The sequence below is a fragment of the Mesoplodon densirostris genome, chromosome 1, assembly GCF_025265405.1.
Source record: "Mesoplodon densirostris isolate mMesDen1 chromosome 1, mMesDen1 primary haplotype, whole genome shotgun sequence".
NCBI lineage: Eukaryota > Metazoa > Chordata > Mammalia > Artiodactyla > Ziphiidae > Mesoplodon > Mesoplodon densirostris.
The window spans coordinates 237,405,688-237,474,265 of NC_082661.1; the positions used below are offsets into that span (position 1 = coordinate 237,405,688).

Genomic DNA, 68,578 nt, shown 5'->3' on the forward strand with positions numbered 1-68,578 from the left:
GGCAGTTAAATACTTGGACCAGGAAATGACACATGTCATTTCTGCTTAACTTAGTGGCCAGAACTAGTCACATGATCCCATCCCAACACAAGAGGGACAGGAAGTGCAATTATATGCCTGAAAGGGGGTAAAACTGGAAATATTTGGCAAACAACACTGACTACCACTCATAGCATTCTTGCTCTTTATGATTTTCTCTAATCTATCTTTTTTAGTTTATTTCTTTTATCATTCACCCTACATTTCAGTCAACCTAGGTCATTTCTGCCATTCATTCAATAACTAGTAAATGTTTATTGTGTACTTACTGTGTGTCAGGCACTGTGATAAGACTGGGAAGACAACAGTGAACAAGCTCCAGGGAGGGAGACAGACCATGAACAGTCAATTCCATTACTGAGTGATGAGTACTACCTGGGACTGGGGGAGCCCAGAAGATAAATTGGCAACTAACGCCAGCCTTGTGTGTATAGGGGCAAAGGGCTTGGGAGTAGGTGGAAGCAAAAGTGAGAGAGACTTGATTGAGTCTCGAAGAACAAATAAGTGTCAATTTGCTGAGATGGAAGAAAGAAGGTGGCTTGGGTAGGAGGAGGAAATGAGAGAAAGGCATTCCAAGCTCAGGGAGTAGAGAGGGAATTTGCAAGTAGGATATAGAAACAGATGAGGCTGAGGATGGGGGCCTTGGTCAGGACATGGAGGGCCTCTTTGCCTCACTACAGAGCCTGGACTTTATCTTCCCTAAAGTGTAACTGGGGTTTTCCCAGCTCCGTGTCTTGGATCTCACTGTTCTGACAACCTGCCCTTTTCCATCCATCTTCTCACAGCCAAATACAGATATCTATCCTTACAAACCCTAGCTCAAATGATCCTTCCCCTGTGAACAGTCCTTAATTCTCCCAGACAGAAGCAATCTGCACCTTTTACTGTTTAATCGCTTTCTGCTTTGCTTTACTTCCCCGTCCATCTTGTAGTAAACTTGTTGGATCATCACCTTCTTGAAGGATTGGGAGTATGTTTTGTTCTTCCTCTACCCTGTCCTTACATTCTTTCCTTCTGGGCACCAAGCACATAGTAGATGATCTATAAATATTTGTGATCACTTTTTCATCGATGTTTAGTTATCAAAGTGTTTTTTAGTGAAGAGAAAATATCTTTTTCAATAAGAAAATATCTTTAGGAAGGAAATTATTAAATGTACTTCTTTTTTGACAGTTTTTTGGGGGGTATTTTAAAATACTTTGAATTATTAAATAGTATGATTTGGGGAATGAATTTTTGAGAATGGAAAGTAAAGTTATTGGAGGAAAGGAAAACTTTAATTTGTGGAAGGGAATTATAAGGAATATGTTAAGATGTTTTAGTTCCTAAAGGTTTACTTTTTAAGATTTATTTTTATGTAGGTGGAAAGATTCATTCAACTGTTTTTTCCACACACATTGTGAATGTCATTTATGAATAGTTATGTAATAAAATAAAAGCATTTTAGGAAAATTTACATTTTTCATGTTTCTAAATTTTTTAGGTTTCTGCCTTTAAAGAAAAACACTTCTGTCTCCAGGGAGATTAGTTTGCATCATAATGGAGGTATTTTTTCAGAAAAAGCAAGGCTTATACATTCTATTGCTCTTCAGTTTGTTTCAGTGACTATTTTGTATTGTAATAAAGTACATTCCCTAAGAATGTAATAGTTTCTTAAATATTCAGCATTAAATGAAGTTTAATCTTGTGTGTGTAGATTTATGCCCACATGGGGGTTTCTGCATGAGACAGTTTACCAAAACACACTGTGTCCTGAAGTCAGAGTCACCTAAACCCACCCACTCTTTACCTTAAATATTTAAGTACATCAATATTCATTGATCTCTAAGGATGTTGATAAGGTTTCTACTGGTTCATCCCCACACTCTCACACTGCCCCCTTTCTTATTTGTAGGAGGTCCTGCGATTAGAGCCATTTGCATTAGGAACTGAAAAAATAATTACCCTGTGTAATTCCAACTTTGTGTTCATTAACAACTTTCCCTAATCAGGTCGGCAGTTGGGCTAAAGAGCACCAACAGCATGGGGTGTTGAATTTAAATATTAGTCCAGAATACAATAATTTAAAAAGACTATGGCCATTTTTGGAATTTGGATAATCTTGGAATCTATACTTTGAAGAACCAAATTCTGGGAAATGTGTAGAGCTAGAAAAGCCATTTCTGATTTTGTTACCTAGGCAAGCATGTGGCTACCACATGGCTTACCTTCTGGCCAGCAATACCACAACCCACCCACCTCCCTCACCACACAGAAACACACACACACACACACACACATGCAGTGCTGAAATTTTCCTGAGAACAAAAGACTTCGTTTGTCATTCTTCCTAATAAAATCACCATAGTAGAGTAATTTGGACATACCACACAAAATATCTCTTTGAATATATTTGAATAACTTAGTGTTTAGATTGATTTCTAAAGGGCTGGGAGTTTCTTTGTGTAACATCATTTCCTAGGTGTGCTCAATCATGATGAAACTGTGAAAGTTGCAATATATTTAAATTTCAGATTTTTATTTTTTGTATAAATAAAATTGGAGAAATACTGTATACTTTCTGTGGGGCCATCTGGTAACTTCACTAAGAAGTAGTAAATTGTTTCTAGTTGCTTTGAGCAAACCCATATGGTGCCAATTATTACTAACACTGGTCAGTGAGACAGCTGACTTTCACTGCTGTGTTCTGAGATTCAGTCTGATCATCTGTTATTGCTATTCTAATTCTGTGCAGAGACATTTTCTTTCTTGTGTTTTTATTTAATACTTTCCAGAAAGTACCTATAATCAATTGAAATATTCTATTTTTCCATATAACTCACCAGTAATAATTTAGCCAAAACTAACAGGAAATTGACCTGGAAGTCTGATCTCTAATGAATACTGAATCCAAGATCAGCACATTAAAGGAAGTAACTAAGAAGGCACCCCATTGTGTTTATGTATGCTGGGTCAAGCCAAAACAGAGGACTTTTCTATTTTTATGAGCTTTTGTCAAATTTAAAGTATGTTACATTTTAAGACAAAAATTTTAAAGAATTTGTTAGTAGCAACGCTACTCTATAAATATTTATTTTTAAAATTATCCTCATGTAACTTAAAGAGGATTTTTTGAAGCAAATGGCCTAGACATGCCAATAGAAGTACCTATTCAATTTGCCAAAAAAAAAAAGTAATAAGTACCACAGGTATTTCTAGCTAATTATATATACACACACTATAGTAAGTGTGTGTGTGTGTGTGTACATGCTGTATAACATACCCATCCTATAATGACCGTTAATTGTAAAGACTGCAGAGGTCATCTGGTTCATCACCGTACTTCACAACAGGCTGCCCTCCATTTCCCCAGAACGTGGTTAGCTCATGTGGTTTCTTACCTCTTGCTCATCCACCTTGTTTCTCTTTGCCGCAGTCACGGTCATGACTAACCCTTGACAGTGTCCACCATTTACCAAGCACCTGCCCTTCCACACGCTGACTCCTGTCACCCTGGCAGCAACTCTCTCACAAATCCCCCACCTCCTTCTCCTTTTCCCCCTTTTTGAAACCAACCCTGACTTGATGTAGAATCTCCTCTCTTGCTTCCTATGTTCTCATGTTCATACTTCTTTTTTTAAAAATAAATTTATTTATTTTATTTATTTATTTTTGGCCACGTCAGGTCTTCGTTGCTGCACACGGGCTTTCTCTAGTTGTGGTGAGTGGGGGCTCCTCTTTGTTGCGGTATGTGGGCTTCTCATTGCGGTGGCTTCTCTTGTTGCGGAGCATGGGCTCTAGATGCATGGGCTCAGAAGTGGTGGCTCTCGGGCTCAGTAGTTTGACCTAGTAGAGCATGGGCTCTAGAGCACAGGCTCAGTAGTTGTGGCACATGGGCTTAGTTGCTCCGTGACATGTGGGATCTTCCAGGTCCAGGGCTCGAACCCGTGTCTCCTGCATTGGCAGGCAGATTCTTAACCACTGCACCACCAGGGAAGCCCCATACTTATTTCTTATTCTGACATTTTTCTGAACTGTTTCTCTATTTGGGTCACCACTTTATCTTCTTGCCATTTTCCCCTCCTATCACATTTTTTTCAGTACGTTCGCTTTTCCCCAAACCCTTTCCTGAGCAGTGAACTTTCAGGGTGGGTGCTGGGTGCTGGCGAGCTTGCTTGTGTCATGTTGTGGGGGTGGGGGCTGGGTCGGAGGAGGCAGAGAAGTCTGAAGGGCTTGGTGAACAGCACTCACAGTGACAGGCACAGCTCTGGGGTGGAGACGTGAGACCCGAGAGACCCCTCAGTTGGTCAGATTGCTCTTCAGGTTAGCAATTTCCAGGGGAATAAAAGCCCACCTTCTCTGAGTATTTAAAGTACACACCCTTCCTAGTAAAGATCTTAAGAGACTTGAGCTCGCATCAGTGTGACAGAATCATCTAGGGGCTTGTTAAAACGGATTGCTGGCCCTGCCCACACCCCACCCCCATCCTGATTCTATAGGTCTGGGGCAAGGATTGGAACATGCAATTCTAATAGCTTCCAGGCTGTGCAAGGGCTGCCTGCCCACAGACCACTGCTTGAGTAGCACTACTTTGCAATGCTTTCCATTTTTCTGATCTCTAACTTAAATAATTCTGGATGCACTTTACAGCAGATCACCTGTATCCTTCTTTCTGTGGAAATGATCAGCAGGCAAAACCTGCTGAGTGACACTAACCCATTAGATTATTTTCTCATGGCTAAATAACATGAATTTCATTGATTTTTATAAAATCTATTCTATAAATCTTTCTTCACTCTATTGTTCTCTTCATTTGTTCTACCAGTTGTCTACATCATCCTCCAGTTGTAGAAATACAAACTGAATTTAATAATCTATATAGTATTGAAACCAGCAGGACCCTGTGGGGCTCCTGGGCATGGAAGCCTTTCCGTGTGCCCCCATTCTTTTTTGTAGGGAATAGACTCCTCCATGACATTCCCTGAGCTTCAAAGAGCCGGTTCAAGCAGTTGCTAATCAGGGAAGGGAGGGGATGTAGAAACAAAGGAGGAGCAGTCAAGAAACAATAGGGCAGCCTTGGGACAGGATCCTGGTCCTGCCTCAAGGGAGACACATAACAGTATCTTTGAGCTCTTCTGCAGAATAAAACCTCCAACAAGTGGAAGATGTTAACTGCTTGATGAAGCATTCTTCATTCCAGAGAGGTCACAGTTTGATAACCTTGAGTCTCACAGAAGCTCATCAGGAGACCACCTGAGGTCAGATTAAAGGAATGCAGGCCCTGCACACACCCTGATCCTTATCAGCAACCCCACCCTAGAACCACTGCTATAAAGCTCCTCACCAAACCCCCCCAGGTAGGGACACACAGTTTTGAGGGCATTAGCCCACTGTGTCCCCCTTTGCCTGGCAAAACAGTAAAGCTGTTCTTTTCTATTTCACCCAAAACTCTGTCTCCAAAATACAATTTGGCACTGGTACACAGAGACCAAGTTTTCGGCATCATTGTTTAAATTGAAAAGAGACTTGTCTAATTCACACTTTAGGGTGTGATTAGCCTTTTATGGGTTTCCATATATATTTATTAAATTAAAAAAATATATATATTTAGCACCCACATATAATGTACTGTACAAAATGAACTAGGGACACACAAAAAATTAACATATGGACCCAGCATTCAAGTTACTTTGAAACTCTTTAGGAATTTAAAACAAAACAAACTCACAGAGAAATAGAACTTTTGGAACTGAGTGGCCCATTTAAACATTAAGCCTTGAGTAGCAATATGAAATTGAAACAGCAATCCAAGAGAAAAATTTGAGTCAGTCATGCTGAACTGAAAAAGAATGACCCTGATAATAACTGTTCATTTGTGTATTTTTACCCGTACAAATGTATTTTCTATCACTTGATACATGCCACCTTTTTGTAATAATTTGCTGTGTAAGTCCTATCTACTCTACTACCACTTAAGACCCTCTAAGGCAGAGTTGACCTCACATCTCTTAGGTGTGATCCAAGAGATGTCGCTAACAACCACAAACTTGGGTGTTAGCAAACCCAAGTTTGTGTGCCTGATGCATGGTGAGGCCAAACAAACGGAAACATTGGAGTTTGGAGCAGAGAAAGGTTTACTGCAGGGCCAAGCAAGGAGAATGAGTTGCTTGTGCTCCAAAACACTGAACTACATGGTGGTTTTCTGGGAGAAGTTTTTAATAGGCAAAATTCGGGGTGAGGGCTGCAGGTTGTGTGACTTTCTTCTGATTGGTTGGTGTGAACACAGGGTAGTGCTCCCGGAATCTTGTGCTCAGCCTGAAGTCACCATCCTCCACCTGGATGGGTGTCTTAGCCGCTGCTGAAGAACTGGAATATATTGTTATGTATATTCCTTACGGAGGAACCAGGACCCTGCCCCAGGGCTGCACTGTTGTTTCTCGGCTGCTCCTCCTTTGTCTCTGCATCCCCTCCCTTCCCTCATTAGCAACGGTTTGAACCTGCCCTTTAGAACTCAAGGAAGGTCAAGGAGGCTGAATGAAACCTATTTCCTACAAATGGGAAATGGGAACGTGGAAAAGATTGGTACCCAGAGGCCCCAGAGGGTCCTCCTCCATTTCAATAGTAGCAACACTTCATGCAGCATCAGTGTGTGTTCCCAACTTACTACTGATTAGATAAGTGGAAGTGAATACACAGGACATAAACTGGTTGGCAAATAAAATGGTCTCTGAATCACAGTTTTTTTAAAGCTTAACAGGTAATTTTATATTGGCCATATTAAAGATCCTTGCAGGAAGTAGCATGTAAGCCCTAGCACAATGTCCTGCATGTAGAAGGACCTCATAAACACATACTGACAGGTATTAATTATTTAATGAAAGTCTATCTGATCTACTCAGGGTTTTTTCAGTGCTTATTAATTCACTTATTCCTCCTCACAACCTTCTTATGATACTGGGCGGGAAGTACAGTGATGAAACAATTTACCAAAGATCACAGCAGTTGAGCCAGGATTCAAACCCAGGCAGTCTAGTTCCCCAGTCTGTGCTCCTGACCCCTGTGCTCCAACTCCTTACCTCACCAGAGGAATGCCCCCATAGTCTCCCTCTCTGCAGCCAGGTGACAGACATTCTCCTTTGCAGTATTTCTTTTTGCAGAGTTGGACATTGATGCTTCCAAGGTAATGGGATGTGCGATACATGTGGGTTTGAGGCTTTGCCTTGATCTAGCACTGAAATGTTTAAAAGTGATCCAAAATTTAATAATGTGGGTATCATGAGTTTAGTTTGGTGCTAGTTTGAACAAGATTCTAGAATTTATGATTTTCAAGTCTCTGGTAAAATATTTTTACAGTTTTTAAATATTAAGGTTAGTATCTTGATTCTTAGTTACCTGAAGTATGATTATCTGTTTAGATAAATTGTTGATCTCATTCACAGTTTCCCTCTCTGTAACTAGGTGTCCTTCTCTTGCATTAGTTGGACATTGATGCTTCTAAAGCATGATGGCTTGTGTGGCACATGTGGATTTGGGGCTTTGCCCTGACCTAGCACTGATGTGCTTAAAGTGATTCAGCTTTGTATAATATGAATCAATCTTGTCCAACATTTCATCCTTCTTTGAGCTCGTAAAGGACCTTATATTATTCTCTTGTCACACGGTGCCCTGGATTGTTATGGAAGACTAGTATACATCCTGCATAGAAATATTTGTCCAGTAAATCAAGAAATGAATGAAAAAAGTCTAGGGAGAATTCTGTATCACCTGAAATTCACTAGCAGACATTTTTTAGAATATAATTTTAGTAATTATAGAAGTATGATTAATAACAGTTCTCATATAATTCTCAATCTCCTCATTAAGCCCACATTCCACCCGGTGTGTGTACATATATATTTTCCCCATGCTGTAAGTGCAGTGAACACTGGACAGAAGATACAACGTAACTTTTTTTTGTGGTCATTAATAAATCTTCCCTGGAACACTCTCATGAACTGTCTCTTGAGATATTCTGACTTCAGCATATACTTCATGGTACCTGGTTTAGTCCATGATCAAAAGCTTGAAGTCAAAAAATTTCAGAGGAAAAATAATTCATCCTGTTACCAGCCTCATGATTAACACAAGGTACGCTATATGTGTAGACTTCTTTTTTTCTACCACCAACTCTGTGTCCTGGTAAACAGTTTTCAATTCTAAGGCTGATAGCAGTATGCTAGTGCTGGTGCTGAAACTGTAGTAAAGAAACTGGAAGGAATTTTGTATATGTTAAAATGCAAGTTTTACCATGGGCTAAGCCTTCTTCAAACTAATTGTCAATGAAACAGTGGGAAAAAATCAATTTAGGATTGATGGAAGCCCGTTGCTTATATGAAGGCCACCATTACCTTTGCTGAGACTTGGGAAGACTAACGAATAAATGTAGGGTAGTGGCTGGAAGAAACTATCACTTGACTCTCATCAGGGCTTTAGGCAGAGGGATTGCTAAACACAGCACTGGACATTCATGTCCATAAGGACCATAGCATCTCTATCCTGTAAATGCCTCCTTGATTACAGCTGCCATTGTCGAGGGCGTGCTCTGTACTCTTATCCATGGTGCTTGAGTGTACTTAAAATGCAGTCTGACTCTAGAAGGACCTCTGCAGGATTAAATTGGAGGTATCAGGATAAACTCATGGTTTTTAATATATAAAGAGAAAGGAAGTCAATGTATGTATGTTTAGGGTACAGGTTATGGTACAACATATGTGTGCATGTACCTATGTACATGTGTGTATATACATGTATTGTGTATACATGCATGTGTATGTACAAAAACGGGTTAGGGTACCCCTTAGTGTTAGTGTACAGGTTAGGATTAGGGTACAGGTTAGGGTAAGGTTTAGGGTTAGGCTTAGGCTTAGTGTTAGGGTTAGTGAACGGGTAAGGTTTAGGGTACAGTTTAGGGTACGAAAACAGGTTAGGGTTAGGTTACGTGTTAGGGTACGGGTTAGTGGTAGTGTACGGGTTAGGATTAGGGTACAGGTTAGGGTAAGGGTATGTATGTGTATGTATATACAGCTATTTCCTTTTTCTGTGGGCCCAGAGGGTCTAGAAGCAGTGACACTCCAGTAGCAATGAACATATCAAGTGTCCAAATTTTTATTTCTAAATATTATTCTACCCGTAAGTAGAACAAGGGGTGTGAGAAATGGTGACTGTAGGACTGGGATGGGGAAGAAAAAGATGAGCTTGGAACATCTTGTGGTGGCAGAAAGTAGAGAAATGCTCAAAGAATGGCAGAGACAAAGCAAAAGAAGACCCGGGCCATTATGAAGGAGCTCCCACAAGACAAACTTGCAATTATTTGACCATCAAAATAAATTAAATGTTTATGGATTGTAATCCATTGAATAAAATAAAAATACAATGAAGTCAAAAACAACATTAATATGTAGGGGAGAATGGAAAGCTTTTCCTTATGATAGAAATCTAACTCCTTACTGTAGAAAGAATGATGAAAATAGTAATATTACTATTTGACAATATTTTAGGTTCCTGGACCCAATTTCAACTTGGGAGGGTGTTCCCACACCACCACCAATTCTCTGGACAACTGAGTGTCCTACAGTTTGACCTAGTTCTGACACTATCACCCCCACCCCTTCAGACTCCAATCACAAGTCCAGATTTTCACCTGTGCTTCTGACCAACTGGCTATAAATCAAAGGTTCCCACAACCCCCTCACTGAGTTCAATTAATTTGTTAGAGCAGCTAACAGAATTCAGGAAACCCATTTACTCACTAGATTTATTATAAAAGGATACAACTTGGGAACAGCCAGGTGGGAGAGATACATAGGGGAAGGGTCACAGAGCTTCCCTGCCCTTTCCAGGTGTCCATTCTCCCCACATCTCCATGTGTTCACCAACCTGGAAGCTCTCTTGAACCCTGTCCTTTTGAGTTTTTAAGGAAGCTTCATTACAGAGGCATGTTGATTAAATAATTGACCATTTGGCAGTTGATTCCATGTCCAACCAACCCCTCTCCAATCCCTGAAGGTCAGGGAGATGGGACTGAAAGTATCAATTCTCTAATCATGTGGTTATTTCCTCTAGTGACCAACCCCCATCCTTAGGTGACCTAGGAACACTCCAAAAGTCACCTTATTAACGTAACAAAGGACACCTTTATCCCTCTCAGCACTTCTTAAGAAATTCCAAGGGTTTTAGAAGCGTTGTGCCTGAAATGGGGAGGAAGACCAAATATATATTTCTTACTGAAACAGAGCAGGATCCTGTGGGGCTCTCCCAGGTACAAATCCTTTCGGTGTCTTCTGTTTCTTGTTTGTAGGAAATAGGCTTCACTCAACCTCCTTGACCTTTCCTGAGTTCCAAAGGGCAGATTCAAACAGTTGCTTATCAGGGAAGGGAGGGATTGCAGAAGCAAAGGAGGAGCAGTCAAGAAAAAATAGTGCAGCCTTGGGGCAGGGTCCTGGTTCCTCCTCAAGGAATATACATAACAAAATCTTAAAAAATTGAATGATCTTTATCCTCCTCTGTATCTCTTTCATATTTCTTTCCACATCACGTACTTAATCAATATCTCAAATTAAAATACATAAGAAGTCATAGAAATAATTTTACTCAATCCAAAATTTAAAAGGCCAGAACTACATAAATTATCCTCAGTTCAGCTTCTCTGTAGTTCTGCTGTCATACTTTTTTCATTTGTGCTTCACCTAGAATTCATCTACCAAGTAATATATTTTATTTGTAACTGTGTTCCCTTAGTATGTGTTTTTAAAATTTCTTGTCATTATATCAAATAAAATCTTATTTATCCAAATCATTTAAATAGAGGTCACTTTTTAAAAATGTGGGACATGAAAATTAGTAACTATAATAGAATCCTCTAAACATTCAGTACATTTCTGTTTGTTTTGTTCAACAGGGCAAAGCACTTGGACAAATGGTACTGGACTTCCAGATAAAAGGTGTTCCTTATTTAAAGTCATTAGTAGATGGATAAAGAGCTTTGGCATTGAGAAACTTATTGTTTCTTAGTACAAATGAAAAATTGAATCCAAGGTAAAAGGATGTAGAAAATATGCATTATAAGTAAACACCCACTTGGGTGGATTGAATACCAGCATTAATAATGTGGTCACTGGAAAGCAGAAGAGAGTAGGTGATTTTTAACACAGAACCATAAACAATAAAGATTTAACGTGTGAGACAGACAAGAAGACTGATAGGTATATTCTCTAGGCATCTGATAAAGGTGTTCTTTTATTCTGTAAAGCATATACTTTAAAACCTTAATAAACTGTGATTTGTTTAATAATATATTCACTTTTAGTGTATCTCTCTCTGATACCCAAATCCAAGCTCGGCTAATCTTGTGATTTGTTTAAAGAGTATCTTCCTCTTCCTTGTTATTTAAACATCTTATTACCTATTCTAAATAATCTTCATGCATAAGTGTACAGACTAAGTTCAGGTTCAGAGAAGCAGTCTATCAATTACTTATACAATTTTAACACATTCGTATATCCTCACACTGATTTTGAGAAAATAGAAAATATTTGAATATTTTATCCTTCTCAGTCGGAAAGAGTTTGAAAGTCAATAGTGTAGCGACCTAATACTTTGAACTCAAATTAAGTTCAAGGTTGGCCATAAAATTATTTTTGCATTTTAGTCCAGGGGACAAACCACTTTTAACTTAGCTATAAATATTTTCTGTTTTGTAGTAAATAGTTTGGTGATAATTTTGAAGAGATTTTACATAATAAAAATGCGAGTAAGAATTTTAATGAATTTTCCTGATGAGTCTGATTTTCTTTAGTGTCCATCATGACTAGGATTCCCTCATCAGCACCCCACCACACCTCTAATTTAATACTAGAGATTGACATCACTAAGGAAGAGCTTAGTGTTACTTGACAAATGGGGAGAAAAAAGATCAAGTTCCTGGGAACATGCTTGTAAAATTTACTGTAAACAAATGCTCTGAATAGGAATGGAACTCAGAACTCTCTCATTTTTCATTAAGATCTGTGCTATAAGCAAATGGCTTGCTGTCACTATGTCAATTTATTATACACCCATCAACTGGCATGAGTTCCCTTGTTGCATCAAATCTTGAGGCATCTATGCAGACTTTGTCAGCGGGTTCGGTTTGGCAGTTTTCTTCTTCAGAGTCTACAGCACAAACTAGAGTGAGTGGGTGAAGGCAATGTCGTCTTTTTGCTTCCACTTCCAGATGTTTCCAAATCTCCATTTCTTATCTGTTTCCTGATCTCCTGACTCAGGGGAACAGCAGTCCTTACGCATCACCAGCTCTAAGTCTCCTACCTGGAGCTTTGGTCCCCATCGAGTCCCGCTTTCTCTGGGACTGACTTCCATCAGCTGTACATTTTTCCTCTCCCCTGATTTCCCTTCCTTTTATGTACCGATATCCTCATGTGTTCCCTCTTAAAACAAACAGAAAGAAACAAACAACAAGAAACCTTCCATTTGATCCTTTTTCCTTTTCTTCACTGCAGAATTTTTGGAAATAATCATCTCCGTTTTGTGCCTGGCCCTCCCCCTTGCCTAACCCTACTGCGTCCATCCGCAGCAGTCTGGGCCCCTCCCCAGCACTAGGGCCTTCCTTATTGCCTCATCCAGGGGCCCCTTGACCCCCTCGCTAGCTTGTCTGCCCTGGACACTTCTGAGCCCGCCCTCCTCCGCGACTTTCTTTAGCCTCTCCTCCTGCTTCAGGCACCTCGGAGACGCCTCACTGCCCCTCCCCTTTCTGCAGAGCTCTGTCCTGGCCGCCCCTCCCCCCAGGCCGAGTGCCGTCCCTGGCAGGTCCCCCTCCTCCAAAGATTTAACCTGCCACCCGCATGCTTCCGCCTCCCATAGCTCTTTCTCTTGGCTAGACTCTTATCCAGAGATCTTGCTTCACCTTTTATCTGCCTATGAACGTCCCCACATGAAAAGCTGTAGACTCTGGAAACAACAGACCCCAAGCTGAACTCATTTTCTTCCTCCCACAAACCTATTCCTGCTCCTCCCTTCTTCCTCTCCGTGAAGGGTTTCACTCTTGTCTACTTGCTCCAGCAAGAAACTTCAGAGTCCCCCCGGGTTCCCGTATTCCTCTGAGCACACTGGCCACCAGCACTACTCATGGTCACCAAACCTTGTCAGTCTAGCTCCACAAATACCTTTCAGCTTTTCCCCTGCCCCTCCGTCTCCTTCCCCTTATTCTAGCTCTCTTCCCTGGACTGCTAAATGGCCTTCTGATTCCAGCTTCTCTCTCTTCTCCCTCCAACCCAGACCTTCTCTTTCCCCTTTTTGAAAGCCTCTCACAGCTCCCTACTGCCTGCAGAATAAAGTCTGAGCTCCTGGAGTGGTCTAGGGGGCCTCCACGGCCCCCTCAAACCTCCGGGGTGGGGCTCTAGCCTCTGCTCTTAGAGAAGCAAACACCTTATATTCTGGTTGAGCTGCATTATTGCTCTTTGTAGAACATACCAAACACTTTTAAAACATCTGGCCTTTATTCATGTTTCCTTAGCCTGCCTGGCCATTTGGCATTAACTTACCTCTACTGTGTGTGCCTGACAAACTCCAACTCCTCATGGTACAACTTCGGTGTTATCCCAGCTCCCACTTTCCCTGCCCCAGTTAGAATGAATTGCTCCTTCATCCATTTCCCAGAACCTGTAGTACATGCTCCTGTTTCAGCACATCACACTGAATTATGTAAGTTTATTTAGGCCTGTCTCCTCCTGGCCAAGTTCTATGTTCCATTAGGGAGGAGACTGCACCTCATTCACTGTTGTATTTCTGAGCCCACACAGAACCTGAGATGAAATATTCAACAAATCCTTATGGAGGTAGGTTAGAGATTAGAATTCTCCCGTCCCCATTCACTGAATTTCCTACTACTGTATGGATCTTTGCCGCCTCTTGCAAATTTACATGAGAGCTATGGATAATCCGCAGATTGCTAAATGTGTTCCAGAATGAAAACTATTATGTAGCCATCATTTCTTGAATAAGAACTAGGTATTGCTCTTAAATTAATAATATATGCATGTTCATTCTTTAATCCTTACAACAACCTTGTGAGGTAGGAATCATATTTATCATCATACTCATTTTAAAGAGCAGGTAACTGAGACCAGAGGGGTTAAATAAATTACCCAAGGTCACAGAGCTAAGTAAAAGAGTCAGGATTTGAACTCAGGCAACTTGGCTACAGAGTAGACATTCTTAACAACTGCCCCGTACCATTTCTACTTGTAGTGTGCTGACTCAGCCTACCCCTTGGGTTTTACTTATTTGGGAGGAACAAATGTATGTGACTTCAGACATACACAGATATTATGACTCAGCAAGCTTCGTCTAATCTATTTAGCTATTTGGGAATATTTTACTTATATAAATAATTTTTTGATATATAATCTGTAATTTTAAAATAGTTAAATAAAATGTAAATTATGCTACTATTTTATTAGCATTATGACTTGCTTTATAAATTTGACACTTGGCTAGCGGGAAAATACTAAAATGTACTACTTTTGTTTTTCTCACGGAAGTGTGGAAGTTTAGAATCAAAGGGACTTTAAAGGTCACTCAAAAAGATGACCCTTTACCCAAGACAATACAATCTTAAACACAGGAATAATTTTGAAATACTAGCAAATGGATTTAAGATTCTTAACTAATCCAAATATGAGTAACTTATAATTAAAATTTTAAATACAATGGTTAAGATAAAATTGTAAGTAGGAGTTTTTATTGAATGCCCACCATGAACTTGGAACATTTATGAATACTGTTTTAATCAAGGATGATACATTTCTAGATAATATTGCGGAAATGAATTTTATTTATTTATTTATTTATTTAATGTATTTTTTTTTGGCTGTGTTGGGTCTTTGTTGCTGCGTGCGGGCTTTCTCTAGTTGCAGCGAGAGGGGACTACTCTTTGTTGCAGTGCGTGGGTTTTTCATTGCGGTGGCTTCTCTCGTTGTAGAGCACAGGCCCTAGGTGCATGGGCTCAGTAGTTGTGGCTCACTGGCTCTAGATTACAGGCTCAGTAGTTGTGGCGCATGGGCTTTGTTCCTCTGCGGCATGTGGAATCTTCCCGGACCAGGGAACGATCACGGGTCCTCTGCATTGGCAGGTGGATTCTCAACCACTGTGCCACCAGGGAAGCCCCTGAGATGAGTTTTAAAAAGTCACATTTTTGGTCAAGTACATTTATTAAAATAGCTCCTTGGCAATACATCTTTTTTACAATATCAATAATCACTCTTTCTGTAGTTATTCTTCCATAATTTGTAATTCTGAAAAAAGAATAAACCTCTGATAGATATTCTACATTGGAGGCCTCACTTATTTTTTTTTAAAAGGACAAAAATCAGAAATTGTTATTTGAAAAGCAAATGGTATAGCCATAAAATACATATAAGAAAATCTGCTCCCTTTCAACAAAAGGAAACACAAATGCAGAAGGAACCATAGTCTAAGGAAACAGAGTTTAGATTTGTCATCTTATACTTGACTTGGTGGTGAGGCGTGCAGGACTGTCTAGAGCTATTGCTACATTGAATTCCAGAAAGTTCAGGAGAGTCCTCATCACCAGTCACCGCTTCTGTACATGAGCAGACCAGGGCATGAAAAGTTTAACCAATATACTTAGATTCACAAAGTAAGTTGTGACAATATTCTTGGTGATATAGGACTGAGTGTAGGAAATCTAATACTGTTGCTGAGGGTGCCTAAGTCTGGCTAAACCTCTGGGCCCAGTGCCAGGGTCACCCTCCAGTGGCTTCCCTGTTGCTGAGTCCGGGCCTGGCACTGGAGGTTCTTGCCTGGCTGGTTTGGTCACTTACTGTTCTATGGGAGGCAAGTCCCTAGAGGATGAGGTGAGTGATCTAAGGGCCCTGAGCCCACTTTTGTGCTAGCTGCGAGCCTGCATTCCGAGGTTCCAGAACACAATTAGGACCCTGATTTTCTGGATGCCATCTGTCCTCCAGTGGGAATAGTGCCCTTAGAGGATACCACGAAAAAATATCAGAACCATCCCTTCAGGAATTAAATAAGAGAGGTAAAAGAATGAAGATGGGAAAAGAGAAAGTGCGAGACACGTGTTAAAATGTGAAATAATTATGACCAAAGGACACATATCCTAGTTTATTCTTTTTGAAAGTTAAACCAGTTGAACATTAAAATTACAGTGATTTCTGATTTAAGCTCCTATGTGGATGAAAACTATTTCATAGATTTTTAATTCATCTTTAAGGAAAAAACTTATTGAATTTATTTTCCGTATTCTGCGTGATCCAATTTCCATTCTGCTCACATTCTTTACAGGTGAAGTCTGGTTGTAAATAAAATGAAAGTAACTTTATGTAATCCAACATAAAGGCAAGTCATTTTAGAGGGTAACCAGGATAAAAATAAGTGAACTTAATTCAAGCACAAAGTTTTGTGCCTACCCTGGAGAACACAGGCAGCCTGGTTCTTCATGAGAGAGCTGCCCACCTGGAGTTCTCCCAGTTAAGAAGTATGAGACAATTTAAAATCCGGTTTCCCTTTTTTATAACTGCTTGAGCTGTTTAGGTATGAATCAGCTCTAGCTGAACTACACTGAATTTTCTTTTAGCATGAGGTGGGTAAGAGTAAATGTAATCACAAAAATACCAGAACGGTACACTCACTTCCCTTCAAGTTAACTTTAGAAATTAAAGACATTCATTTCAACAAACAATGGTATATATTGCTACAAAATATTGACGAACCAGTGTGTTTACATTAGTTAAAATTTCTGTATGATTGAACAGATGTTATCAAAAGAGTCATTGAGTTCCAGCATGAACTGCTGCCAAACCCCTGCTCAGTCTCTTCTCTCCTCCTTGTGTAATTACTGCTTCACTGGAGTGTGAGTGATTTCTTTCTTATTTTTTTTAATTCAATTGAGGCATTGCACTTTTTAAAGCAGTTATTGTGGACACTATTTAGATTTTCTAATTAGTAGACAGAGATTTATCTTCTTTTTCTGTTAGTTACTCATTGTGAAAATTCACCAAGGACAGCAGCTAAGACTCTCTGAAGGGCCTGAGTAATTTGATTTTCATAGGTCCAGGGGCCATTCACACTGTGGGGGTTTAGAGAGCATCTCATTCTAATCCAGCTCAGCACACTTCACAGATGAGGCCTCTTGAGTCTCAGTGATCTCACAAACCATCAGATATGAGTAGCAAAAGCTAAGACTGATGTTAAGAAAGTTCTGTATTCAGTTACCTTCCATTTTACCCTTAGGGTGTCTATGTATTTAGAAAGGATTTTTGAAATATAAATAATAACATGGCATTAATCACCGTTCCTGGTACTTAGCATTACTGGTAATCGCCAGTGTTATCCTGTTTGAAGTGTAACAGTACCTGATTTCTCTGTACAGTTCCTATATGAATACAGTGGTGTGGTAATTGTCTTTTGAATACGTAGCCAAAGGTTATTAATTGTCACATTTGCTTTTGTTAACAAACCTGGGTCCCCCAATATTCGTATTTACTATTGCCTCATAATGGTAAATTAGAATCAAAAGGAAAAAAAGATGAATTTATAAGATAGTTGCTACCTGCTCCAAGTTATTAGGAAGTAACATTGCTTGCCATTTATTATTTGTAGTTTAAAGTGAAATGTGCGTTACATGTCATGGACATCTCAGATATTTTAGTCATTCTTTGGTATTATGTCCATTTCTAAAATGGACCTTTGGGTTTTTTTGGTGTGTGTCCTGTGAGATGCACTTTCGAACAAATGGCGGGTTTTTATCTTTGTTTTTATGAATTATAGAGGACTTCCTTGGCAGTGAGCAGTGGAGAGAGGAGAGCTCCAAACACTTACGTGCCCACTTTCTGCTCACCCTTGTGGCTCTGTGCTGAGACATCGAAAGGGGTCTGTGAGGAAAAGCATGTCCTTTGTCTACTCTGCATTCTTGGATGACTGTGCGGTCCAGGCAGAAAGGGAAAAGCGCCTCTGCCTTACTCTGCTTCACTGGTGAATAATACAGATGACATTAGAGATGGGGTTTCACGGTATGAACCTTCATACAGTGCTGCAATATGTGTGGTTCTGCTTAATCCTCAAAACTGCCCTCCTAAATATCACTGCCATTTTAGAGTGATGAAGTTGAGGCCTGTGGGTGGCAAACGACTTGTCAGAGTTCATGCAGGTGGAAAGGGTGGCACAGGCCTTAGGCTCAGGGTTTCTGCCCCCTTCCCCCACATCGCAGCCTCCCCCACCTGTGATTACTTCAGAGTAAGCTGTGTTCATCTACAGGGGCGTGATTCTCTACAACATCAACTGTCAATTCCTTGTTGTGCTCAGTGTTCTTATTTTATGGTTTCCAAAACAATCACAACAAAACAACTAAATCCTGTCTGGGTGGAGCTGCTGCCTTTAATCTTTCTAAAGACTCTAGGCAGGATTGAGGGCCTCATAATAAGGTGCTAGCTAGACAGGAAGGAAGCTGGAGAATCTTCCTCCCAGGAGGTAATGGAATCCTGCCAGAAAACACTCCAGGAAGCCCTGGGCTCGGAGGCTCCGTGAAAAGGTGTCTTGCCCTTTTTCCTCTGCCTCCAGAGGGAAGTTCACAAAAGCTTTTATTCTCGCTGTCCCCTTAGAGTCAGCTAGTTAAGGCCCGTTTGTGTCCATGGGGCCAGAGCTAAGCTTATGTAAAGGAACTGAAAGTAGATGGACAGCTAGTTCAGAAGAAAAACGTGTTAAGACCATCATTATTTATGTGTCCAATGATGTAATAATCTAAAAAAATCTAAGAAAAACAACAAAATAATCCTGAAGGATGATAATTCAAAAACAGGAGGTTTAGAAAGCCAGATTTATCAGGTTTAGGGGAAAGAAGTTCTAAGAGGTAAGAAATCTGGGACACTGCACTTAGGTTCTGCTCTGACTCTGTGTCCTTGGGCAAGATACCCAACACCTACCCCACTCCTATTTCTGTTTCTAAGGAGGGCATAGGACTACTGGCCACTCCAGTGCTGGGGCCTGCCTGGTGAGGGTATACTATTAACCAGCACCATAACCAGATCTTTCTCTATGGCAATAAAATAACTGATGTTAAAAATTGGAATCTAGCAATTATACTCCAATAAAGATGTTAAAAAAAATTGGAATCCGTGGCACTAGAGAAGCAGGGAAATGAAATCCAAATTAAAAAGAAAAGCTGTGGGATCTAAGTTTAGGGTTGGGTTTTTCATGGAGTTTCCAGGACTGGGCATAGTGCCAGGCATATGGCAGGCACTCAGTAAATGAATGGATGACAGGTGGATGAAGTGATGGGAGGTCAGACCATCCCCAGTGGTGGTGGACCTGGGAGCAAAGAACCTGTGGTTCAGTCCTGATCCACACTAACACGGTGACAGAGACTGAGCTATAACCCCAATTTCTTCCTGTGTAAAATGGAGAGGACATCTCATAGGGTCATGAGGACTAAGTGAGAAAATGATTGCTAGTTCAGTTCCTAGCACACAGGAAGCACATGATACTGTGACCCTATGCTCCACTCCAAAGACTTCTGAGGAAGAGGGTCTCCAGAGGTAAAACGTCTTTAGGTAGGAAATCCCTCAGCCTACCTGGCTTCTGCAGGACTCTGTCACCCCTTGTCCCCGAGAACAGGAGCTCTATCTCCTGGGACCTTCAATGGGATCCATGGCAGGAAGGTGAAGCCTGAAAGTTAGGTGGGCACTGTGAGCCCTGTTTCCAGGCTCCTCTGTGCAGAAACCCAGTGGAATCTTGGCCTTCACCACTGGAAGACATGGACCTGGGCCTGAGCAGATGCTGTGGCTGTCTTGCGAGTTTCTGTGGGAGGGCAGGAAGGGGTGGTCGAGGAGAGAGTCCACAGTGCATTGATGTCCACGTGTTGACCAGGACGGCCACGGCTCTTTCACAATCCCCCAGCCAGACCCAGCAACCCAGTTGAGTGCATTTAAGGCATTTGCACATCGAAACTTGTTGAATGTAACTGCCTTTTGTACAACTGGGGAACTAGGGGTCTCTCTACCAAGCCAGATTCTCCCCTCTACGAATAAATGACCCCTTCTGATTTAGGAAGAAGAAAGTTCTGATGTTAGATTTCTCTTGGGCCTTTCCTTCTAATAGCAATTGTCTTCCCTTAGTTTGGCTCAAATTGATTCAGGCAGGAAAGTATTAGTGGGAATGTGAGCCTATTAGTGTATATAGATATTTTTATGAAGAGTGCCTCTAGGGAGCCATCAGAAAGTGACCGCTCACAGACATACTTACATGCAACTCTGAGAATGTCGAGTAGTTGCAAGGGAAGTTTTCAACGATTGCTGAATAGGGGAAGGCAATCAGTTCAGCCAACAAGAGCTCTTTTGATGCTGCATTTTCTCAGTTGAAAAGCAGCCTAATCCTCACTAACCCCTCCCGGCTTAATAAATCTGAGGAGACTTCAGAAATGGACAAATGAAGACCTTCCACTGCCTCTTTCAGGCTCCTCAAAGCCGAATTTCCCGCAGGCAAGCAAAGAGGGCAGCTTTAGGACAGTTTCAATGAGAAAAATTAATTTATTTAACGGCATAACATTCAGGCAAAATATTCTTCAAGAATGAAACTATGGGCACTCCCCACCACCATTCATTTCCCAAGACAGCAGAATGCCTACATCTTGAGCCAGGTACTCGGATGCATGCCTCATGTTAAGCTCATCTCCTTTTTTCTTTAAGTGACTCCCAAAAATTAACCCCACCGGGGAAGAAAGAAAAATCCAATGCAAATCAGCTTGGTGCTGCCTGCCTCTCACAAAACGCCGTGGGGATGCGGCCATTGAGGAGGGTCTATAGGTGATTTCTCCTTAATATTCTTTTTTTGCTCTAAAAGAGTTCCCTGTGGAGCCTTGAGGCAGTTCTCCATGCTTTTGTCTCCCGCAAATTCGCCGGGTGCAGACGGTCGTAGCGTTATAAGCCGGGTTAGTGACCACTAGGGACGGAAATCGCTAATTACCAAGTCCCCTTTGATCTCCCCGGGTCGTTTGGCTCTTGACCCTGGAGGCCCCGGTATCCGTGCTTTCCCAGAACAGGACCAGACCAGCGCGTGCAGCGCCTAAGAGTCGGACGTCTCTGGACGGAAGGTGAAGCCTGAAACTTACGTCTGCAGTCCGACGTAACTGCAGTTACGGTGTACAGCAAGGTCTGGATCAGACTTCTAAAAATATCCAGAGACTGCCCAGAGTTCCCGTCCAGCCGCAGAGCTGGTGTGCTGGCCGGACGCTAACAAGCGCCTGTGTGCGGAGGAGTTTGATTAGTTTAAGCTACCCACTAATTGCACTTTTCTTTAAATTTTGGGGTAAGACTGGGGAAATGGATGTCTTAACATTTCCTCATCCACTGCCTCTCCCCCTTTCCTCTTTCGATTCTTTTGTGGGAAATGGAGTTTTCTTCTCTTTGCCAGGACTATAATGTGATTCGAAATCGTTTGTGAAATGAACAAAAGTCACCAGCAAGCGGGACGACTGGCAGATAGGGGGCGGGAGCGAAGGCCGGGTCTTGGAGGATAATGGGGAGCCGGCCTCCTCCTCGTCTGGTCTCCATCGTCCCCTTCATCTTCCAGGTAAGATGAATATCCCTTCATCCATCACCCGCCGGGAGGCCCCTCCCTGAGGCGAGCGGAGAATCTGCTCGCTGAGGAGACCTATTAGCCCCACACAGGGAGGCTTTGTGGAACAATTCGGGGCTCTCCACTGCGGCCTTTGTCCGAGGAATTCAAGCATTTACTTAGTGCGTTAGCAGAGAACTCTGCGCTGGGTCGGGACACGGCGTGCCGAGCCTGGCGCGGACGTCGAGACCGCTGCTCCCTAGCCTGAGTGCTCCCCAGGACCGCCTCGCCGGGGAGCCTGGGGCCCGCTGCGGGGCAGGACCTCTTCCTTCCTTGGTCACCTCCGGGGGGCTGCGCTTTAAGAGAGCGGCAAAGTTTCGGTGGGTGAACCGAAGCTGGATCCATGAGACCCTGAAGCAGGAGAAATAAACTTGACATGAATTCTGCTTTCCAGGAGGACGTTGGGCACTTCGCCGTTTTACGTGCTGACCGTTGGGAGCCGTACGCTGAACGGTCACTGGTGCCTCTGAGCGCGGAGGCGCCGCGGGTTCCGATCATCCGCGGGGTCGCTTCCCACCCGCGCGCCAGCTGAAAGCTAGAGGCATTCCTGGCATTTAAAGGGAAGGAGGGTGCGCGGTGTGCGGGTCCACGCCTCTACGGAGTTTAGGAAGGAGTCTGCAGGCTTTCGAGGCGCGCCCACTTCCCAGAGTATATGCAAATATTTTCGTAAGCCGCGGTCTCCGAGAACCCTTTAGAGGGAGGTGCTTCTGCTCAGAAATCTCGCCCGAGGGGACTTTCCACCGAAAACGTCCCCAACGGGCCCAGAACGCGCCCCAGTCTAGACAGGTGCAAGATCTTTTGTGCGGTCACGCCTCAGCCACTACTCTCCAAAAACGGCCGCTTAAAGGCGGTAAGTGCTAAGGTATCCAGCGCAAGAGGAAGCCTGCATGTGGAAGGGGTCGCAGGGCGGAACTTAGAAACCCAGAGGCGGCCCGCCCCTTCCAAAGAGCCTGCGGCCCCGCGCGACACCGCAGCGAGCGGCGTTTGCCGCTGGCGCCCAATCAGCTCTCTTCCTGGGTCTGTGACGACGTTCGGCCCCGCCCCCTCGTGGGCGATAAAAAGCCACAGAAAAGGCGCAGCTGAGTGCCCCGCGCGCGGCCCTGCTCCCCGGCACCGCCTCCAGGTGCGCTCCCCGGCCTGGGGCTCGCGGGACGGGTCCCGCTGATTCCGTGGCGAGCCGCCGCCAGCTCCGCATCCTCCCCAGTCGCCAGTGCGGTGCGGCCGATCTCCTGGCTTCTCCCCCTCCCTTTTTTCTCTCACTGCCTCCTGCGCAGACGGCGTGCCCCGTGGCACTGGGCTGCTGGCCTGCGGGTGAGCAGCGGCGCAGCGCCCCTGTACGGCCAGCTCACCTTGCCCGGCCCGGCCGTGCCCGAGTGGCGACGGTCCCCCCAAGACACCCTTTTCCCTGCAGGATGAAGAACCCAATTTTGGAGGCGGTGTCACTAGTGCTGGAGAAGCTGCTCCTGATCTCCAACTTCAAGCTCTTCAGTTCAGGCGCCCCGGGCGAAGACAAGGCAAGGAACACTTTCTATGAGATCAACTCTTTTCTCCGCGGCGACGTGCTGGAGGTGCCTCGGACCCACCTGACACACTATGGCATCTACCTGGGCGACAACCGTGTCGCCCATATGATGCCCGACATCCTGTTGGCCCTGACTGACGACAAGGAGCTCACGCAGAAGGTGGTCTCCAACAAGCGTCTCATCCTGGGCGTCATTGGCAGGGTGGCCAGCATCCGCGTGGACACAGTGGAGGACTTCGCCTACGGAGCCGACATCCTGGTCAATCACCTGGATAGGTCCCTCAAGAAGAAGGCGCTGCTCAACGAAGAGGTGGCGCGGAGGGCGGAGAAGCTGCTGGGCATGACTCCCTACAGCCTGCTGTGGAACAACTGCGAGCACTTCGTCACCTACTGCAGGTTCGGCACCGCGATCAGCCCCCAGGCCGACAAGGTACCACGTGTGACTCCCCGGTGGGCTCGGTGGGGACGCCCCCTCCCATCCCTAACCTTTCATGTCCCCTGGGAGCAGGGATTGAGTTCTAGATTTAGTAACGAACCCTCTGGTGTTCTTCAGGGAAGCCAACTAAATAAATAAACGGCGATGTGCCTTGCAGGATATCTCGAAATGCACGGTGAAAGAGTGTGGCAATGCAGTACCGCTGCCAGCGATGCCAGAGAGCTGACCAGTTATTGCTGCAGAAGTCATCAGGGTGTCCATCCAGCGTAGTTGAAATGACAATGGGCAGGTGACTGGGAGGGTCACAGAAAATCTGTCGCCGTGTGCTTGCAACTTTACCCAAGAACTGCAGTTGGAAGGAAGGTGTCCAGAGTTTATATTTAATCCGTAACACTGTATAGTACAAATTGTTGTGCCTTTAAAACAAGGAAGCATGCTGTTTTCCCCATCTATAAGCTGCAGAGAGTGAACTCCCTTTGCTTAAGATAAACTGCCAAAATTTCCGTTAAGAAGACCTCTCTGGTAGATCCCTTACTCCTGTGGCTGAGCTTCAGAGAAGTCTTTTCCTTGGTATTCTGCATTCCTTCTGTGTTTAATTCCCACCTAGACTTCCCCATTGTTAAGCATCCTTTACACACTAGCCCCACAGGTGGGTTACATTGTTTCTGGGTTCCCCAGAGATCAAAACAATTGGCTTTCAAGAAAAGCCATTAAATGTTGGAAGGTAATTTTATAAATTAATATAAAAAGGGGGAAAAACTGTTAGAATTTAAGATGATTAAATTAGCTACAAACCCAAAGGAAAAACAATGGATTTTTATTGCCTTTTGAAACCTCTTAACTTGTAAAAATCAAATTTTAAGCCGAGGTATTGTTAGTGTGCACCCTTCACAATGAAAACCTGGGCAATCACGTAATAAGCTTCAGATTATACTCTTCATGTTTAGATATTTGGGTACCAAAAGAATCTAAGTCCATATAACCAATTTTTTATTGCTCCACATCTTAATTTTTTGACCCATATGTGAAAATCTTTCTCTCCTGTCGCAGAGCATGAATGTATACATCTGTGTATAAAACTCCTTACAGATTGTTTATAAAGCCACAACAGTCTCAATCTAGAGGTTCTTTTCTAAGCAAAATAAAAATACAGTTAGAGCACTCTGCAGTGATTCAAGAATCACAGTTTCAGTCCATGCCTGTCTAGAAATGAACTTCACCACATTTACAAACACTGGCTCCAAAAGTGTTCAAAAGGAAACATGTCAGATTTACTTAGGACCCAAGCACATAATTTCTCTAAGGAAAAACAGCATTTCCCTCCCATAATTAGGAGTTACCCTTTCATGGAACACATATAACACTGTATTATATATTTCTCCAAAAACACAAAAAACACAGTACAAGTGCTTTTTTAAGGTAGTAAAATATTTAATCAGCATAAATAACTAGTTGGAGTAGTTTTTCCTGTTTGGAAACTGTAAGATTTTATGGACGTAGAGAAGTGCTTTAATTGCTGTTGCTGCATAGCACCTCTTGTGAAACTTGAGTTTTCGTCTTCACTTTGAATGGTCTAACAAACAATTTGACCACAGAGTAGATTTCCCGGGAAAAAAAAAATCCCCATCCCAAATTTTCCAATTCTAAGGACTGTTTTTGAACATGCCCTGAGAGAAGTAGGTCACTAGTACTGAAGGAGGACTGGTTTCTATTTTTTGGAAACATAAGAAATGACAATTCTGGGACTGATTGTTGAGTTCTCCATATATATAACCATTATCAGCATAACATGAGAGCTGCAAAGTTGTCTCACTTAAATTTGTTTTTATAAAAGCTCTCAAGAGCACTTTCCCTCAGGAAAACACTGCAACTAATGTGAAAGTGAACTGGAAAAGAATCTTTTTTTTTTTTTTTTGTAGTGATGCTCTTCTTTACAAGTTTAGAAATCATAAAATTAAACTAGTTTATATTACTGTTAACAGTTTCAGTATTTCATAAACTATAAAGCCCTTTAATTAGTAACTGTTACTATTCCTTATGCTTTTTTTTCTTTGCTGATATTGCTTTGCATTGCCAAAGTGAATATACATACCCCTTTTACTTTCCGGGGATTCAGTGCTCAAAAGTTCCCCTGTAGGCTTCTTAACAACTAGAACCTAGAGGACATTTCCTACTGTGGAGCAACACCAGGGGTACCTCCTGGACTGGTGGCCAAGTGAACAAGAACAGGACATTAGAAACGAGATGCTCCTTGTGCAAGTCTTCTTTTGGGGGAGCCTCCACAATGATTCTATGTTGGCCTTAATTAAAAAGTACTGGAGGGCTTCCCTGGTGGTGCAGTGGTTGAGAGTCCGCCTGCCGATGCAGGGGACACGGGTTCGTGCCCCGGTCTGGAAGGATCCCACATGCCGCAGAGCGGCTGGGCCTGTGAGCCATGGCCGCTGAGCCTGCGCGTCCGGAGCCTGTGCTCCGCAACGGGAGAGGCCACAACAGTGAGAGGCCCGCGTACCGCAAAAAAAAAAAAAAAAATACTGGAAAGAGATAAAAGAAGCATGACTGTATCAAGACAACATTCTTATTTACCTAAATGTATATCTCCCCATTATTTGCCAAGCAGCTTTTCTCATTGTCCTGAAAACTTCATTCAGTTTGATCCTCATCACTTTAAGATTGTGTATTTGTTACTCAATGTCTTGTTAGTTTAGTAAAAAGAGACAAATCATATGTTTGACATATAAAAAGAATGACATCTGGATAACCAACAGGAAATTTCGTATTTGTTGAGATACTGTATAAAAGTACAGACAGAGACAGCCTTGCAGTGAAGGTAGTGTGTTAAAATATATTGGACTTGTGCATTCATTCCATTAAGAATTTGGAAACCTAGCTCTCCGGTACTAAATACGCCACTGTAGGAGACCCTAAAAGCATATACAATGACACGTCTAGAAAAGGAGCTTAAAACCAGTATGAGTAGGAAACTCTTAGCAAAATGGAGCAACTAATTGCTGAATTCTGCCCTGACACTGATGAGGTAGAGATAATTGTCAACAGATCTAGCAGTGATAATAATCGTTGTAATACCTTACATTTATACAGCATACGGACGAATACAAAGTACTATTGCAAAAAAATCTCATCTGATCTTCACAACAACCTCAGTATTCCCATGGAGGAGAAGAGGGTAGTCTGGACATGTTAAATGATTAAAAGGTGATCCAGGACTCAGACATAGGCCATTACTTCTAAGAAAAATTAGTTTTCTAAGGAAAAAAATTATACATCTTAGAAAAATGCATTCCTTGGGGGGTAAGGATCCTGTTTAATTTATCTTTATTTCTAGCAGTCAATTTTGAGTCACATAATTCATTATGAATTTAATATATGTTGGCAGGTAATGGGATATGAGAACAAAATTAGACTTTCTATGCCTTTACATTTTGAGACTTATCAGAATGTTATCATCAAAAGTATCACCAAATTTTAGAATGGTGAGTTGTAGGAATTGAATTCACCAATAATGATAGGCTAAATTCTATTTGCTTGAGATTAGAGATTGTTTGCTCATTTTACTTTAGAATATGTTATTGTTATTGAGAGGTAGTTTAATGTTGTCTTTAACCTTTAATCCTGAAAAACTTTTATGTGGTTACATTCTCTGTAGATTTCTATAAATGTTGTGTATGTACAAAGGCAACTGCCAGTATTAACCTAGTTGCCTGAAGTATCATTTCAGCTACTATGGGATGTAGAATCAGGAAACTGAACTATTAACATCTTAAATTCTTTCCAAGGTCATGAGAGAAATTCTAATTCTTCTGGTAGATAGAAAATAGCTGGGAAACTTGAGCTCTACTATTTGGTATATGTGATTCTTCCTAGGTTTAGCCACCTTTTCTAATATTCTTAAATTTTATTTTCCAGTTTTGTGAGAATGTGAAGATAATTATTCGTGATCAGAGAAGTGTTCTTGCTTCGGCAGTCTTGGGATTGGCATCTATAGTCTGTCTGGGTTTGGCATCATATACTACCCTTCCTGCAATTTTTATTCCATTCTGCTTATGGATGGCTGGCTAACTTCATACCCTCATTTCAGTGTGTGTATTCTATGTGTAGATATGTTTATATTTATAGAGCACAAATCAGTATAAGCATCATTGAGAAAAATGTGACCTGCAATACTGCATTCTGGATAAAAATGTGATTAAGAATCACACAAAGTGCTTACCGTGTAAGCCCAAGAGCAAAGGCTTTCTGAATCTTCCCAGGCAGTTCCATTTCAAAGCACTGCGAATCTTGGAAACATAACAGCTTGTGCTAGAATTCTCCATTACAAGAAAATCAGCCCCTAAGATGATGGCCGCAGGAGATTATTTGTGTTATTTTTTTTCTCCTGTAATTATTGTTCTTCTCTGTTGAGCATGAATTAGAAGATTGAAAAATTTACTGAATGAGACCACTAACTTTATTGTAAATGTATATTGTTTCATTGAAAAATTATATTAAACTAAAAAAATTTCCCTTATTCAAAACATGTTTGATGATTGGCCAAAAAATAAAAATCACAATTTTTTCACATATTATATATAATTTCCAATAGGTCAAGAATAACTTCATTACTTGAAACAATATTGGCAAAGGTAAGGTTTAATGATAAAGTAACTGACCAGAACTATAGAAATCTGTGTTTTCCTGCAGAAATAGCTACTAATGCTATAGTTTGATTTGATTTGGCTTTACTTAGTAGGAAACCTGGCATTCTTTTTTTTTTCCTTTTATTTTTCACTGTAGTTACTGTAAACCACTCTGAGAGGAAAATGAACATAGGATTGAAATAATTCGGGTACTTGGAGTGCGTACGTGCCAGTTAAATACACAGATATCCACATACACTCAGACTGATGAGAGACAAATTAAGTTAGTTCTTGATTGCTTTATTATCATACCAGTGTAGTTATTTTTTATTAGTTTCTTCTTTATAACAAAGTGAATCAGTCATACATATACATCTGTTCCCACATCCCTTCCCTCTTGCGTCTCCCTCCCTCCAGTGTAGTTATTATAGAGCATTGGTGGAGGTGAACGTAAAAGCATGTTCAATCCATTTTCTTATGCCCTTGAATCTGTGGTGTAACTTGCATGTATGTCGTCATTGGATAGTTTAATTTTAAAGCACTTACTAATGCACTGTATAATTTGTAAAAGCCCTGAGATTTGTTTCATTTGTTCCATTTCATTGCTAAGTCAGTATAGTTTACATCCTTAAAAGAATGATGCTTCAGCAATATATAAAACCCAAACAAGTAGGACCAAAGGAAATAACTGTTAGAAATCATTTTTAAGTGTCTTAGTACCACCAGGCATGTAAGTTGATTACACAGAGGCTGTTTTAATATCAGCAGTGTTAAAGCAAGCATGCAAGTACTTTTACAAAATTACCAAATTCTAAAAAGTAAGCTACAAGCTAGACTTGCATTTCAAGTATTAAAATTGCTTTATAAACTATCAAGAATTACAAAATAATGAGTCACATAATGAGTGGTATGAGGAGGGTGGGGTTAGTCACTCAAATCAAAACAAATTTAAGAGCAGATTTTAGTACATCACCACTAATTTACCTACAACAAATTCAGTTAGAGTTTAATAATAATTATTTAAATGTTTTGAATAATTGAAGCATGAAATGACAAACACCACAGAATAAAGTGTTCTATGGGCCTATTCCAACCACTTAAAGTTATCTTAAGTGTGTATACATAAAAACAACCACTATGAAAACTCCATTGTATTAGTGGTTTTTCACTTACTGTATATTACTCATGTAGCGATTGTTTAAATAAATTCATTTAAAAAATATGGTGTCCTCATAAATAATTAACATCTTCTTCTGCAGACTTTGGTATTGCAGGTAGCGAAAACCACTGTGTGACGTTAAATCTGTGTTCAAAGATCATGATCCCTCATTAAAAGCCAAGGGAAGTACTTAAGATTGGAATTAACATATTTAGTCTTGAGTCATATCCTTAAAGCAAGATTCAATTCATCATTCGTGTGCTTATTATGTGCCAGACACTGACCTATTACAATTTCATGGTCTAGAATTATTATTATTTGTTAACTACCTGTATTAGAGTTTACACAGTGCTATGAGAAAACAGGGGTAGAAGAAATGAAATCTTCCTGAAGGGTCAGAGAAATCTGTGTGAAGGAGGAAGTGCCAGCATCAGGCAGAGAAATAGTAAGAGGGGGTCTCATCATCTTGACATGTTCCAATACTTGTGGGAAGAGCAAACCAGAAGGAAGGTCTCTATTCCCTAGAATTTGTTGAACTACTAGGAGAAAAGGAGAGTTTTCATTTTGTTGTGCTCAGTTTGACTAGTTGCTTAACAAGGTAGAAAGAGAAGCATATATCCTTGATTGTGGTTATGGAAGAAACCCTGAGCCATTAATGTCTCTAGTGAATTCCTCTGGGCTTCATTAGTTAAGATTCATCCTTATGGTCCTGCAAATTTCTATTCTAACTTGTGAAATGATAATCCAGTAGTGTCTGATGCAGCTTTTGGTGGCTTATTTTGTTCTTTGCCATACCTCGCTAAAGGCTGAACAGGACTAGCCAGGGCTAAAATGAAATAATGCAAGTATCAGGTGCTATGCAGGTGTTGGGGATGAAAAGATGAATGAGACATTGACCTTCTCCTCAAAGCTGATGGTCTCATATACACAGAAGGATGTATTAAGACTTTCTGCAATAGAGCTGATTGAAGGCACAGAAAAAGAAGTGATTCATTTTCACTGATAAGGTCAAAATTATAGGAACTGTATTGAGACGTGGAAAATCGGAGTATTTTCCAAAAGGACAGATTTGGGGCAGGCCATTCTACACACTGGGGACAGCATGAGCAAATGCACGAGAACTGCCCCCACTGTGCCTGGCACAGAAGAGTGACGTACTTTCTAATTCAGGGACTGAAAGCCTGAAACTGCATGGGGCATTCAGGCAAGTGCAAGTGGTTCAGAGGCTCGAGCAGAGCAGGGCTGATGAGGAGAGATGCAGGGAGAGTGATCAGGTGGTGCAAGTCTTGTGTAGACCAAGTTTGGACTTTATGAACGGGCAATGGAGACTTGGGGTTCAGAGAGGTAACTCCCCAAAGCATGTCAGAAGATGGAGGCATGGGGCAAGACAACAAGAGGATCTTAGGAGACTAGTTATGGTCCTCAACCTCTCAAGTAATGACCTGTAATTGTAAGGGTGGAGAGCAAACATGTCAAGGAAATGCCAGCTGACTTTAGCCAAATCCTTATATTTGACTCATGAGTAACTCGTGGTGGGGTGTCAGGGAGGAGGCATGCATCCTTCTTTCCTGCCAGAAAGTTGGTTCCTGAAAAATAAATTAATGTGACCATGTGTAAATTGGATGCTCCAGATCTTTGTTCTGCTAGATATGTTTCTTCCCAAGAACAAGCAAATAAGTATGGATTTGTTTTTAAAAAAAATATTTTTTCAGAATATGTATTTCATATTTTTCCATTTTATGTTTCATACTATCACTTTAAAGTATCAAAAATGTTTTCTGGGACTTCCCTGGTGGCGCAGTGGTTGAGAGTCCGCCTGCCGATGCAGGGGACACGGGTTCGTGCCCCGGTCCGGGAAGGTCCCACATGCCGCAGAGCGGCTGGGCCTGTGAGCCATGGCCACTGAGCCTGCGCGTCCGGAGCCTGTGCTCCGCGACGGGAGAGGCCACAACAGTGAGAGGCCCGCGTACTGCAAAAAAAAAAAAAAAAAAAAAAAAAAAAAAAAAAGTTTTCTGGCAATATCAAAGTTATGCCAATGGCAAAAGTCTTTTGTTATAGATGAGAAGGCTGTAAGAAATGATGGCTGTTAATATTCTGTTTTATAGGATCTGTTCAGAGAGCTTTACCTAGCTAGATCTGTCAGCTCAACTAGTTTTATATTTGGTATACATGCATGTTCAATAAAATCAATTTTACATACTGTCCCCTCTCTGAATTTGAAATACGTAAAAGTAGATAACAAAACACTTTTTTTGAACATGGTAGCCTGAAAGTTTTTGCCTCTCAAAGCTTCCTTTACTGAACATACTTTTATATATATGAAATTAAAATTTTTTGTGGATCTGCCTTCGGGTTGATATAATCTATGTTATCTACATCTTGAAGCCTACCTTGATTATGTAGAAAAGGGTTCTGTGTAATATTAAATAACAAATTCCTTCTCCATTCCACAAAATCAAGCAACAACAGCAGTCAGAGCCATGGGCATGAACTCTATAACCAGATGTGTAATGCTACCGAGGCAGCCTGCAGCTTTACACTGGCCATGGGTGTGGTGGGGATGAGGCATCAATGGGAACAAGTCCCAGGCCAGTCTTGAAATGCATTCACAGCATTGCAAGGACCACAGAAGTTACTGGGCTGAACCCTTAAACCTCTAACCAGATTTTAGAGGTGGAAAATCAGGCACAGAGGTTGAGATACTTTGTGATTATGCAAATAATTAGAGCCAGATCCCAACCTTGACTCCAGCTTTCTTTCCACTGTACCACATCAGTTCCCTGAGGCCTCCCATAAACTGGACAAGCTTTTCTCCAATGAATGTATTAATTTCTTGCAGAACTTCTGTGTACTCCAAGCAGAGCCACACAAGAATGAACTCGTTAGAATCTTAGTTCTGTAGCTGCTCAGTCTAAGGAGAGAGAATGGCAAGTCAACAGATTTCAAAACGATAAGCTTGTAGAGGGGTCAGAAGAACAGAGAGATGAGACCGGTCAGTAAAGGAGAGGGCTGATGGCAGAGAAGTCTTCACTGACACCTTAACTGAGCTGTAAAGAATACAAATATTTAACGTGAATGAGAAATCCTTTTCCAGGCCATCGCAGGCACCTGGAGCAGTAAATACAGAGGCACAGTCATGAGACCTTCCTGCAGCTGAATTGCTGCTACTCATTAAGGACAATCACCTGTGTTTATGTTGGTGCCTTGAGAAAAAGGTGCCCAGTACGGTTACAAAGAACTCACTTCCTTTGAGGAAGAATAGCTCTGCTCAGGCGATGCTGGAGACAAGAGGCAAGACCATGGGGGGCTTTACACTCTTAAAGTCGCGAGTACAGAGAAAGTGTTTCCTAAACTTTCCAAGTGCCTCGGCTGAATCTAATAAGCGTGCAATTTTGTGAAACACATGATGAACGGGGGTGGAATCAGACTGTGAGGAAAAGAAACAACATTTTATGGACAGAGGTTTATTTAAGGTAGATGGAGAAGCGGGAAGTACAGGAATCTCCTCAAACACGTGATGGGTCCCTTCTCCCCAGTCAGATCACAGCTGCTCCCCTGTCCCAGCAGCGACCCTGGTGCCATCCTTTTCCTGACTCTAGATTCTGTCCCCGACATTTCTTCCCATTGAGCTTTTAACTGCTACTCCCATGGCTGCCTACCTGCTGCTACTAACACTCAGTGTGTCATTGCTTCTGATGCTTCATGGCTTTCCTTAAATCCTTTACTGTTTCTTTCACTTCTGCTTCACTCTACCAGGTCTCTGTCTCTCACTGAAAACTGCCAAAGGATCTAATTAAGCTGACTAGTCATGGTGCCGTATTGGTGCTTCCAATGAACAAAGTTCTCGAGCCAGGCTGCCTCATGGGCCACTGGACACTCTCATATCCTTTAGGTCAGATACCTTCAGATCAGGTGACATCCTTGGGCCAATTAGTTGTTGCCAAATTGCACAACCATGGGCTCCAAGTCACGGTGGAGCTACTCTAAGGAGCTACTTGTAACTGATTTTCCTTTGCAGATGGCTATCAGCCAGGTTAGAGGGAGAGTAGTACCTGATCATCACCTTCGAGAGCTCAGTCTGCAACAACATAGAGGATGGATTGCATGAGGAGACGTAACTCAAAGGACATCCATTCTGTCACCAAGATGTAGGAGAGAAATGATGAAGACTGGATGATGTAAGTCAGTGGCAGTGGGGATGGAGAGGAGAGAATGGAATGATTCAAAGAGTGTAAAAGGGGGAGGGTGTTTCGTACAGTGTCCAACCAAGAACACAAACTTTTCTAAGTATTGTCTGGCAAGATGTGCATGTATGTGTGTGTGTGTGTGTGTGTGTGTGTGTGTGTGTGTGTGTGTGTGTGATACCTTGGTTTCTCTCTTCCACTCAGCCTCCAATCTCTTGTGAGGGCCTTACATTGGCCAGCAAAGCCAGAAAGCAGCTGACAGGAGAGCCTGGGAAACAGCCTGCTGTGAAAGTCAAGAAACATATCTGAGGGCTAACAGGAACAGCTGGGCACCCATCAATATAAATGGTTGTATTGTGCCATACTGGCTAACTTAGGGGAGTGGGCTTGGAAGAAGTAGGAAGAGCCTGGTTTGGTATATACAAAGTTTGAGTAGCATAGGGCCCCATAGGTGGAAATATAAACAACTGGAAATTGGAATCTCACGCTCAAGGCAGAGAGGTACTGGGAATTATAACAGTGGTAAATGTAGCCCAGGCTATGAATTAGACCATTTTGGCATGTCTATGAAGAATTAAAATAAAATGTAATGATAGGAGACTAGAGTTACAAACAAGTAAGAGGGAGGAAGAAAGATCAAGAACATTTCCAGAAGGAGACTGAGGAATAATGGTACAAAGTTCAGAGCAGACCAGAAGAGACTGTGAGGAAGCCATGGAGGGGTGACCTTTAGAAAGAAATGTATGAATAGTATCAAGAGAGAGAAGAGAGAGAAGGGCTGAAGACAAGATACAGAAGAGAGAGAGGGGCTGAAGACTGTTCACATTGGACTTGACAAACAAGGAGACAGAGTGACCTTGATTGGTAAGCATCCCACTAACGCTAGATGCAGGGTGTTAGGAAGGTTAGGAGAGAAGGTGGATTGTAGGTCGGAATGTAAATGAGAAAGGAGCGTGGGCTTCTTTTTGTAGTAGTTTGGTGGGAAAAGGAAGGAAACAAAGCACAAAGACTCAGAGAACAGTATAATATCTGACATGTCTTTTTTCACTTGCTTGGAATGAAACATACTATGAACTGCTTTACGCCTCATTTAAGAACACAAATCAGAAGTTAATTTTCATAATTCTTTTCTAAGAGACACCCTATTTGTAATATCATCAGAACAGTACTTTTCTTTCAGAACAGTGATTAGTATCAGAGGGTCAGTCAAATCAATGAACGTTCCCATTTGTACTGGCTTCTTTGAAAAGAACACATATTCAGATAGAGATTCTAACAGGGTCATCTAGAGATTATTATTCTAAGTGAAGTTAGACAGAGAAAGATAAATATTATATGATATCACTTATATGTGGAATCTTAAAAGAATGATACAAATGACCTTATTTACAAAACAGAAATAGACTCACACACAGAAAACAAACTTATGGTCACCAAAGGGGAAAGGTGGGAGAGGGATAAATTTTGAATTTGGGGTTAACAGATACACACTACTATATATAAAATAGAAAAACAAGGACCTACTGTATAACACAGGGAACTATATTCAATACCTTGTAATAACCTATGATGGAAAAGAATCTGAAAAGAATATATGTTTACATATATATGTATACCTGGATCACTTTGCTGTTTACCTGAAACTTTGTAAGTCAACTATACTTCAGTAAAAAAATGAAAATAAAAATAAAAGAAATTCTAGGAGAGTCAGGAGAATGGAGAAGGAGTAGAAGTATAAAACAAACTTCACAGGACTCTAGTCTTGGGCTCTTATTCCAACAACCTGTTGAGGGAAGTCCACTGCCATTTCTTCCCTTTCACAGAATGACGGAGCAGAGATCAAGACACAGTACAAGACTCAGATTCAACTGCTTCTGGAAACTTTTTGAGCAGTGTGACCTCATAAGTTCTTCAGATTCTCTACGATTAAATCTCCACAAATATTTATGAAAGAAATCATAATGGAAGATTAAACAAATCCAAATGGCTAACTTGTCCAACAAAAATTGTACAAAATAATGATTTCTTATCCCTTTGTCCTATGTTGACCCCAATACATGAAGAATTTTGAGACCGTTTTATCTGGCACTTGACTGAGTCACCTATTCTTTGAAGAAGAATGTGTTAGCATTCTTGAGAAAGTCTCCTTGTTTATACTGAGTCAAACAATGAGCTGAACTTCCAAGATTTATCAGATAAAGAGCTTTTGTTGGCTAAGCCTGGCTGGGCCTGCAGCTGCCTCCAAGGATCTGCTCAGGCTGAAGAACCTAAGCTCCACATTAGTCCAGACACCTGATCTGACCACGGGTCTCACTGCTGAGTGGAAACCAAAGAGGTAGCAATTGCTACATACTTGAGCGACGTCAAGATTGATTTCCTCTCCAGCCTCCTGTAACACCTCCTCCAAACTCCCACCTCTCCACACAAATCTCTCTCCACTTCACCTCTAGCAAGTCACAGACAAATGACTACCAGGGAATTCAACAACAGTAAATTCTTTTTGTTTTTTGTGTTGTTTTGGGTTTTTTGTTTGTTTTTTTAATTGAAGTAGAGTTGATTTACACTGTTGTGTTAATTTCTGCTTACAGCAAAGTGATTCAGTTATACATATATATACATTCTTTTTTTAATATTCTTTTCCATTACGGTTTATTATAAGATATTGAATATAGTTCCCTGTGCTATACAGTAGGACCTTGTTGTTTATCCATCCTATGTATAATAGCTTACATCTGCTAACCCAAACCTCCCACTCCATCCCTCCCCCAACCCCATCCCCCTTGGCAACCACCAGTCTGTTCTCTACATCCATGATTCTGTTTCTGTTTCATAGATAGCTTCATTTGTGTCAAATTTTAGATTCCACATGTAAGTGATATCATATGGTATCTGTCTTTCTCTTTCTGATTTACTTCACTTAGTATGATAATCTCTAGTTGCATCCATGCTTCTGCAAATGGCATTATTTCAAACAATGGTAAATTGTTTTCATTTCATACTACACCTAATTTTTCCTGTGTAAAAAAATTAATAAACAGAAACCTCCATTAAATAGAGTTGGGAGACCAGAAGGGGGAGCTCGCATGCCCTGTGAAGATGGCTGACCCCAACAGGAAGAAAGACGCCTCTTCTTTCCCGTGAAGGACTCAGCCACTGAAAAGCCATGGACCCTTGGTTTACTACAGTTCTCCCAACTTCCTTTCCCCTCTATAAAAGAGTCCTCTTCTGCACTTTTGTAGGGGACTTTCACGTGGCTCACCATGGTTGCAGACCTCAAAGTGCAATTCTGTGCTGATCCCAAATAAACCCATCTTTGCTGGAGAAATATCTGGGAGTCTATTTGTTTCAGGTCAACACCTGGATGAGGATTGAAAGTGACAATAAAAAGTTTGTGACAATTATTTTAAAAACTATAAAGGAATTGAAGACATAAGACAAGATGAGAGAAAATCTGAAAATGAAGAGAAGAAAGGAAGTGGGTTTAGAGCACCACAGCAATCTGTTTGAGGGACAAGCTCCTCTGTGGGTGAACAGCTACACCTACGTTTCCCTTTGCTGCTCCTGCAGGGACTGTTACATCTCCTTCTGTAGTTCAGTCAGATTTCTTTATTTGGCTAGTGCTCATTCTCATGAACACTCTGGAACCAAGTGCTATCCCTTTGATCCCAAAGTTATCTTCCCACCTAGATAGCAAGGCAGACTAAGAAAACTCGAAAAGGTCAACTTTTATCTGCTCCCCCGCCTCACTGCCACCCCACCCTTGCTTGGCTCTTTCCCTGGGCAGGCTCAAGGAACTTTTACTGATGTGCTCCTAAGTTGGCACGTTAGAATGTGCTCCTAAGCACACATTTTTTGCCTGATATGAGGTAGACATGGTGGGGTCCAGGAGGTCTCTCCTAGGAACCCAGAATCTGTGAAAAAAATTAACAGAGACCTAAATAAACAGAGTTGGGAGACCAGAAGGGGGTGCTCTCATGCCCTGTGGTTACCAACCACGTTTGGCAATCTTACCAACCACTCCACATTTTTACTTTCAGGCTTAGGATACAAACTACTTCCTGAAGGCAGCCAACTCATTCCCACAACAAATGATTCAGATTCTGCTTCATTCCTTTCATGTGGCTCACATGTATTGAGTGTCCATGATATCCTAGGCACTGAACTTGGCAGAGGGGCTTCAGAGGTCGAAGATAAAAGTTTCTACTCTGAAGGAGAAGATATGTTGCTACCATAGTATTGGAACTATCTGAGTTGAAAGTGACTTCAGAAAATAAGACATTTTTGCATTTGTTATTTTATAAAGGGCTTTCACATACATTCACTCATTTAATAATTATTACCCTATAATGAAGAAACTGAGCCTATAAATATTGAGCCTATAAATACTTGTATATAAATAAAATATTGAGTGGTTTTTAACCACCAAGGTGTTATTCTTGTTTAACTGTCAAGGAATCTGAGGCTAAGCAGGTTAAATGTTCAAGAGCCCATAGTCAGAAATGTAGTATCAGGACTCAAACTACAGTATTTTTACTCTAAATTCTCTATTATTTCACAGTGCCCGTTTGTGTGCAATCAAGCAAATGAAGTCATCAATTTCTTTCCAGATCATACTGCTACATCTAGCCGGTGGTCACTCGACATGAGGAGGGGTTTATTTACTTTCCTAGTCCTTACCTGTACTTTCTGGCCATAGAGATTGAACTTTAGTTCAATATGATGTAATAGTTCTTAAGATTTTAAATCCTCACTCAAGAAAGTGAAACGGAAAGGTAGATTGGCCCCTGCCCCTGGAATCAAAGTTTAGCTGACACAGTTGATGTCTGGTTTTAGTTTTGTTAAGGTATCCATGCAAATTGCACCCAGTTACACCAGGTGGTATTCAAGCTCAGCAGTCCTCTGACGGAGTTATGACCTGACACCAGGGAACACTCTATATTCCACAGTGAACTGTTTACAAAGCAGCCTCCTTTGTGAAGCAATGCCAAGATGGTAGTAAGATGAAACAAAAGCCCATCACAATAATAATAGGTGTGTCTCTCTACCATCTGCTTTTTGGTACACACACAGATGCACAGCAGCTCCCTAAGCTGGGCATCTTGGTGTTTGGGACTTATCCTCTGGGTATGTGAAGAGTCACTTATGGGCAATGAAATTAATAATCCAAATCACAGCCCGGGAACTTAACTGGGTGAATACTGCAAAGCTGAGGCACAGGGGAGATGACAAGTGGACCATCCTGGCTCTCAACCAACAGGCAACCGTGCAAATCCTCAAACAAAACTTGTAGGCCTATTGCAGGTGGTGGAATCACAAATAATAAGGGGCCTGGGTTACAGATCCAAGGATACTATTTACATGTATGACATATGCAATATTTTTGATTCAGCAGAAATCCGTCTTGGCCATTTTCTGAGAACAGACAGGATTGATTATCCTCCTATATATAGTTCTAAACATTTTTCCTCTAGTCTCTATACCACTTGTGAACCGAGCCCTGGAATCCCTATTGACAGGGGCCACTGAGAAACCAAGACGGAGCTGACGGTGGGGTCTGAAGGGTAAGGCCCTACAGCGGCAATTAGCCTAGGAGATGGGACGGAAGGCAGAGGTGGGAGCAGGCGGGGCCAGGGGCTCAGGGTGTCCCTGTCCAAAGGCCCGGGGGTTGGCCTAGTCTCTGACAAGGACAGGCCTCCCAGCTTCCTGTGGACCCAGGAGTGCCTGTTAAGTGCCCGACAGAATTTTTGCAGCATTGTGAGAAAACAAAAACGAAGCTCACAGCGGAGTGCCCCCTCCTGAGTGGGGGTGAACCGCTGTACGCAGGCCCAGCAGCTCCCTTTATCTGTGACTCTAAAATGGGGGCTGCGGCCGAGCACAAAGGCTGAGCCCACCCTGAAACACCTCACACTGCGGTTTGAGATCCTTGCACTGGCCTTGTTGACAGAGGGCTTGTCTCGCTCCCCAATTAAACTACAAGCTCTTTTAAAGTGTTTCCAAGTGTGTAGGGCAGTGCTCAATCAATTCTAAAGAATAAGTACAATTTCACTGTCCCACAGGTTGTTGTTGTTTTTTTTTTTTTCTATTGCCAGGCAGCCAAAGTAAGAAAGGTCTCTCGTTTCTAGTTCCTCGGCAGACTTACATTCAAACATCTAAACAGCCATCTAAACAACCCTTCGACAAGTATACACAGAGTGCTTGGTGCCAGGAAGGCGCTGTGCCTCATTGGCACCTACGTGACCCTCAAGGCCACAGAGATTCTCACCACCAGAGGGCGGCCGAGGGTGGCTCCGTGCTGTCTCTCTCCGTCCCCTGCCGAACAGTAGTGATGGTGGCATTGTTCAGGCTGTGGTTTGTAAGCCACATGTGTAAACGTGGCTCTTATCACTCTGCTTTGTTAATGTCCTTTTTAATCTTCTGCTTATCTCTACCATCGCATCTCATGGTTTAAAATCCTCATTCTTAGGACTTGGCTCTGGGTTTGTGATGCAAATGATCTTTTCCGTCTTCCTAAATTTCTTCTGTTGCCCAGATAAATAACATATCAAAAAAAGTTTTGTTATGCACCAATTTGAGGTGTTTGTGACTGGCTCCGAGGGTAAAACCGCTTTCCAGGGTGTGATCCCCCCAGGCCACCCGGCTGCCAGGGCCGCACCCCGCGAGGGCTGCACATGGCTACGTGATGTGCTGCCGGAAGTGCAAAGCAACCTATTCTGTCTTGCAAGTTTTCCTCTTGCCCACCATTCTTTTTTTTTTGCTTTTTTTTTTTTTTTGTTTTTTGCGGTATGCGGGCCTCTCACTGCTGTGGCCTCTCCCGTTGCGGAGCACAGGCTCCGGACGCGCAGGCTCAGCGGCCATGGCTCACGGGCCCAGCCGCTCCGCGGCATGTGGGATCTTCCCGGACCGGGGCACGAACCCGTGTCCCCTGCATTGGCAGGCGGACTCTCAACCACTGCGCCACCAGGGAAGCCCCATTGTGTGTTTTTTTTTTTTTTTTTGCTTTGTTTTTGTTTTATTTATTTTTGTCTACGTTGCACGTGGGCTTTCTCTAGTTGCAGCCAGCAGGGTCTACTCTTCGTTGCGGTGCGCAGGCTTCTCATGGCGGTGGCTTCTCTTGTTGCAGACCATGGGCTCTAGGTGCGTGGGCGTCAGTAGTTGTGGCTCACAGGCTCAGTAGTTGTGGCTCACAGGCTCAGTAGTTGTGGCTTGCAGGCTTTGTTGCTCCGTGGCATGTGGGATCTTCCCGGACCAGAGCTCAAACCTGTGTCCCCTGCATTGGCAAGTGGATTCTTAACCATTGTACCACCAGGGAAGCCCCTATCATCTGATTTAATGGGAGACTGTCAAAATCATTTTATTCCTCGATTTAATAGGAATAAAATCTATTTATATATATTGGAAATGTTACTCTTGTTTAATCCTCTAATTTTCTGTTGTTTCATAAACATTATCACATTGATTTGCTGTTCCTTATCATAATTGGGGAGACTTTGTGGTAAAATGAACACGTCTATCTTTGAGTCTTGCTCTGGACCAGCTGGAGACTCTGGCAAAGTCTCATGCTTAATCTTCTCAAGTATAAATGAGGGAACATATTACTTACTCTCAAGATTATCATGAAGGTTTTAAAGTATGTTGAGCCCCCCAGTGGGTTGGCACATAGATATGCTTAATAAATGTTAACAAAGGGGGCATATATTAGTATCACCTCTTGCATACTTTGAGCAGTATTTTTAGGAGGCTTACAGTTCCTTTGGGATCTACACATCAATACCTTCCGTTAGTGTTTTTAAAGGGATTCTCCTGTCCTCCAGCTTCTGCACCACAACTTAGCTATCAGAAACAAGGCTGGTGCTTGGCCCTCCAGCTGACGCACGTTGTGGAGCATGGCCAGAGGGGGTCTGGGGCAGCCACAGGGGGCGTTGATGCTGGTGGAGTGGAGGGCCCAAGGCCCAGTGGTCGTTTAGTCAGTCCACCCATTTGAATGATGTGCCCCAGCTGCTGACCTTTTGGAAATCCTATTAGCAGCCACACTGGCCTGGCTCACAGCAACTGGGTGTGCTGGCTCTTTTAAAGCAAGGACTTTATGAAGAGAAAGGGCCACGGGCAGTGAAGAGCTTTTCACGTAGAAGCTGGGTAACAGGAGGGTTTGTTTGGAAGCAGCCAGGGAAAGGAGGAAGGAGGGAAAATGGAAGAGTGGCCTTAACACAGACGCCAGGAGTAGGAACCAGAGCTTGTATTGTAAATGAACCTCCTTTTCTAAAATTGGAAACTAGGAAATAAGGTAACTGTACAGTTGTAATGGCAATCATATTGATAATAACTATGGGGTTTTACAGCATTCAAGATTCCAACTGAGGGGAAGATCCAATTGTGATCGATTTGTGTGTGGGAAGGGGTATGTGTGTGTGTGTGTGTGTGTGTGCGCACATACTCAGTGTTTATCCTAAATATTTGGGAATAATAATCCATATATGGATTAATAATAAGACAATACTTAGCCAACTAAAGTATTTTATTAATACCCACACCTCATTTTCTAGCATTCTTAATAAATAAATTTTCTTTTCAAGATATACATTTCAATAGCCTTGATTGCCTCCATCAAATGTAGTGCTTATTAAACCTTAATACCAGACAATTATAATTTTCCCTTATTCTGATTTCCTATAGTACTGTTCCTTAATGTGAACTCCATGGGTCACCTGCATCAGAAGCACCCGGAAAACTTGTCAAAGTGGCAGGTTCCTGGGCAACATTCCACATGCAGTGTAGCAGAGTGTTACTAGTTACAACACCATTGTCTCTTTCCTCTTTAGTAACATGATCCTTATTTAGTTGGGGTTAGCAATACACCTCTTAGAATACTACATTTCCTGGCCTTCTTTTCCACGTGACAGTATTCTGACCAATGTAATGAAAGCAGAAGTGTTGTCTAGGAATTCCAGAAAGGCACCTTGCAAGCGAAGCAGTGCATTTTTTCTTTTCCTATTTCTCTTCTGCCAGCCTGAAAGTGAACACAATGGCTAGAGTGCCAGCAGCCATTCTGGAACATGAGATGACTTTGTGGACGGAACCCAGGTACCCAAGGTGGTGAAGCAGGAAGAAAGAACCTTGGGTCCCTGTGGTAACACCTTATCAGATTTGGGCTGGCTTCCTCCAGAGGAAATAAGCTGCTACTTCACTTAAGCCATTGAGAATGTTCTGTTCTATGCAGCTGACCTAATTCCACTTGCTAAATCTGCTGATTCAAAATCTCTTGAAAAGCTGCATTTAAAAAAAAATTAAGTCAGTTTTAATGAAATTCGATTCACAAACAATACAATTCACCCATCTTTAGTGTGAAGCTTGGTGAGCTGTGACAAATATAAAGGATAATCACACCCCAAGTGAGATAGAAAATCTTTCTATAACTTCAAAAATTAACTCTTTCAAAAAAAGAGTGGATATATGTATATGTATAACTGATTCACTTTGCTGTACAGCAGAAAATAACACAACATTATAAATCAACTACACTCCAATAGAAATTAATTTTAAAAAATTTACTCCTGTTCCTTTATAGTCAATCCCTCACCCCCAGGCTCTGGCAGCTACTGATCTCTGTATTTACAGTTTTGCCTTTTTCGAATGTTTTATAAACGACCTGGCTTTTTTCACATCCCAAAACCCTTCTGAAATTAATCCTGTTATTCATCAGTAGTTCACTCCATTTTATTGCTCAGCCCATATTTCTTTAGATCAATATGTCCCAATTTGTATATTTCTTTATAAATTGGTGGATAGTTCGGTTGTTTCCAGTATGTGGCTATAATGAATGAAGCTGTTATAAACAGTCATGTTCAAATCTCTGTGTGGATATCTTTTACATTTCTGTTGGGTAAATATCTAAGATTATTCAAAGAGACTGCGCCATTGCACCCCATCAACAATGTAGAAGGGATCCAGCTCTGCAAACTCAAGCATTTGGTATTGCCAATTTTTCTTGTTGTTGTTGCTTAATTTTAACTCTCCTAGTAGCTGTGTAGTAGTATCTCATGGTGATTTTAATGTGAATTTTTCTGATGAATACTGATGGAAAGCACCTTTCTATGTGTTTGCTCTCCAAATCATTTCTTTTTGGTAATGCATCTGTTCAAATATTTTAATGAGTATGTTTAAGTTCTTTATGTACTATTGATGCAGTCTCCCATCAGATATGTGTTTACAAACATTTTCTTTCCAGTCTGTGGTTTGTCTTTTTCTTTTCTTTTCAGTGTCTTTCAAAGAGCAGGGAATTAAATTCAATTACCCAGTTTTTAGGGGTTCTGATTTTTATATATGTTCTATAAAATCTTCGCTTAACCTAAGATCTCAAATATTTTCTCCTATGTTTTATTTTTTTTAATTTTTATATTTTATTTTATTTTTTAATACAGCAGGTTCTTATTAGTCATCAATTTTATACACATCAGTGTATACATGTCAATCCCAATCACCCAGTTCAGCACACCACCATCCCCACTCCCCCGCAGCTTTCCCCCCTTGGTGTCCATACGTTTGTTCTCTACTCTGTGTCTCAACTTCTGCCCTGCAAACCGGTTCATCTGTACCATTTTTCTAGGTTCCACATACATGCGTTAATATACGATATTTGTTTTTCTCTTTCTGACTTACTTCACACTGTATGACAGTCTCTACATCCATCCACGTCTCTACAAATGACCCAGTTTCGTTCCTTTTTATGGCGGAGTAATATTCCATTGTATATATGTACCACAACTTCTTTATCCATTCGTGTGTCGATGGGCATTTAGCTTGCTTCCATAACCTGGCTATTGTAAATAGTGCTGCAATGAACACTGGGGTGCATGTGTCTTTTTGAATTATGGTTTTCTCTGGGTATAGGCCCAGTAGTGGGATTGCTGGATCATATGGTAATTCTATTTTTAGTTTTTTAAGGAACCTCCATATTGTTCTCCATAGTGGCTGTATCAATTTACATTCCCACCAACAGTGCAACAGGGTTCCCTTTTCTCCACACCCTCTCCAGCATTTGTTGTTTGTAGGTTTGCTGATGATGCACATTTTAACTGGTGTGAGGTGATACCTCATTGTAGTTTTGATTTGCATTTCTCTAATAATTAGTGATGTTGAGCAGCTCTTCATGTGCTTCCTGGTCATCTGTATGTCTTCTTTGGAGAAATGTCTATTTAGGTCTTCTACCTATTTTTGGATTGGGTTGTTTGTTTCTTTAATATTGAGCTGCATGAGCTGTTTATATATTTTGGAGATTAATCCTTTGCCCGTTGATTCATTTGCAAAGATTTTCTCCCATTCTGAGGGTTGTCTTTTGGTCTTGTTTATGGTTTCCTTTGCTGTGCAAAAGCTTTGAAGTTTCATTAGGTCCCATTTGTTTATTTTTGTTTTTATTCCCATTACTCTAGGAGATGGGTCAGAAAAGATCTTGCTGTGATTTATGTCAAAGGGTGTTCTTCCTATGTTTTCCTCTAAGGGTTTTATAGAGTCCGGTCTTACATTTAGGTCTCGAATCCATTTTGAGTTTATTTTTGTGTATGGTGTTAGGGAGTGTTCTAATTTCATTCTTTTACATGTAGCTGTCCAGTTTTCCCAGCACAACTTATTGAAGAGACTGTCTTTTTTCCATTGTATATCCTTGCCTCCTTTGTCATAGATTAGTTGACCATTGGTGTGTGGGTTTATCTCTGGGCTTTCTATGTTGTTCCATTGATCTATGTTTCTGTTTTTGTGCCAGTACAATATTGTCTTGATTACTGTAGCTTTATAGTATAGTCTGGAGTCAGGGAGTGTGATTCCTCCAGCTCCTATTTTTTCCCTCAAGACTGCTTTGGCTATTCGGGGTCTTTTGTGTCTCCATACAAATTTTAAGATTTTTTGTTCTAGTTCCATAAAAAAATGCCATTGGTAATTTGATAGGGATTGCAGTGAATCTGTAGATTGCTTTGGGTAGTATAGTCATTTTCACAACATTGTTCTTCCAATTCAAGAACATGGTATATCTTGCATCTGTTTGTGTCATCCTTGATTTCTTTCAACAGTGTCTTATAGTTTTCTGAGTACAGATCTTTTACTACCTTAGGTAGGTTTATTTCTAGGTATTCTATTCTTATTGTTGCAGTGGTGAATGGGATTGTTTCCTTAATTTCTCTTTCTTATTTTTCGTTGTTAGTATATAGGAATGCAAGAGATCTCTGTGCATTAATTTTGTATCCTGTAACTTTACCAAATTCATTGATTAGCTCTAGTATTTTTCCAGTGGCATCTTTAGGATTCTCTATGTATAGTATCATGTCATCTGCAAACATGACAGTTTTACTTCTTCTTTTCCAATTTGAATTCATGTAGTTTCTTTTTGTTCTCTGATTGCCGTGGTTAGGACTTCCAAAATTATGTTGAATCACAGTGGCTAGAGTGGACATCCTTGTCTTGTTCTTGATCTTAGAGGAAATGCTTTCAGTGTTTCACCATTGAGAATGATGCTTGCTATGGGTTTTTCATATATGGCCTTTATAATGTTGAGGTAGGTTCCCTCTATGCCCACTTTCTGGAGAGTTTTTATCATAAATGGGTATTGAATTTAGTCAAAAGCTTTTTCTGCATCTATTGAAATGATTATATGATTTTTATTCTTCAATTTGTTAATATGGTGTATCACATTGATTGATTTGTGTATATTGAAGATTCCTTGCATCCCTGGGATAAATCCTACTTGATCATGGTGTATAATCCTTTTAATGTGTTGTTGGATTCTGTTTGCTAGTATTTTGTTGAGGATTTTTGCATCTATATTTATCAGTGATATTGGTCTGTAATTTTCTTTTTCTGTAGTATCTTTGTCTGCTTTTGGTATCAGGGTGATGGTGGCCTCGTAGAATGAGTTTGGGAGTGTTCCTTCCCCTGCAATTTTTTTGGAAGAGTTTGAGAATGGTGAGTGTTAGCTCTGCTCTAAATGTTTGATAGAATTCACCTGTGAAGCCATCTGGTTCTGGACTTTTGTTTGTTGGATGATTTTTAATCACAGTTTCAATTTCATTACTTGTGATTCGTCTGTTCATATTTTCTATTTCTTCGTGGTTCAGTCTCGGAAGATTTTACCTTTCTAAGAATTTGTCCATTTCTTCCAGGTTGTCCATTTTATTGGCATAGAGTTGTTTGTAGTAGTCTCTTGGGATGTTTTGTATTTCTGCTGTGTCAGTTATTACTTCTCCTTTTTCATTTCTAATTCTGTTGATTTGTGTCTTCTCCCTTTTTTTCTTGATGAGTCTGGCTAATGGTTTATCAATTTTGTTTATTTTCTCAAAGAACCAGCTTTAAGTTTTATTGATCTTTGATACTGTTTTCTTTGTTTCTATTTCATTTATTTCTGCTCTGATCTCTATGATTTCTTTCCTTCTACTAACTTTGGGATTTGTTTGTTCTTTCTCTAGTTCTTTTAGGTGTAAGGTTAGATTGTTTATTTGAGATTTTTCTTGTTTGTTGAGGTAGGCTTTTATTGCTATAAACTTCCCACTTAGAACTGCTTTTGCTGCATCCCATATGTTTTGGATCATCATGTTTTCATTGTAATTTGTCTCTAGGTATTTTTTGATTTCCTCTTTGATATCTTCAGTGATCTCTTGGTTATTCAGTAACATATTGTTTAGCCTCCATGTGTTCATGTTTTTTATGTCTTCTCTGTAATTTATTTCTGATCTCATAGCGTTGTGGTCAAAAAGGATGCTTGGTATGATTTCAGTTTTCTTAAATTTACCAAGGTTCGATTTGTGACCCAAGATGTGATCTATACCAGAGACTGTTTTGTGTGCACTTGAGAAGAAAGTGTAATCTGCGATTTTGGATGGAATGTCCTATAAATATCAATTAAATCTATCTGGTCTATTGTCATTTAAAACTTGTGTTTCCTTACTAATTTCCTGTCTGGATGATCTGTCCATTGGTGTAAGTGAGGTATTAAAGTCTCCTACTATTATTGTGTTACTGTTGATTTCCTCTTTTACAGCTGTTAGCATTTGCTTTATGTATTGAGGTGCTCCTATGTTGGGTGCATATATATTTATAATTGTTTTATCCTCTTCTTGGATTGATCCCTTGATCATTATGTAGTGTTCTTCTTTGTCTCTTGTAACATCCTTTATTTTAAAGTCTATTTTATCTGATATGAATATTGCTACTACAGCTTTCTTTTGATTTCCATTTGCATGGAATATCTTTTTCCATCCCCTCACTTTCAGTCTGTATGTGTCCCTAGGTCTGAAGTGGGTCTCTTGTAGACAGCATACATATGGGTCTTGTTTTTGTATCCATTCAGTGAGCCTGTGTCTTTTGGTTGGAGCAATTAATCCATTCACAGTTAAGGTAATTATCAATATGTATGTTCCTATTACCACTTTCTTAATTGTTTTGGGTTTGTTTTTGTAGGTCTTTTTCTGCTCTTGCATTTCCCACTTAGAGAAGTTACTTTAGCATTTGTTGTAGAGCTGGTTTGGTGGTGTTGAATTCTCTTAGCTTTTGCTTGTCTGTAAAACTTTTGATTTCTCCATTGAATCTGAATGAGATCCTTGCTGGGTAGATTAATCTTGATTGTAGGTTCTTCCCTTTCATCACTTTAAATATATCATGTGGCTACCTTCTGGCTTGTAGAGTTTCTGCTGAGAAATCAGCCGTTAACCTTATGGGAGTTCCCTTGTATGTTATTTGTCATTTTTCCCTTGTTGCTTTTAATAATTTTTCTTTGTGTTTAAGTTTTGTCAAGTTGATTACTATGTGTCTCAGTGTGTTTCTCCTTGGGTTTATCCTGCCTGGGACTCTCTGTGCTTCCTGGACCTAGATGGCTATTTCCTTTCCCTTGGTAGGGAAGTTTTCAACTATAATCTCTTCAAATAGTTTCTCTGGTCCTTTCTTTCTCTCTTCTCCTTCTGGGACCCCTATAATGTGAATGTTGGTGGGCTTAATGTTGCCCCCGAAGTCTCTTAGGTTGTCTTCATTTCTTTTCATTCGTTTTTCTTTATTCTGTTGTGTGGCAGTGAATTCCACCCTTCTGTCTTCCAGGTCACTTATCCATTCTTCTGCCTCAGTTATTCTGTTATTGTTTCCTTCTAGTGTATTTTTCATTTCAGTTATTGTATTGTTCATCTCTTTTTTTTGTTCTTTAATTATTCTAGGTGTTTTTTCTTTAATCTTCTAGGTCTTTGTTAAACATTTCTTACATCTTTTCTATCTTTGCCTCCATTCTTTTTCCAACATCCTGGATCATCTTCAGTATCATTATTCTGAATTCTTTTTCTGGAAGGTTTCCTATCTCCACTTCATTTATTTGTTTTTCTCAGGTTTTATCTTCTTCCTTCATCTGGTACATAGTCCTCTGCCTTTTCATTTTGTCAATCTTTCTGTGAATGTGGTTTTCGTTCCATAGGCTGCAGGATTGTAGTTTTTCTTGCTTCTGCTGTCTGCCCTCTGGTGGATGAGGCTATCTAAGAGGCTTGTGCAAGCTTCCTGATGGGAGGGACTGGGTAGAGCTGTGTGTTGCTCTGGTGGGCAGAGCTCAGTAAAACTTTAATCTGCTTGTCAGCTGATGGGTGGGGCTGGGTTCCCTCCTTGTTCATTGTTTGGCCTGAGGTGACCTAGCACTGGAAGCTACAGGCTCTTTCGTGGGGCTAATGGGAGACTCCGGGAAGGCTCATGCCAAGGAGTACTTCCCAGAACTTGTGCTGCCAGTGTCCTTGTCCCCACCGTGGGGCACAGCCAACCCCCACCTCTGTAGGAGACCCTCCAACACTAGCACATAGGTCTTGTTCAGTCTCCTATGGAGTCACTGCTCCTTTCCCATGGGTTTGATGTGCACACTACTTTGTGTGTGCCCTCCAAGAGTGGAGTCTCTGTTTCCCCCAGTCCTGTCTAAGACCTGCAATCAAATCCCACTAGACTTCAAAGTCTGATTCTCTGGGAATTCCTCCTCCCATTACTGGACCTCGAGTTTGGGAAGACTGATGTGGGGCTCAGAACCCTCACTCCAGTGGGTGGCCTTCTGTGGTATAATTGTTCTCTATTTTGTGAGTCACCCACCCAGCACTTATTGGATTTGATTTTATTGTGATTGTGCCCCTCCTTCCATCTCATTGTGGCTTCTCCTTTGTCTTTGGGATATCTTTTTTGGTGTGTTCCAGTGTCTTCCTGTTGATGATTGTTCAGCAGTTAATTGTGATTCTGGTGTTCTTGCAAGAGAGAGTGAGCAGACGTCCTTCTACTCTGCTGTCTTGAAACAATCTCCTAATGTGTTGCTTAAGGGCTGTGTTTCCTTATTGATTTTCTGTCTGGATGACATGTCCATTGGTGTAAGTGAGGTGTTAAAGCCCCTACTATTATTGTGTTACTGTCAATTTATCCTTTTATGTCTGTTCAAAGTTGTCTTATATATTGAGGTGCTCCTGTGTTGGATGCATATATATTTACAATTGTTATATCTTCTTGTATTGATCCCTTGATTATTATGTAGTGTCCTGCTTTGTCTCTTATAACAGTTTTGATTTTAAAGTCTTTTTTGTCTGATATAAGTATTGCCACTCCAGCTTTCTTTTGATTTCCACATCTTTGGAATGGGAATCCCCTCACTTTCATCTGTATGGAAACAATTCCATTTGCCATCGTATCAAAAAGAATAAGATACATAGGAATAAACCTACCTGAGGAGGCAAAAGACCTGTAATTCAAAAACTATAAGATGCTAATGAAAGAAATTGAGGATGACACAAACATATGGAAAGAAATACCATGTTCTTGGATTGGAAGAATCAATATTGTTAAAATGACTATACTATCCAAGGCAATCTACAGATTCAGTGCAATCCCTATCCAATCACCAATGGCATTTTTCACAGAACTACAACAAAAATTTTTAAATTCATATGGAATCACAAAAGACCCGAATAGCCAAAATAATCTTGGGAAAGAAAAACAGTGCTGGAGGTATCACACTCCCTGATTTCAGACTATACTACAATGCTATAGTAATCAAAACAGTATGGGTCTGGAACAAAAGCAGACACATACATCAATGGAATAGGGTAGAAAGCCCGGAAATAAACTTGCACACTTATGGTCAATTAATCTACAAAAAAGGAGGCAAGAATATACAATGGAGAAAAGGCAGTCTCTTCAATAAGTGGTGCCAGAAAAACTGTACAGCTACATGTAAAAGAATGAAATTAGAACACTTTCTAACACCATACACAAAAATAAACTCAAAATGGATTAAAGACCTAAATGGAAGGCCAGACATTATAAAACTGTTGGAAGAAAACAGGCAGAACACTCTTTGACATAAATCACAGCAAGATCTTTTTTGACCCACGTCCTAGAGTAGTGAGAATAAAAACAAAAATAAACAAATGGGACCGAATTAAACTTAAAAGCTTTTGTACAGCAAAGGAAACCATAAACAGGACAAAAAGACAACCCTCAGAATGGCAGAAAATATTTGCAAATGAAGCAATTGACAACGGATTAATCTGCAAACTTTACAAGCAGCTCATGCAGCTCAATATAAAAAAAAAAAAACCCAAAAAACCAACCCAATCAAAAAATGCGCAGAATATCTAAATAGACATTTCTCCAAAGAAGACATACAGATGGCTAATAAACGCAGGAAAAGCTGCTCAACATCACTAATTATTAAAGAAATGTAAATCAAACCACAGTAGGGTATTACCTCACCAGTCAGAATGGTCATCATCAAAAAATCTATAAGCAATAAATGCTGGAGAGGGTGTGGAGAAAAGGGAACCTTCTTGCACTGTTGGTGGGAATATAAATTGATACAGCCACTATGGAGAACAATATGGATGTTCCTTAAGAAACTAAAAATAGAAGTACCGTGGGACCCAGCAATCCCACTACTGGGCATATAGCCAGAGAAAATCATAATTCAAAAAGACACATGCACCCCCATGTTCATTGCAGCACTATTTACAGTAGCCAGGACATGGAAACAACCTAAATGTCCATCAACAGAGGAATGGATAAAGAAGATGTGGTACATATATACAATGGAATATTAGTCAGACATAAAAAGGAACAAAATTGGGTCATTTGTAGAGACGTCATCGATCTAGAGACTGTCATACAGAGTGAAGTTAGTCTGAAAGAGAAAAACAAATATCATATTTTAATGCATATATGTGGAATATGAAAAAATTGGTATAGATGATCTTATTTACAGAGCAGAAATAGAGATCCAGACGCAGAGTACAAAGGTATGGATATCAAGGGTGAAGGAGGGATAGGATGAATTGGGAGACTGGGATTGACATATATACACTACTGATACTACGTATAAAATAGATGAACTAATGAGAACCTACTCTATAGCACAGGGTACTCTACTCAATGGTCTGTGGTGACTTAAATGGGAAGGAAATGCAAGAAAGAGGGGTACATGTATATACATAGCTGATTTACTTTGCTGTACTCTAGAAACTAATACAACTTTGTAAAGCAGCTATACTCTAATAAAAATTAAAAATAAAATAAAATTACCAGAAAGCTAAAACAATAAAATAAAAAGGAAATAAAAAGAAATAATAAAGAAAACCTCCCAAACCCCAAATAAACAAACAAAAGAAATGCAGACTGCATTTTGGATTATAATGGCATTCTACTTTCCCCTTAGAGTTCCATGGGCCCTGTATTCCCTGCATATGAGAAAATGCAAAATGTTCTTGGCACAAAGAAGGAGTCTCCTTCTGCTTCCTCTGCTGTGACAAGTGACAGAGTTGGATAGTCAGAGCTATAGTCATCTAGGGAGGGCACCACCCATGGGGTGCAATAAAAGAAGTCATACCTGAGGTATTGCTTTGCTTCAGGAATCCTTCATGGCCAGGTGTACTAATGTCTCTGAGCCAAGCTGGCCTCAGCCAAAGTAATTTTCTTCATTGAATATATTTATCATGACACTTTAAATATATAGAAGTTAAAAGTCAAATTTAAAAGTTTCTGTGAGAGCTAGTACATAAGATTGGAAGTCAGAGGTGAGGAGTTGGGGATCCAGTATTGCCGCTGACTGGCTCTGTGACATGGGGCTGGCACTCCAGCCCCCCAGATGACTCTTAAGGTGTCAGTCAGCTCTGGTTCCATTGTACCTTGTTATCCAAGGAAGCATGCAACTACACCAGTGAGATAACACAGGAAAGAGTTCATCATGCTCTCTCCCCAACCAAGTGTTTACGTTTCTAATCTTCACTATCAGAAAATTATTTTTTACATGTGTCAGTTTTCTCATGTTATGAGTTAAGTCAGAGGGGGAAATATTTTTTTCTGCATTACCTAACACTATTTCTAATATTGTAGTTGATTAAAAAATTAATTGATGACTGGATTTTTTTAACTGAAAATGGGAAACCAAGGGCCAGATGATCAGCATAGCTCTACCATTATTGACAGATGATGTTACTGACAGATGAGTTACTAGAATTCCATATTGTGAGGTTTATTGCAGTTTTTTTCTATACTAGGAAGAGGCTACATCAAATTAATTTGGTGATTCTAGCATAATGGTTCTCCATTCTTTTTAAAATTATTTTAATTTTTAAAATTGAGGTATAATTGACATAACACTATGTTAATTTCAAGTATACAACATAATGATTCAATATTTGTATATAATGCAATATGATCACCACAATAAGTCTAGTTAACATCTACCAATATATATAGTTACACCTTTTTCCTTGTGATGAGCACTTTTAAGATCTGCTCTTAGCAACTTTCAAATCTGCAATACAGTATTATTGACTATAGTCATGCTGTACATTACATATTACATCCATATGACTTATTTATTCTATATCTGGAAGTTTGTACCTTTTGGCCCCCTTCACCCTTTTGCCCTCCCCTTACTTCCTGCCTCTGGGAACCACTAATCTGTTCTCTGTATCTGCAAGCTTCTTTTTTCTTTTCTTTTCTTTTCTTCTTTCTTCCATTTCCCCTTTCTTCCTTCCATCCTTCCACATAGTTACTAGCATTGCATATTCTGAGGTTTATTGCAGTTTTTAAAAGTGAGATCATACAACATTTGTCTTTCTCTGTGTGACTTATTCACTTAACATAATGCCTTCAGGTTCCAACCATGTTGTCACAAATGGCAAGATTTTATTCTTTCTTATGGTTGAGTAAAATTCCATTATATATATATATATACATATATATATATACATACATATATATATATATATATATATATATATATATATATATATATATGGGCCACATATTCTTTATCCATTCACCCATTGATGAACAATTAGGTTGTTTATGTGTCTCCAGGCCTTAGCTCTGGGTTTACTCCCTGTGTAGACCATTAACCTATGTACGAAGATCCCAAAGATTTGCTGCCTTGGAAAGCTAGGTTGCTAATCATGGGAGGTACACTGAATGGATGTAAAGATGGCTTGGTGTAACCTATCACCAAAACTGGAAAAAGCGCTATTCTACTTTATAATCATCTTGGTACTGGCATTCACATCCCAGAGTCATGAAAAATTCAAATTAATCTGTCAGGCAGAAAGCAACAAATCAGGGTGAGAAATTAAAGGGCAGTGAATTGAATTAAACATATTTAATGTAAGTATGGAAAAAGCTCCTATACTTCTGAAAGGGTTTTGAGATATCATTTAAATTTGAGAGTCACCAAATTAAAGGAGGTCCTCTAGCTCCCAAGCTATATTCATTAGTTCTATAAACATGCAAGTAGTTGCCATGTTTTTGGTGGATCTGTGCCATCACGGCCAGATATGGATGAAGGAAGCTCCAACACATGGAAAACAAAGCAGACTGCCACACAAGTCTCTTTTATATAAAACTGTTCACTTTTTACTCCTTTTATTAGGACCAAGCTGGATTTTAAACATTTATAAGGACTTCTCATTGCTTTTATTTCCCTTTTGGGGTTTTGTATTTTATAGAAGGTATGTGAAGATAACTTAATCCAAAAAGCTTGCATTTAATATGGGGAAAAACACATTTACATGGTATCCAGATCCTTTATCCAACTGTATTTTGCATACTCCTCCAGTTTTTTATTGGTAACTTTTTCTTCCCATGTTCCACAGTATTATTTATCTTTCTGGCATTTACAGAGCTCCCCTTCTATTTTCTCCCTCACCAAAAAGTATCTTTCAACTTTTGGCTTCTTTTCAGTCAAAAACACCTCTACATAGCTTATCTTCTTTCTTCCATTCATTTGGATCACATTCCCCATAAATTTGCAAATAAACTTCTAATAAACCCTAATTTGGGGTCTATTCCTGAAAAATAATTCAAGTTGGTATAAGTGTTTTAGATTCTCTTTTCTAGGAACCTTGAGAAATAAAGTTAAACGTCATTCCTTCAATTTTACATGTAAAGAATATAGTTTTAATAGCATTTGAGAAATATACCTATTTATAGGCTATGGATAATAAAAGATTTAGAAGGAATCTGACCAAAACGACATATAATATAAGCAGCAGAGGGGTCTTCAAGTAACACTGTCTTATCTAAAGCAAAGTTCTTTGGCCTGACTCTAATGCCTATTGAGGAACTTTTCTTTATTTGGTTTCCTTTATACTTGGAGTAGAAGAAAAAGGAAAAAAGAAAACTGGAAATGTAAAACAACCCTTCAGTCTGCTTCCAAGAACATCTTGTGCAGCTCACAAGATAACATCTCCACCTACTGTCATTTTAAGGATCCTACAGCAACTCCTTAAAAAATGATTAAACTTTTCAGACTAATATGTCTAACACAATTTTAGTTAGTTTAACCTTAAACATGTGTTATTTAGAATTAATTAATTGGATTTGAGGAGGCATCAGCATGAAAATTAAGAATGTAAGGAATCTTTCTCTTCAGAGAAATAAAAAGAGCAGCCACAAATAGTAATCAACATGATAGAACAATTATCATCCTTGTAGTTCCTGAAGTGGAGAAATGACATGTTTAAAAAAAAAAAAAAAAGCTAAGTAGGTGTATCCTATCAGTCTAGGTTTTCTGGTTGCTGTCCTTTGAATGCATGCAGCCTATATAAATGAGATTGGTATTCATTGACTGAAAGGCAGAGAGTTTAGGGAAGAGTATTTGTTGAGCTTCTAGTATGCACTGGGTATTATGCCACTTGTTTCTGGACACACTTTGAGACAGTATAACATAGTGGTTTTGTCTGCAGGTTTCAGAGACAAACTGGGGCTACTTATTTGCTATATGACCTTGAGTAAACTACTTAAGCTCTGTGTGTCCCAGTTTCCCCAACTGAAACGTGGGGCTACAGGGGGCTAGCATGTTTGCCAAAGTTACTGGGGAAAATAAATGAACTAATATGTGAAAGTCCCTTAAAGTTGTTTCTGGCACATAGTAAGTGCTCATTATTAACATCATCATTTAAACCTCATGAACCCCATTTTAAACTGGCGCTCAGAGAAGTTATTTCTCCAGGGTGTCATAATCACAAAATGGTAACAGGGATTTGAGCTCAGATCTGTATGACTCCAAAGTTCTTGCTCATTCCTCACTGTTGGAGTATGTTAAAAAATATACACACACACACACACACACACACACACACACACACACACACACGACTTGTTAACTAAGCAAATTTAAGACATTCATTAGTGCCTCGAATATATGGAGACAGCAAATTGAAATCACAAATTAGTGTAGAAGAAAGCAACATGAGGTTGGGAATTAGGGGGCCTGTGTTATTGTGTTAACTCAGTGGATTATTCTGGGCATCAAGTTCCTCCTTTGTCAAAGGAGAAGCTACATGATCTAGGTTCTTTCCAGTTCTAATATTCCATGAATCTATGGAGTTGGTTCCTAAAGTCATCTTTTTCTTTGGTTGTCTGCCATATAAACCCAAGCTCTATTTTTAAAGGAGGCAAAATTCAGGGTTATGCGTGCAGAATGAGACACAACCGTATCCATGAAAGCTGGTTTTACACGAGTACAACCTGGTTCTTCAGCTCCGCCACCGCCAAATCACTCTCCCAACTGATTATAGCGGTAGAGTCCGACCTATTACTACAAGTCTCCGATTCAGCCCAACCCTTGCGCACTTAAACCACTCAATCTTTACAAGTCTAGTCTATTGCAAATCCTCCGTTTAGGCTTATACCTCCCCACCCCCACCCCCAAGTCCTTATTTAAAGAGGTCCATAGTTAGTATATATGAATGTCTTGGGTCAGACTAGCAGTTTAAGACTTGAAAACGCTGAGAAAAATAACCTTTGCAATGCATCCACATTCCCCCCAAGTAAGAGAAGTACGGACGTTCAAATCACAGCCCTTGTTTTTAAACGCCTCAACAAAACACACAGGACCTTTTTTGGTATCCGTCTCTGCCCAACTGCGCCGGCAACTGGCTCTTCTCGCTCCAATTGGCTAAAGCGTCTGTCACTCCAAGAGTTTTTAATCTCCCCTTCCAAGAGCCACCTTCGGATTTAAACCTTGGTCCCGCCCACTCCCCCGCCTCCCCTCCCCGGGGCTGGTCACTGATTGGTCGAGGCGTCATTCCTCGTGGGCTGCCAAGGCCACCAAGCGCTGCGCCAGCTGGGAGACCAGGCTAGGCGCGAGGACGGCGCGAGCTTCTTCACGTGGGCTCCCCTCCCCCCTGCGGCGACCACCGCTCCGACCGACTGGCCCCGAAACGGTGGCGGCGGTTTGTGGTAGTTGGTCCCAGGGATTTAGGACGAACATTTTAAGACCTGAGGGGTGAGGAAGGAATGGGGGCCGCGGGGACACTGCCAAACCGTTGGTAACGGATGGAGACCCTGCCTCCTGGCTGCAGAAAGCCCTGTCCGACTCCCTGACCCGGCAATTGAGCAGCGGGGACCCAAGCCCGGAGGGAGGCGGTGTTTGCGGGTTGCCCCAGCCCCGTCGAGCAGCGGGAGGGCAGGTGCCCTCGGCGTGGCTTCCTGCCCCAGGGGCATCTTTTGAGCAGACTGGTCCCGCCGTCGCCGCTCGCGCCGCTAGGCCTCGCAGGCACTCCGCCCCCAGCCCCGCGGTCCCGTCGGGGACCCTCTGCGGCTCCTTCCGTCCGCGGCGCCCTGCCCTCTCTCCACCTTATTTCCGCTCTCCCCCGCCGCCTTCCGGCTGCTTCCCTCCATGTTCTTCTCTTAACACTCTTCTGTCGATCGCTGCAGGTCCAGGCCGCCCGCCTGACCTCCCGGCCGTGCAGTTGTTGTCGCGCCCGCGCGTCCCCTCTGGAGGCTTTGGGACGACGCCCTGGCCGTCCCACTGCTGGGTGAGATTTGGCAATTACGTCGTTCTTTTCATCGAATTGTAACGGGGATGAGCCTCGAACTTTCTTCTCTGCCTTGGACTCTCTTCTGTTCCTCCCCAAGGGCTCCCTAGTGTGTCGGGTGTTGACGGTGGCGGGCTGCGGGTGGAGAGGGCGATACTGACCCCTCTCCCCCGCGACAAGCGGCGTGCAGCCATGGACTACTACACGCGTGAATACCCGCACAGTATTATCTTTGTTTCCTAACGCCACATGGTCTTAATTACTAATTAAACAAAAATATTTTGGGGGGTGCCGGAAAGACCGCTGAACCTGGAGTCAGGAGACCTGGGGTTTCATCCTTGCATTGGTTTGAATTCTGAGATTCTTGTGAAGCTGCTTGTTTTATTTGGGCACCGTTGCTTCATATGTGAATTTAGTTTAGCTAATGTTGACGTTTCTTTAAGCTGTCTCTTTACATTCTTGATGAATACTCTATAGCCTTTATCGTATATGGTGATTCTAACATAGGCCAATATCATGGAACATCAGCAGGTGCTTTTAAAGACTTGCCTTCTTTTACACATCTGTACCACTTTGTGTTTGAGGATGATGCCATAGAACCAGGAAGCAGGATATGTTGCATGTATAAGTAGACTAACATATAAATAACATTCGCATGTTGATAGAATTTTGCTTATTTAAATAATTAGAAGGTATTTTCCTTTCAAGAATCACTGCAGTGTATAGTTGAGGAGTTCGACAAACTTCCATTTAGAGCTTTTCAGAATTAAAGTTCATCATGGGCTCTAATATATTCCTTTCCAGAGTACACATTAAAAATATTCTATTTTAAGAATAGATTGTTTGCAATTATGTGCCATTATAGACATAAAGATTAGTATTAGTGCTGCAGTTATTAAATATTACCAGTGCCATAATTAGCACTGCTTCAATTGCTAATTTTCACTTAAGAAGATGGAGTATTCAACTTGAACATAATTCCCTAAGAGTATACTACATATCAACACTTGAAATACAAAGTGAAATGTAAAGTGTATATTTTATTGAAAAATAAGATGTAGCATTACTAGAGATATAATGAGGTCAAAATTATTAGTAACAAGAATATGCCCAATTTGTGGACAGAAATTAAGCCTTATATTTTTAAGGGTGTCATTTTTGTTGTTAGGAAACTTAGACATGCTAGTTTAAGGAGGGTTTGGTGTAAAATCTGTCCAGATATGCATATTAATGCTGGATGTTGTTTCTCATTTAATTACCTGAGAGTTGGTGAAGCAAGAAAATGAGTGAAGAAAATAGGATCTCTGTGTTCAAATTGTAACAGATTTCAGGTGACAGATTATAGAAAACCTTATGTAAGCAATAGTAATGCATAATTTTGTAGTAGTGTACAAGAATTTTGGTCCTATTGTGGATAGCTTTATCCAAAGTTCAAAGAGCACATTACCCTTGCGTATTCAAAGCACTATTTTAAAAATTTATTTTTAGTTACAATTATTTTTAAAATAGTTCAATTTTTAAGTCTTTTCTGAATTTAAACCTGCCCTCCACAGTATTGCTAGAGGTTGTGAGACACCTAGTACTAAAACTTTTTATACTTGATGTATTTAACTTCTAGGAATAAAAATGTGCTCTCATTCTTTCATAAAAGTAATGGAATTGAACTGATCCAATTCTACACTTTTAATGTTAGACTTACACATCCATACATTTTTGACTAATCCTTCTCATTTTTCCAACCATGTTCCTTTAGTGCAGTCTGTCACTAAAATGAATTGTTGCTAAAAAAACCTCCATTGACCTGCTAACCATGTACCACACTCAGTAACAACTGAACAAGTGAGGAATTTAATGCCATGCAATTTAAGGGATGCCTTAAAGATCTAATGTGCTTTCTATAAATGTATTTTGATATTTTAAAAATTAATACTTTTTCACTATTGCATTCAGTTTTTTAAAATCCAAATAAAATTTATAAAATGTTCATTTTCACAACTTCATAAATTTTTACAGTAATTCTGAAGATGAAGTTTCAATTTAAGTAATTTGAACACAACTGACAAGTTCCTTTAGATGAATGATTAATTTTCATTTATATTTTGCTAAAATTGTGCTTGTTATTTTTTCATTAATATATTTTCTATTTTGAAAGGCAGTAGGAATTTGAAATTTTATATTTTTGTTAACTTATTAAGATTAATGAAGATATAGTTAGCATTTCAAGCTAAAGGCTTGATTCAAATTTCTGCTTGAGTATCTATCCTGTGATCGGCTATACTATCTTGGACATCTGCTTTATAGCTTAGTGGGTTTTTTGTTTTTCTTTTTCTTCTACTTTTGAAACTGAGATGGAGAGGAATCTTTGAAAGTCCAAAGTTTAGGAAAAAAGATTTATCTGTGAAAGCTAGAGTTTATAGGGTACAACAACTTTTAACATACCCTTCCCACTTTTTTTTTTTTTTTTTGCATAAACCATGTATGCCATTCTCATACTCAGGACCCTCCTTCCTTTACTCAGATTCCTTGGGTCAGCAGGGTAGGGGGAAAGTTTGCAAAACACTTAGGACTGTGACTACACAGCTGAAAGTGGCAGAGGACTAACTGAGCCTTGGAGGCTTCAGTTGGTATGTCAGCTTTCTCATAATGTATTGGACTGCTGTGCTTCCTTGGAATTTTGGTAATTCTCAGATTGATTCTGGAACATTTTGGAATGAATATAAAGATATTGTATGCCTGTTTTAGATTTGATTTATAATTCTCTGGTTGAGGTTCTTGAATTCTGGCCCTTTTAGAAATGTATTTTGGTTAAATTAAGTATGGTCTTCATGTTAGATATTTTTAAACTTTCTTAATTGTGACTTAGATATGTGTATATGTTACTTGTGTTTTGGAGACTTTAAGAACATACTCCTTTTTAAAGAGAGGGTAGGATTGGTGACTTTCCAGTGTATCTTATACTTCTGTAATTTCAAGTTTTTATATTTTGATTGAGATTTCTTGAAATGTACTGAATCTAACATATACGTTTCTAGTATTTGTTTAGTGAAAAGAGTCTTTAATGTGGAGTCTGGCCTATTGGGGGCTTTAGATAATGTCTTCAAAAATATAACGTCAGTGACATGGATTAACCCAAAATATATGTCTATAAAGTAATTGGAGGGGTGGGGTGAGTTGCAGAAATCAGCCATTTAGAGCAGGCTACGCATTACAGTAAAAAAAAAAAAAAAAAAGTCCAAGACTTCTTTGGATAAAATGGAAGCAGAAACCGTATTTATCTATTATGTTTATAGGCAGTAAATTTCATGTGTAAGGTAGCATATTAAACTAGAGCCTTTTTTCCCTCATTCTTTTTCCTGCAGCCTGTTTTAAAAATGGAAATCTCACACTTTGCTTTTCTCTACATTGTATCAACATGATGTCTTTAGTGTAGTGGGCCAGTATGATGTCCTGTGGGATGTTTATTCCATTAAGGTTCCTCTAGACTAAATGATAGAAGAGAGCCAGAGTTTATAAATCTCTGAGGGCTTGAGCCTCAGGTCTTTTCAGTTACTAGTTTTGTGACCTTAAGCAAATTTCCTTACCTTACTTACTCTTGATTTTCCAATGTATAAAATTGGAGGTGGTTTAAGGTCCACTTGCAATTATAATATTTTCTTACTGTAAAGTCTTCAGTGACGGTATAATGGCAAAACCTAGAATAAAAACCATCTTAAACAAAGAAAAGTAGTTGTATCATTTAAAATGCTTTTGATTTTAAAGGAATGATAGTAGAAAAAAATTGTGTTTAAAGACAAGAGGTTGGTTAACTAATCTTTCTCTCGTTAATGATTTTGATTGTCAAAGAATAGCATCTCTTTTATAAGAATCTATTAATAATACATTGATTTATTTATTGGGATTTGATGTCACATTAATAAAATATATTCCTGAAGTATAGTATAAGGTACACAGTTAGCTGAATGTACAGCCTTAAGACTTTTCCCTTGATAAGACTTCTTTCCTGCTTCTGCCATTTAGTAAATATATGAGGCCAGTAAATTAAAAGAATCTGAAAATTATATGAAGAGAAATGAGGCATTACTAGCCTGATGAAATGAACATGGAAGGAGGAATTAAGGAAAAGCTGAACAGCTTTTTACCTTTTCTGGAGATGGGCCTTTACAATGTAGCTTTATTATTTAAAACAAAAGTTCTTTAAGGTATCACATGTACCTGTTCTTCAAGTGTAAATACATTTTTAAAATGAATTATCAGTACCCAAATAATATTAATGGGTGGATATTCTGTTTTATTACAAGGATGACAGAATGTTGACTATTTAAGCCAATGTTGAATTCTGTTACTATTCACTGGTTAGACTAGGGCAGATTTAAGTTGTTTTTTAAAATTATATTTGGAAAGATAACTCTTAATTAAGCTTGCACATATGTGAAAGTTGTGTCTTGGAAGAGGGGGATAAGTTAGGTCATTTCATGTATGGAGCACCAGTTGGATTAGAGAGGAGGGTGGGAAGAACTGGTTGGTTAAACCTAAGAAGATGAAATTTGGTATGACTCTAAAATCTGGTTACTTGATATAGGCTAGGACAGATTTGGGTTTTTTGGTTTTTGTTTTTTTGACAGTTTGCTTAATTTGAACTGTGTCATGCAGCTGTGTAAAACATGTAATCTTTCTCTCTACTGGTGGACTTTTCAGTCTTGGCCATCATGCTTTTAAAGGTAAAAGAGGATAGTGAGGGAACATGAAACTATACAAGAAGCAGTTAATACACCCATTTTCCAAATGGCTCTATAGAAAGCTAATAGAGGTACTAAGGAGAATTAGGGTATCATATTGAAATGTTTGGAAAACACTGAGTTAAACAAAACTGAAAGGTTTGTTTAACTAAAACTTTTTGTGGGCTTAAATATGCTGGTGATGCTCTTAAGAGGAAGGTATAGTGATTCTCAGATGTTTTTAGGCATTGAACACAATTTTGAGGCCTGATAATAGCTCCTGGAATAATCCTTTTAGGGACATCAGTTTAGAAGATGTTGGGTTAAAGAAACTGATAATGTTTAGCCTGGAGAAGAGAAGAATCATTTTTCAAATGCAGTTATATGAAAGAGCCATGTTCAGTTTGGCCAGAAGAATAAAGTCAGAACCTATAGGTGAAAGTTACAAGGAAAGAGATTATGATCCATTAAAAGGAAGAACTTTCTTAAAGAGTTAGCCAAACTTACGTTGCTCTAGTGGATAGTGAGTTTGTTGTAAGAATTCAAGAGTAAGATGGATGACTGCTCTGCAGCAATATTATAAAGAAGATGTAAACATCAGGTGGGTGGTTGAATTAGATGATTTTTAAGGTCTCTGATAAGTTTGAAATTATTTTATTAGGGGTTTTCCAAAAAGTTTTTTTTTTTTTTTTTGCGGTACGCGGGCCTCTCACTGTTGTGGCCTCTCCCGTTGCGGAGCACAGGCTCCGGACGCGCAGGCTCAGCGGCCATGGCTCACGGGCCCAGCCGCTCCGCGGCATGTGGGATCTTCCCGGACGGGGGCATGGACCCATGTCCCCTGCATCGGCAGGCGGACTCTCAACCACTGCGCCACCAGGGAAGCCCCCAAAAGTTTTTGTTGATGGATTTTTTTCCCCTCTAAGTTTGTACAGTGTTGTATTTTTTTTTTAATTGTGTTGTAGTTTTTCAAAGAAGGCATGAATGATTGATTAGCTATTTTAACCTTTTTTTTTAAACGATTATGAAAGAAGTCTGGATTCAGATACTGGTATTGCAGTTTATTAGTTTTATGATCTCCGGCAAATTATATCACTCTTTGGAGATCTCAGATTATTAAATAACTAAAACGAGGGTAATATAAAGTAGGGGTTTAGGAGTCCACTATTTAGGCAGACGGGTCTCTAATTTGCATATCTACCTTACAAGTGCTATGACTTTTGTCTCTCTTAGTCTTAGTTTATTTATTTTTAAAATGGAAAAGAATACTTACCTCACAGGGTAAGTACTAAATGAGATAATGTGTATAAAGTGCCTGTTGTCATGCAGAGTATATCATGTGGTAAATAAATGAATGCAGAAATAAGCATAAAATGGAATTTCAGAAATTCGTAAAGGTAAAAGTGTAAAGAGATTTGTCAAAGGTCTGTTGACTGAGAAGTAGAACCCAGGTCCGTTACTTTTAGTTAAACCACAATGTCTCTCTCTCCCTGTCTCATTCATTGAGCATTAAACATATGCCAGGGAATGTACGTTGTGGTAGAGATCTGGAAATAAAAGACTAGACCCTTCTGAAACTCTGTCGGGGGCTGGAGAGGAGGAGGGGTAGGGGTTGACAGCCCAGCACTCTGAGATTGTAGCATTACCAAGGAATACAGTACCTAATTTGGCGTTGAGAAGGGAGGGTCGACAAGGGTTTTTTGGGAAAATATTAAGAGTGGGCAAGGCAAAGAAAGTGAGGAAGGACTGGGGGAGCAGCCGATGCAAAGGCTGGTATCCGCGAACATGGCACATTTGCAAAATTGCAACTAGATAAGTGTTGTTGTTGACATATAGTAAGAAATGAAGTTGGAGAGGGGTAGGTGGGCCAGGTTGGGAAAGGACCTTTATGACTTTTCTAAAAAAGAGTTTAGATTTTATCTTTACGGAGGAGTGGGAAATCCCTGAAAGGGCTTTCTGCTTTTAATAAAAGTAGCATACTCCTGATAGTCACAGAAAAGTGACAAATGAAGGTCCCTTAAGTCCTTATTCCTACTTACCAATGATAACTACTGTTAAAGTTCCTTGTAAGTTTTTCCAAAATTGTATACCTTAATTTTTGTATTTACAAGCACCTGTGAGTGTATACATATATATCTTTAAACAAAACACACAGTTGATATATAGTAAAATGTATTGTTCTCCAACTTACTCTCATGTGATATTTCTTGAATATTTTTCTATATCAGCACACACAAATGTATGACATTCTTTAATAACTACATAACATTCCATTGTGTAGTTATACCATAATTTTTAAATCACTCCTCTATTGGTAGACAACTAGATAGTTTTTAGATTTTTTATTTTGCATACAATGTTTCAGTGAACATGCATGTGCATATATCTTTATATACTTGTGCAACTATACCTGTAGGTTAATTTCTTAGTAATTGAATTACTGAGTATATGTACATTTTAGATTTTAATAAATATTAACAAATTTTCCTCAAAAAAATCATTCCAATTTAATGCATACCTGCCCAAAGTGTATGAAGTTATGTTAAGGATTTTTTTGAATTTTCTGTTAGATTATTCATCCAACAAATAATTACTGAGTACCTACTGTGTACCAAGCACTGTGGTGGGTAACAGGGAAAGTGTTCAAGGCAGGTGGGATCTCTGCTCTTATGCAGCCCAGAGTTTAAACCACAGAAAGTCTGCAGGTATTTTGTTTGGTCTCTACAGTTTTTATTACTGTTTTTTTAATTGAATTAATTTCCTTTTTTTTTTTTTAACCCTGCAACATTTTGTTCTCAAGGAACTATGAATCTCTTGTAGAGATAATGCTCTCTGAAATGCAGGCTTAAAACATAGAAGGTACCTAACTGGATGATGATGGTGATATTACTCTTTCCTGGATTGTAAGTCCTTTTAAGGCAGGGTCTATGCGTGAACTCTCTTTGTTCTAAATTTTGGAAGGAATGTTAAAAGCCACATGGTCCAGCAATGCACCCTTTGTTTGAATCTCTCCAGCATGTCCAACCTGTATTTGAATACTTCAGTTTGGCGGGAAGATACCTTCTGTTCAGCCCTTTCCAACTTTGTGCACTTCTCTCTGCTTAGTAGAACAATACAATAGCCAGGCGTTCCTTTTAAAATGAAAAATCATATTACCCTTGTGCTCAAAATCTCCAGTGACTCCTCATTTACTCAGAATAAATCCTGAAGTCCTTCGGCACCTGACTTACAAGGTCTGTGTGATGAGGCAGCTTGTTACCTCGCTGACTTCATCTCCCACTGTTCCCCTCTTGGCTTTACCATGCTGGTCCCCTTGCTGTACCTTATATGTGCCACGCACGCTTCTACTCTTGGGCCTCTGCCCTCACTTTTCCATTTGTGTTGAATGTTCTTCCCCAATAACTGCAATGGCCAGGTTCCTCAGTGTTATAGGGAGGCCTATGCTGGTTATCTGTTTAAAATTGCACCCTGTCTTCTGCAAACCTCTTCCCCACCCATGTGCCCTGTCTCTGTTCTTTTTCCCCCTACTGTTATCTTTTAACATATATTATTTACATATTACCTGTATTATCATTTGTTTTCCTTACTGGAGTATAAGCCATACAAGGGAGGAATTTTGGTCTGTTACTTGCTGTTGGATCCCAGACATAAGGAGTAGCGCCCGGCACACTCCTGGGCCTCTGTCCTCTGTTTTCCATTCATTAGTTGGTCCTTAATAAACATTTCTTGAGTAAATGAATGAATTTGAGTTTGCAGTCCCTGATCAGCCGTTTGTTTTATTAATTTATTATACAACAGTATTATTTTATTAGAAATTACTATTAATTATATATTGTATTATATTAATTAGATAGTAAATACATTTATAGTGCTTATATGCAAAATACTATTTTAAGCACTTTATGCTTAATCCTGACAATAACTCTGTGAAGTAGAAACTGTTACTATCTACCTTTTAGAGACAAACTGAGGCCAAACTTGCCCAAAGTCATAGCTAGTAAAGGGGAGGAACCAGGGTTCACATTTAAGCAGTTGTTTAGGTACCTGAATTTGCTCTCAATTATGACACCATACTGCTCCTCTTATTTGAAGGAAATGAGCCTTTTTTGTTGTGTTGCAGATCAGTTTTCCCTGTTTTTAATTTTCCGTCTTAGTTTTGTGGTATTTTTTGCCTTCAAAATAGTTAATACTTAGGTAGTAAAAATAATCTAGTAATATTTTTCTTTGAGGCTTTTTGTTTATTTTTTAACAGGGCCTTCTTGACTCTAAGATTTAAAAAATAAATTTACCCATTTTTTCCCTTAGTTCTGATTTGTAGGAGAAGCTTAAAGTAGTCACATACGTATTTTATATCATCTTGACAGCAGTGTGGAGATTTTGTTTGTAAGAGACAAGGCTAAAACCTGGAATAATGGTTAGGAACCTAGCATAGTTGGCCCTCCGTATCCATGGTTCCACAGCTGCAGAGTCAACCAATCTTTGATTGAAAACATTTGAAAAAAGAAATTCCAGAAAATTCCCCAAACTTGAATTTGCCAGGAATGCTGGCAACTATTTAGATAGCATTTGCATTGTATTTACAACTGTTCATATACCATTTACATTTTATTAGGTGTTCTAGTAATCTAGAGATGATTTAAAGTATGTGGAAAGAGGTGCATAGGTTATAGGCAACTACTATGCTATTTTATGGGACTTGAGCATACGTGGGTTTTGGTATCTGTGGGAATCCCCTATGGATACTGAGTAATGAGGAAGAACTATGCTAATTCAAGTAAGACATAATTGAGAACAGGCTGTGGGGATAGACAGGAAAAGATTGATTTCAAGAAATATTTAGATGGACACAAAGCACCAAGCTGATCTTCCTGTGCTACGCATCTGCTTCCCACTAGCTATCTATTTTACATTTGGTAGTGTGTATATGCTTGTAATCTCTATATGGCAGTTGCCTTTCGATGAGAACCAGTTCCCTCTGGTACATTTACCAAATGCATTTCATTTTTGCAAAGTAGAGATTAATTACGTGCTCCATGAACTGAAGGAAGGGAGGTCAATTTATTTCGAAATGGTAGAATTTACATGGAAAAAATCAGCCAAAAGAAGTAAGAAATAGGTATTGTAGGGTTACATTCAAGGTCTACAGTTGGTTCTACACGATGTTCATGTCTTTATTTTTACAACATTCTTTTTTTTTCAGATTCTAAAATATTTTATGTTGCACATAATAGAGTTATTTCTAAGTTATTGAGAACTGTTAGATGTGGTGATAAAAAATAAAAATTCTTTCCTTCAAAAGAAAAGAAAAAAATATTTAGAAGGGAAAATATGCAGGTCTTTGTGACTGATAGCTGTGAGTCAAAGGAAGGGCTCAGGGTTTAGTCCCAAGTTTCTGGTTGTGACAGTTTGGAGAAGGAGTAATACATACTCCTTGTGGTGTCATTTATTGGTTGGATGGATGAATTGATGGAAGTCAGGTAAACAAGAAGGAACATGTTTGGAAGATAAAATGACATTCAGTTCTGGATCTGTTGAATTCAGGATGCCAAATGAAAATCTCATTCTCAGTGCTCGTTAGGCAAACTCAGTAGGCAGTTTGATAAATGACGTTAATAGTAGTTTAATAAGTTACTTTAATAGTAGTTTGATAAAGAACACTGGGCTGCTAAAGTTAAGGCAGTGCGGTGGATGGCAGGTAGAAGCTGTATGGGTGCATGAGCTGCTCTCCTGCCGTGTTCAGAATTACATCATTGGATGCAATAGGATTGCTTGGAAAGAAATGTAAAGACTAAAAAGATTGTGTGGGTGTGATGTGTATGATATGGATGTGTTTGTAGCTGTATTCCTCATCACTCAGAAAAACTCAGATGTTTTAAAACAAGGAAGGACTTTGGAGGTCACCTAATTTTAGCTCTATCACTTTAGAATTTCTGAATCCTTTGTTA

General features: G+C 40.2%; 1 protein-coding gene across 1 annotated transcript; it reads left to right on the forward strand.

Annotated features, from left to right (window-relative positions):
* Positions 1-23,111: 23,111 nt before the first annotated feature.
* LRAT (lecithin retinol acyltransferase) lies at positions 23,112-27,734 on the forward strand. Its single transcript, XM_060095375.1, has 2 exons — positions 23,112-23,651; positions 27,582-27,734. The coding sequence occupies exons 1-2, from the start codon at positions 23,112-23,114 to the stop codon at positions 27,732-27,734; spliced, it is 693 nt and encodes a 230-aa protein (XP_059951358.1).
* Positions 27,735-68,578: the final 40,844 nt, after the last annotated feature.

Coding starts and splice junctions, on each gene's coding strand:
- LRAT (XM_060095375.1), top strand. CDS start 23,112: ATGAAGAACCCAATTTTGGAGGCGGTGTCACTAGTGCTGGAGAAGCTG. Junction 23,652..27,581: donor TCAGCCCCCAGGCCGACAAG/GTACCACGTGTG, acceptor TTTATTTTCCAG/TTTTGTGAGAATGTGAAGAT.